At 38.4% G+C, this 69,835-nt stretch overlaps 1 protein-coding gene, 1 long non-coding RNA gene and 3 pseudogenes across 2 annotated transcripts; 3 read left to right on the top strand and 2 right to left on the bottom strand.

The window, feature by feature from the left end:
- Positions 1 to 207: 207 nt before the first annotated feature.
- LOC126584662 (uncharacterized) lies at positions 208 to 1,693 on the top strand. The gene is made up of 2 exons (XR_007610060.1): positions 208 to 706; positions 1,294 to 1,693. It is a non-coding gene; the product is annotated as an uncharacterized LOC126584662 (long non-coding RNA).
- Positions 1,694 to 25,458: 23,765 nt separating this feature from the next.
- Positions 25,459 to 26,070, top strand: LOC126584254 (uncharacterized). The gene has a single exon (XM_050248694.1). The coding sequence runs from the start codon at positions 25,459 to 25,461 to the stop codon at positions 26,068 to 26,070; it is 612 nt and encodes a 203-aa protein (XP_050104651.1).
- A 14,879-nt stretch (positions 26,071 to 40,949) lies between these two features.
- Positions 40,950 to 42,984, bottom strand: LOC126584667 (probable carboxylesterase 12; annotated as a pseudogene).
- A 1,292-nt stretch (positions 42,985 to 44,276) lies between these two features.
- LOC126584666 (aspartate aminotransferase, cytoplasmic isozyme 1-like) lies at positions 44,277 to 48,499 on the top strand (annotated as a pseudogene).
- A 1,791-nt stretch (positions 48,500 to 50,290) lies between these two features.
- Positions 50,291 to 51,492, bottom strand: LOC126584665 (probable carboxylesterase 12; annotated as a pseudogene).
- Positions 51,493 to 69,835: the final 18,343 nt, after the last annotated feature.

Consider the following 69,835-nt stretch of genomic DNA (forward strand, 5'->3'; position numbering starts at 1 on the left):
AAGATCTTCTAGATCCCAAAGGATTCCTACTTTATCTCTACTTAGGATTTACACAATCACATATTGATAAGAACATATGTCACAACAAATTGATTAATGTAGGGCTGGGCAAACAGTTCCTGGATCCGCGGATCGGGGCAGGTCCGAGCGATTCCGGGCGGGTACAAAATTTATGTAGACAGAATAGGACGGGGCGGGGCGAAGGAAATGGTGGGGCGAGGCGGATCGCAGAAATTGTGGCAGCGAGGCCCCGATCCAGATCATAGCTAACGTTAGATTAGATTGGAGTTAACTTCACCGTTGGATTTCAGACTCGCTCTTCTCTGTCATCTCTCTCTCATTCATTCAAGCCTCTGCACATCACCACCAATTCACCGACTCGAGTCCTCGACTCAACTCCATCTTCGTCTCCCTCTTTCTGGCGTGTTGCGACCACCATCACCACCATCGTCTCCTTCCTCTTTTGCTTTGTCTTGGCTGGATTTTGCGTCTCCTTATAGGCAGAGATCGAGTCAGCGCAGATCTAATCCCTAAAACCAAGCCTCGATATTGTCTCATCCCACAGCACAGCGGCTGGAGCCGACCCATCCCGAAGCGGATATTGCGTGGAATGAGAGCATGTGTGTTCGGCAGAGAAAAGTGCCACAACCATGTCAGCAATCTCTTTGGCACAGGATGCGTCCGCGTGGACAAGCTGGATCCCAAGGTGAGCATGGGTTTGTATTAGGAGGGGCAATCATGACCTCCATGGACTTGATCTGGCATCCATTTGCACCAATTGATTGGGTTCTTAGAGTTTGCTTATGGTAATTTTTTTCCTCCCATTGAAAAGCTCTGATATTGGATTGTATCGATGCTAAGAACTTGAGGTTGGTGAGCCCCCTGCTGCAATTTTGCTTCTAATTTTCAAAAAACCCAAATTGGTTTTGATTTGGGTTTCTGATGGTTTTATATGGGAATTAAATTTGGGTTTTTGAGGGGTTTGGGAAAATTTTGTGATATGGGTTTTGATTTGGGGTGATTTTTGAGGTGGGTTTTGTAGACTTTGACTTGAAGCTAACAATGCCAGATCAGCCATAAGAGAGGATTTCTGTGATTGTACAGAACACAACACTCAAGCTTGTTGCTTGCACCACGATATTTGTTTTGCAATAGCGTCTTGCCTTTTTTCATAGCAGTCCACCCTTTGTTTGTTGCAGCCCACGTTTTGCATGTATATTTCTTTCCTAAATAGTTCGTCAACCATGCATTAGAAATCAAGTAATTTACTGGTTTTTGTTGAATTTGTTTCAGAAATTTTTCATGATGGGTTTCTTAGAAGACCTATATGCTGCACAGAGAGACGATTGAAGTTGAAGACATCAACGGTGGCAATCGCCCAGGTGATGCTGCTGTCTGGAAATGGTGATGATGTGAAAAGGAGAAAGAACAAAAGACACCGACAGTGCAGTATGCCCAAAATAAATAAACAAATGTAATTGGACCCGTGGATTCATTCCGAACCGGCACGTTTGAAACGAGTCAGGTTAGGTTCCGTTTTCAAACTCAAAATTCCTCTACTCGGCCCGGCCTGCTCCGTTACATTTTAAAACGGATAGGGTCCGGTTCCTTTAAATTTGGGCTTGGCCAGGCCCATGCCCAGCCCTAGATTAATATGATTAGTTAATTAATGAAGGGGTGATTATGAACCTAACATCATTGCTTTCTTAAGGTCCTCATTTTGAAGACCTGTGAAAGACTAACTTATCCTAACAGTCAGATCAATCTAACAGTTAAAATTATTTTATGATTTAATCAAATGCATTACACATGATTAAGAAAAAAAACCGAAAAACCCAGCAATCCAATGAAACTCTCGTCGCATCACAGTTACTTTCGTCTCACTTCCATAGCCAGAACATTTGGTGGGGGTGGAGCGTTGGAAACCCTAATTGGCTTGATTAATTAAATGGGTGTTGAGCCATTTCTTTGTTGCAGCGCACAAATCGGGGACTGGAAAGTGAAAATCTTTATTTAATTTGATTAATATTTTTCCAAAATCAGATTGGATTCTTGGAGTGATTGAATCCTTGAACATCTTGGAGTGATCTATTGAAAGTTTCAGTTCAATATCTGGGTTTTATACTTTTATTAGGGCTTCAAATCATCTAGAAAACTAAGTTTTGAAAAATGGAAAACTAACAAAAACCTCCCAAGAACTTTCATTTTAACCATAAGGACAAAACATTTCAATAATACCTAAAATGGGCATGCAAAAGAAGACAAGGGAGAGAGCATTTTAAGGGAGAAAACATTTCAGGGATATCACATGCAAAAAATTGTTCACCAGGAGACAAATTATGCAGCAAATTCACATGCAAAAAAAAATGTGGCAAACACTGCAACAACCAAAACAATATGAATTCACATGTAAAAGAAAATGTGGCAAACATTGCAGGAACCAAGACAACATAAATTCACATGACATTCAAGCAAAGACAAGACAACCAGCTTTCAGAAACAGTGCTGACAACTTTCAGAAACAATGTGTTATCACTATCCAAAAAGTTGTAAATATTGGAACATTATTCTATTTTAGGATTTGTATATATGAGAGCTTTTCCTCCCATACAGAGCACCACTACCTCAACCATTCAACATCTAAAAACCCTACTCTCATACTCACACGATCTTCATACTCTCAAGCATCTGTAGTCTTCATAGCATCCTTGTAAATACTTCCTTGTAAACACTTTCTTGTAAACAACTATCTTTGTAAACATTCCATATATCAGTAAAAGTTCAAGTGTACATATTCAAGCAATCTCCAAGTCTTAAATAAGCTTTCTTTACTTTCTTTAGTGTGTTTGTTAAATTAGACTTCTATTCCAAAACAGGGAAACACTATTGTAGTTATATTATTAACCTGTTAAACTAACGATCATACTTTGTTTGAGCACTCTGTTATAGTTGAATGCTTGCCATACAAATAATTTGACATTAACTAGGGTACCTCTGAGTTCTTTGTACCTTTGAGTTCAATCTTTAAAGCCTTATACTTGTACTGTGAGTGGCCATTATGCTGAAACATGTCGAGTTCCATGTGCAAGGTTTTATGTCTAGTTGTTATAATGGTCATCCGACTATTTAACCGGGCTTGCGTTACGAATTTGGTATCAAAGCCAAATTTAACATTTTAATAGTATAATTATAATAGTAAAGTACCTTGAGGATGAAAGTCATTAATACAACTGATATCACACTTATTTATTTTGTATGAACAACATATATTATTGTCCTTGTAGACCTTGTCAGCCACAACCACCAAGTATTTATTGTCCCAGACATCCAACTATAAATAGCATAAAGAGAAGATTAGCAAATATATCCAAAAGAATTACCAGTACTTTGAAGAAACAGAAGTTTTATCTTGGTTATCTTGAAGATCCTTCACTTATTCATAAATATAATAATACAAAAGTTCAGCATAAAGTTTTAGAAGCAAAAAGAGCAACATATCAAGTTTTAGAGACCGTGAGAGAAGAAAGAGAGTTTCTAAGAAACCAATTAGCTGTAACTTTAGAGAAAGGTAGATTGTAGTTTATGATAGACTATCTTAATTTAGAAATTAGTGAATCTCAAAAAAGAAAAATAACCTTAGATCAAAATAGTTTAGTTTGTTATTTTCCATTCAGAAAGCATAATCATATTTTGCATAATGAAGAAAATCCACAAGCCAATAGTATTGTAGATCTTATTATTAGTCAAGCAGAAAACATAAAATAATAAGCATAATTATTTGTTAAACCAGTTGTTAGGGCATTTTCAGAAAAATTCCATAAAAATAATTAGACAAAATTTAGATTATATTACATCTCAGTTAGAAGATAATAATAAAAATATTCAAAGGTTTCCTAGCAAAAGAGAGATAAAAAAAGCTTGTTGATCTCATAGATAGTAAGCCGAAGCAAGTAGAACCTAGATCATTAGAAATAGTTGAGCAGCTAAAATTAGAAGCTTAAAAAATTCAATTAGTACAAAAAGAGTTAAGTGAACAAGTAGATAAGTTACATAATAAAATAGATAAATTATTAGTTTAATGACTGATTCTAGAACTAGCAAAAAATATATCCAAGCTTTGAAATTAGTAAGTTAGATAAAGAACCAGTAGGTTTAATAGATTTTTCAACACAAGTATCCAGTGGTAATATTCCCATTAGGCAAAATAATTTGATTATTCAATTAGTTTTAAGTTTGGTTGAAAAATTAGATTAAGTTGAAGAACAAATAGCAGAAATAAATTAAGTTTTACATAACGCATCTTCATCACTTCCACTGTCACAACCCGTCACGAAAATTCAGTTATCGTAGATGTGATTTGACGGAATTGCCTTTAAAGGTTACTAAGGTATGTGTGACTTGTTTATTTGAATAATTCATACATTCCTAAGTTTTTGGAAAAATTGAGTTGGATTAAAAAAAAATTGGTTTGCATTTTGTGTGGTTAGGGGAAGGACACACACTCAAAACAAACCTCACACTCTCTCCCCTCACCCCGTGCCCTCTCTCTCTTCCCTCTCAGTTCACTCTTCCTCTCTCCCTCTCGAACTCGTACAGACAAGAACCAAAAACCCTCAAATCTTCACGGATCGACGTCAAAAAGGTGAGTTCCTTCATCCTTGCAAGCTTGTGAGTTGATTGGTACCATTTTTAGAACTTAGAACATTCGAAAACTCCTGAAATCCGAACCCCCAGTTTTGAGTACTGTTCATGCACACGTGAAATGTTGATTTTTAGGGAATTCTAAGCTTACAGGGAGCTTAGTGAGGTCCCAAGGAAGCTCGGAGTACTTAATTTGAAGGTTTTGGACGTCGGGATCATAGGGTTTGAAGTTGGCCGGTTTTCTTGGATTTTCTCTGGTGAGATTTCGTGTGTTTTTTAGCCTTAAATTAGTATAACGTGATTCTACATGCTTAGGGCTTCATTTTGATGTAAAATGCGTAAAAAATGGTTGAGAATTGACGGAGAAAATTGAGTTTGAAAAATCTCCAGTTTTCTGACACTGGCGAAACCAGTCCGACGACTAAAGGTAGGGACGACGCGCGTGGGGGCGCGTAGGTCCGTACCATTCCTGGCGCATGGCAAGTCAAAAAAATTTTCTAAAAATTTGGTGATGATCCTGAGGTTGTGTAGATCACTGTGGTATATTCATATACCCAAATTGAGCATCGTATGAGAAGTTATTACGTATTGTTGGTTATATGCTTTAAATAACATTTTTATAGTTGTTTTGCATATAGGTGAGACCTATCCCGAGGACAAGCGCATTCAAGGGCGTCACGAGGGTTACGACCCTTCGACATACAAGTGAGTGGGCAGTTATTTTTTGTTTATACCTATATACTACTGATTTTCCCAGAAATTGAATATAAATGAAATTATGTTTTAAAATGCCGTGCATGCATATTATATGAAATATATGAGTTAGTATTTGATGCATATATGTGAAATGGTGTTGTGGACGCACATGTGAGTATTAGGTGAGTTTTATGTTCATATGGTTTATTGATGATGTGAATTGTGTTGAGAGCTCATAACCTACACCCTTGGTGTTAGTGCTTATATTATTCACCCCGCACCACACGCTCACCTTGGATCCAAGTAGGTACATGTCGTACAGATCACTAGAGGTGATTCCGACATGTCGTACAGACCATTAGAGGTGGTTCCGACTTGTAGGTGACTTTAGATTATTATACAGCTGTTGATGAGAGAAGCACTAGAGCGTATTCTTACACCATTCTTGTCGTACAGGCTACTTCAGGTAGTTCCGATTTATGTGCAGAGTAGTGCCGTATAGGTGACTGTGGTGACTCCGGTTGGTTGGATATTGAGCTATAGAATTAACCATACATGACAGCTGCAGGGTCTCCAATTGATTCATTATTTCACCTGTTTTATTGATGCATCCTTATCATGTTTTAATTCATGGCATGGCATATTCTTGAAAAGTGTTAAAGACTTGTGATTTGAGTTTTGTTGTGATATATGATTATGTATATACTATTTTTCTGGGAAAGTATACAGGTTTTACAGTGAGGGGTTAGAAGTGTTGTTAAATGAAATATTTTTGAAAAGCTTTGTTTTACTGACCCACTCAATCTTGTTTTGCGCCCCTCTAGGTTCTAGTTAGCAGTGTTGGAGGCTCACGAGGATTCCCACGACATTCTGACAGACTACTTAAATGTAGGACTCACCTTCGGGTGTTGTAATTTAGTTATGGTCCTACTTGACTGCACTTAGTATTTATGCTCTGAATATATGGGTTTCACACTTAAAACTTACTCTAGCATGTTAGTTGGATATTATTGCTAGTAGTTGGTTTTTATTCCTTCGTATTTCTTTTATCCTTTGCTTTCGCATCGCACTTTTGGTTACGTCACGCCCACGTGACGGTCAGCATACCTTGATTCTAGGATCGGGGTGTGTCATCCACCATCTTTGCTAGATAAATTAGAAAATTTAACTTTAAGTGCAAATAATAATATTAGAAGACCTAAGCTAAATCCTTTTGATAATAGAAAGTGGAATTCTTTAGGAAAAAAGGAATAGAAGCAGTTAGAGCTAAGATATTTATCCAAATAAAGAAGAAGCACAAGAATTTACTCGAAGAGGTTTTGAGAGAACACAGAAAAATAAATATAACTTGTATCAATTAGGTTTATTTGAAAACAGAAGTAAAATTGTAAGTAGCATCAGTCAACATGAAGTTAGCCGTAATGATAAAGAAGTCACACTTAATCTAATTAGTAAATAAGCAGTTACTCATTTGAAAAAATCACATTTTAGTCAGATTCATATAGAAAAAATATTAATTGGAATAACAGGATTAACTAGAGCACAAGTAGGCACAAAAGCATTAGTATACATATATGATGATAGATGGGATAATCACCAACAAGCAACAATAACAACAACTGAAGTAGACTTAAGTTCAAACTTAGCAGTTATAGGTTGTGTTCCAAATTTTGTTATGACGATTAATGAATTTAGTAAATATATTAAAGTGAGCATAAGAACAAAAAATTATAATATGAAAGGAGTATAAAAATTTGTGTATTAGCTTAATATATATAGGTAAAGTGTCTGATAGATATAATCATAAGTTTAATTTAGAGTTTCAAAATTTAGTTCAAACATTTGATAGTACACATGTAAATATGATAGAAGCAAAACCCGTAAATAATAATTTTTTAGAAGGAACTCAGTGGACATTGCTTAATTTACAAGTAACAACAAATATACAACCAGATAAAGTACAAATATATAAAACTAATACATGTCAAGCAACAATTAGGTTTAGTAATTATAAGCAACTAGAAAAAAATAGAAGAGGATGAGAGTGAGATTGAAAATGAGAGTATACATATGCCTTTTGATAATTTAGATATTAATTTAGTTGAGCAAAATTTTGATCATATTGTAGATAATCTTATAGAAGATATTGATCATTTAGATGAAGAACAATATTTGGAAAAATATAATCTAGGACAACATCGAATTTCAGATGAAGAGAAGAAAAAATTAATCTTAGAAATAGGAGTAAAACATATTTTAGGATCAAAAGAATATAATAATTTATTAGAATTGAAAGCAGAATGTAATCCAGCAGAAGAAAGTAGTACATCAGGAGTAGAAAATCCAGGACACGCAAGTAGAACTGATCAACAATTTTTAAGACTAACTAATGAACAATATAATGAAAAAGCAAAAGTAGATTATATAGAAGAAAGTATGATAAAACCTAGAAAAAATAGGATTCCATATTTGAGAGGGTTAGGACAAAGTAATATAGCTGGTAATATATTAAATTTAGATAGTGTGGATCCACAAGATTGAGAAAGAACGATTGAGAGATGGGAAAAAGGCTGCGTACATGCAGCATTAATGTTAGATTTTAGTAATTCACAAAATATGTTATTACTTTGAGCATTGGATGGTTTAGTTTTTTATTATTTCTAGTCATGAAAAATCCAAAATCCAGAACAACATCAGGAAGCTAAAACACATTTGTGATTTACAGAGGCGAACAAGAGTTTTTAGATCATAATAGGTTAGATGGCAGAGGCGAACAAGAACAAATAAGAGCAATTAGAAATTTAGAACAATTACAAATTTGTGATTTACAGTATATAGCTGAGTATACCACATATTTCTTTAAATATTTAGGAAGAACATGTAGAATTAGTGATATTAATTTATTAGATACTTACATGACAAAAATAAAAGGACCAATAGGAGTAAAGATTTGGAATCAATGGCTGCAAAAGCACCCAAAGAAAATTGATATTGCAATAGGACCTAGAATTCAACATTTGTATGATATACTTAGATAAGAGTGTAGTCAAATAAAAGCTAAGAGACAAATTAGGAAGCAATTTTACATGAGTTGTAAAAATATAGATTTACCACAACAGTATGGTTGTCATAAGAAAAATAAGCATAAGAAAATATACAAAAAGAAATATAAGTCATATAAACACTACAAACAACATAAGAATCAGTATAAGACTTTCAAGAACATATAGGAAAAGAAAATATATTCCAAAACAATTTAGAAAAAAAAATGGCAGACCTTGGATTAGAAAATATAAAACGCCAAAAGATAATAGTTGTAAATGTTATTCAAGTGGAGAAGCTGGACATATTAGACCCAAATGTCCAAAATTAGGTAAACAGTCAAAAGAAAAAGTACATTTGATGGAGTTGTTTAAGTTAGAAGAAGATTAGAATATTCAGTCAATATACAGTTTAGATGATTTAAGTGATAATGAGAGTATTTATAGTATAGAGAATATTAACATGATAGATTCGGACTCGGATTCAAGTAGCACAAATAGTGATCTAGAAGAGTATATGTGCGCATTCATAGAAGAACATCATGAAGAAGAATATAAATACATTAATTTAGGTTGGCCAGAAAAATGTCATAAGTGTAGTAAATTAGTTGCAAATAAATACTATAATACATATTCAATATTATGTGAAAAGTGTTATAATAATAGGTTATTAGAAGCTAATTCAGCAGAATCACAAGAAAGTAATGAAATATTAGGAAATATTGTTCATAGTATAGAAAAACCAAAAAATAGTTCTTTAATTACCATATATTGTGAAATAGAATTAGCAAAAGAACATAAGATACAAACAACAGCTATGATAGATACATGGAGTACAAAGAGTGTCATAAGAGAAGAGTTAGTACCAGAAAAATATAGATAAAAATTAGCAAAACTAGTGAGAATAACACAATTTGATGAGAGACCAGTTTACTTAACACATTATATAAATAATGATTTATTAAAGTAGAAAAACAACAATTTAATTTACCATTAACATTTGTTTCACAAGTAGGATCATATCCATTCATTTTATGTTTCAACTTTTTGAAAAGTTTACAAGGGTTTTTATTTATGAACTCTAACATAACATTTTTCAAAAGAGACATTACAATAACTGACCAAAGTAATATTGTAGAAGCATACAAAAGCATAAGTATAGAATAGTCTAGTGACCAAGATAGTTATCATTTAGAAAACTCAAAAGAAAATGATGAGCATAATAACGTAGAAGAATTTGATGACGACATATTTGAACATGAATATCCGATTTTAGAATAAGGAAATCGTATAGAAATACTACAGTTGAGTAAACCAAGGAGTTTAGAAGAATTATTACAATTAGCAGAACAAACTAGAATTATAGGAGAAGACCTACAGTTACATTGGAGTAAAAATAAAATACTAGCAAAATTAGATATAATTAACCCAAATTTAACCATTAAGACGGCTGATATACCCTATAGTTTAATAGATAAACAAGAGCTTGAGCAGCAAATAAAAGAGTTGTTAAATTTAAAAGTAATTAGACCATCTAAGTCTAGACATAGATCAGTAACATTTATTGTGAGAAAACATTCAGAATTAAAGAGAGGTAAGGCTAGAATAGTTTATAATTACAAGAGATTAAATGATAATACATATAAAGATAGTTATAAGTTACCAAATAAAGATGAGTTTATAAATAAAATTCAAGAGAGTAAATATTTTAACAAATTTGATTGTAAATCGGGATTTTGGCAAATACGATTAGTGGAAGAATCAATTGAGTGGACAACTTTTACTTGTCTAGAAGGACAATTTGAGTGGCTAGTTATGCCATTTGGACTTAAAAATGCTCCTTCAATCTTTGAAAGAAAGACGGATCAAATTTTCAAAAAATATGATAATTTTTGTAGTGTTTATATAGATGATATTTTAGTACATAGTAAAAATAAAAATGAACATAGGAAACATTTAGAGATAGTATTACAAGAATTTATCAATAATGGAATTGTGATTAGCAAAAATAAAATAGCATTAGAAAAGTAAGATATAGAATTTTTAGGAATGTATATCAAGTCAAGTACAATACAATTACAAGATCATATAGCTAAAAAGGTGTTAGAATTTCCAGACAAATTAGAAGATAAGAAATAGTTACAAGCATTTTTAGGATTGTTAAATTATGCAAGAAATTTTATCCCTAATTTAGGAAGAAAAATAGCAGTATTAAATAGTAAAACTAGCAAAACAAGACAAAAATATTTTAATAGTGAAGATATAAAATTAGTTCAAAATATAAAGGAAGAAATTACTCAATTTAAACCATGAACATTACCATTAGATGATAGTTACAAGATAGTTGAAACAGATGCTTCATCATTAGGATGGACATGTATACTATACCAGAAAAAACATAAGGAGTCACCAAAGTCTGACGAACAAGTTTGTAAATAATCGTCAGGAAAATTTAGTGATGTACTATCAAGATTACCATCAATAGATTTAGAAATTTTAGGGATAATTAATTCACTTGAAGTATTTTCTTTATTTTTACATAATGAAGTATTTACGATTAGAACATATTGTCAAAATATAGTTTCTCATTATAACAAGATACATGCTAATAAACAGGCAGCCCGAAGATGGGTTAATTTTGTTGATTCAATTACAGGAAATTGTTTTAAACTAATTTTTGAACATATAAAAGGTAATGACAATACATTGCCGATATCTTATCAAGATTAATTTATTGAACATGTATGAAATATCGTGGACTATCATCCTCAAATAGCTTAAGACCACAAGGCAGAAGAGCATCTTTCAGTAGCATAATGATGCACCATCAACCTCCACCATTTAGTGGATTCCAAAATAGCATAAGCAGACCAACATCACCACCAGTACCTACTTTCAACTTTAATGGCAAGAGCACCAGGGCTTTCTGATATGCAACATGTTCTCTTAAATAATTTTTGGAATATCCAAATCAAGCAGCCAAGCATGAGGTTAGGTCATGAAAAATTAATTAGAGCCTTGGAACAAGAGTTTGATAGTTTTAATTTTAATTTACATCAAAGCCAGCATCATATTCATTCTCTTGAGCACAACCTTCAAGTCCTCTTTAGGGACCATGAGTCATTACTTGGTAAGTTTACCAAAATGAACCAAGAACTCCAATCTCTTAGAATGCAGCAAAAGGCAAGTGACACCTTGAAAAGAGAATTGAAGATAGGTTTAGAAATTGATCAACATAAGTATAAAGGAAAAGAGGTTATTAAACCCATAGAACAAGAGACTAATGAACCCGTAGAAGAAATTAAGATTGAGGTCTTAGAAAAAGACATTGAAATGGAGCGACATCAAAATAATGAGCAGCATTAGATTCTGAGTGACAAAGAAGAACAAGAAAAATATGAAAGTTTTCGTAGGAATATATCTTAAGACTTAATATTAGATGATATTTTATTAAAAGAAATTTCAAAAGCAAAATTGAGAATAATCCACCAGATATGCAAAATGAGATCCTGAGTAGAGCATCATAGTCCATGAAGGAGTTACAATTACAATTAGAATGTGCTTTGTATCAGTCCATCTTTGATCCAAAACCATAGATAGATATTATTACAAAGATGTATCCACCACGTCTTTGTGATAGTACAAAGAATTGTATTTGTAAGCCAGAGGTTAACATAACTGTGGCCATGATTAACATGAGAGATTTTAGACCATGACATTTTAGTTATGAGCATCAGAAAAAATATAATGTGGTAGAAGTTACCCCCTGCCTTACTATTAAAGTTAGGCTATCTTGATAAAATATTTTATTAACCATATTTCCCAATTAGAATCATTTCCTGAAAAGCTTATAAAAGTAGCAGAAGATTATCTAGAAAAGTGGAAAGAAATTTGCATAAGTTTTATTAGTAGCCCTCCAGATTGGTATGTACATATGCATAAGGAGAAAGCTAGGCATAGCCATGATTAATGAAGAGTCCTTTAGACTATCCCCTATGTCTCCACACAAGTGGACTCTTTCATACAAAAGTATTCTAAAATTTCGAGGGATCCAAATGTTTGTCTTAGATGAGTTTGAAGACTTTAGGTATGATATGGTATTAGTAGCAAAAGAAGAAGAAAGGTATATTTACAGCAAGACAAGGATCAGTTATCAGCTCTATTGGAAGCCTTAAAATTTCAAAGAAGAAACAGCAGAAATGTACTATAGGGTGAAAGAAAATAGAGAAAAAGATGCTGAGCTGGTAGAAGAAGATGAACAGTACTGGAACAATTTGACAGAAGAAGAGCTGCATAACATCGACAACATGATGGAAGCATGAGAAGATGGTAGCAAAATAGCATAAGTTGAATAGCATCATGTAAAATAATGTATTTCTAGACGGAAATGTCAACATCATTGTGGACCCCACTATAATAATAAAAATGGCATAAGAGTAAGTAAAGAAAACAGTTTGATCCATTATGGACTTTTCATACACAAAATGTCCTTTTGATTAAGAATGAATAGTGCCAAACCCTTTTCGTTAAAACTCCATTTGAAAAATCCCTCCATGTAAAACAAGTTTTCCTGATCCACTAGAAAACTATCATCTTGTTTTCCTCCATTGAAGATGACCTATCTAGTGTTTTAGTAGGGTGTGTGAAAAGGTGGGGTAGGAGAAAGAATAGAGCTTTGCCGTCAAACAATGCACAAAGTTCTTTTGTTTTTAATCGAGTGTAATGTGTTAAAATAAGTTACTAAGAATCTCAACCGATTGATTAATCTAACAGCTACGATAAATTAGTCCCTCACGAGACATCAAAAAGTGGTCCTTAGGAGAGCATCCTTGATTAACCTAAACCACGATAATTGAGCTTTGTAGTTGGCCGTCAATCAAAATTGTTTGAACCATAGAAATGTGTAGTTTTGGTTTTGGGTGTAATTTTATTAGATCAAGTATGTTGTGAAAGGGCATAAGCTTTTCTTTACTTTATATACTCTTTTAATGTTTTATTTGATATGCATGCAAATTAGAGTAGTTGGGTTCCACACCAAATAGGGAGACACAGTTTTATTTGATTAAAAAAGTAATTAAAATCAATCAATCTCTCTAGACTGAGATCTAACACTAGGCTTATGCTTGATCAAATCAAATGTTCATAATCATCTAAGGCCCTAAGGCAACTATATAAGTGGCCCTAAGGCAACTATATAAGTCCATCATAGAATGCAAAGCTTTTATTAGTAGTACTATATACTCTCGCTTCAAAATCCATTTTACATAAATAAGGGGAGTATCATGATAGGGATTTTACCATTTGGAAAAGTAGGGATAAAAACACTTTAAAATACTTGCGAGAGTACAAGGTTATCGTAGTATAGCAGCTCAAGCAAGGTCGATCTCCACATGGATTGAATGAATAATTTATGCTAAAACCAAATCTTAATTAACTATTTGAAAACAAAGTTTGGAAGAGGGTGGTTTTATGACCTAAAATATTAAAAACGAATGTAATTAAAAACAATTAAATAAATTAGCAACATAATAAAAAATCAAAAGAAAATAGTTTTGAAAATAAATTTGAGCACTAGGGTTCCGCCGTCACCTTAACAATCCTACGTAGTTTTTCCAATTACTTATGAATTACACATGCATATTTGAAGGTTAGGTTTTCCTAAAGTATGCCCTACTTGGAACCTACAACATAGAACGTATATCTAACATGCAACCCGTCCGTGGCGTCTAGATCGAATGTGAACATGCCAAACTCATTCAGTTTTGTGAAATCCTTTTGAAAAACCATACAACCCTTAAGACGTGTCGTCCATCCTAAGAAGTTACACATATTAATCACAAGAAGCCAGCGCCAATTTCAGCGATAGCCCTCCGCCAAAATTGTATGAAATTACTTTTCTAAATACCCTAATGGTGGCCAATCATCAAGACAATTAGATAGTTTAAAGTACAGTAATTAATAATTCAAAACTTTCATGCATAATATCATAAGTAAATTGAAAAGAAACTACATATTCTTGCCAAGGCTTGTGGCCTCGCCCTAGCAAACAAAACTAGTTACGAACAATCATAAAACAAAATATTATTAAAGATATGGACAGAAAACACCTTGAAAATAAACTTGAATCCTCCAAAGTAGTGTGTGCGTTCTCCTCCTTTTTCCCTCTTTAACCTAATGGCTAAATATCTTACTTATACTAATACAAAATAAAACCCTAAAAGGTCTTAGAATAAAACTAGGAAACATAATAAAATAATAAAACAGAAAATAAATGGTTTCCTATTTAAACTGAAATTCGGACTTCTCAGAAAATAAATCTTTTGACCGACCACATCAACTCCAATTTGGTCCCAAAAGATCTCTTTTAAAAGATGAAGAAGTCCCGTACAAATCCTCAAAAGGAATCTTAATCAAAATATGCTCTCTTGACCTTTCAAATACCCAAAACGTCTAGTAACGTCAATTTGGGAAAGCTGTGCGCTAAGCCTTAATTTCATCACCACGGTCAAACGGCTAAGTAGAAAAATTTGAAACTTTGACACAATCATCTTAAAAGTCTCACAAACATCCTCCAATTAGAATCACTCCAAAATTCATCCGTTTGGTTACTTTTTGCTCCAGAGGAAGTCGAATGTCCTATGTTAAAAATATAAAGCAAAATATCAAAATCATACCAAAATAACCAATAAATTATTACTAATATTAGGGTAAAATATATAATAAAATATTGACTCATCATATCATATGCTACTAAATCAATCACATCGCCCAATAGTTGTGATAGGACCAAATTGTTTTAATGCGATTAAAATGCAAGCTTATATGTGGTGAGACCAAAAACCCTCAACCAAACTAAAAGTAAGTTGACAAACGTGAGAGTGCTTTGAACACTCTTTGGTTGCCTTCCACCATCGGTAGCCCTCTTACGAAGGTTAGATGGTGCATAGTGCTTCACCCAATGATGGGGAACACATGGTATCACACTTACTGAAAGAGTCTACTATTATACATTTGATGTTGTGAAGGTAGGCAACAATTATGGCCAATATGATATTATTCTTAGGTCATTCTCGAACCCCTATAAAAACTAGCATGGTGAAAATGACTTAACTAAGTGAAACAATGCCAATATGATATTATTTTGAGGCATATATTCTCTAGATGCCAAATAAGATGGATACTTAGAAGAGATGTAATGAGCAAGAGTTACTCTCTCATTATTATTAATGATAGCCAATAAGATATTATTCTGAGACGGGCTTAGTAATGGTGAGCCTATCATACCCTACTAAGAGTTTCCTCCAAAACTCTCAAATTCCAAGTGAGGGATATGGAATTTGCCAAAATAGTGAGCAGTGCTATTTTATTTAACCCCTATACCCTGCTAAGAGTTTCCTCCAAAACTCTCAAATTCCAATTAAGGGATATGAAATTTTCCAAAATAGTGGGCAATGCTATTTTATTTAAACCTAGATCAAATGGCTTAAATCAATCAATTTATATTCATTATATAATTGTTTACCGATATATTTGCAAACGCTATCCAAAACTTGACAAAGAAAAGCCGAAGACTAATGTTTCCTAACTTGGTATAACCATCCCATAAATTGTCTTGAAAGGATTGTAAATGTACTCAAGTAGTCTCATTCTCACCATCTTTATAGTGATAATGTATATATGGAAGAACATGTTAGATATATCTAATATAAGGTGTTAAATAATTAAGTGTTGAAGTGTTAAATAATTAACTTCATAAAAACCATCACAATGATATTTGTTAGATATATCTAACATAAGATGTTAAATAATTAAGTGTTGAAATGTTAAATAATTAACATCATAACACCATCACAATGATATTCATATAATAACAAACTCCTTCACTCCAATATATATGTGACGAAATGCAATATTTATCCATAATAGAAACATCCTATGCCAACACCAAGTTAAATAATTAACTTCATAAACACCATCACAATGATATCCATCAAGGATATCAATTCATAATTCAATAATATAGTATAAGCAAATTACTCAATCAATAATAGAAACATAAGTACACGAATTTATCAATGTAAGTAAATAATTAACTTATATCGTTCTACTTAATTATTAATCTCTAAATCCCCTACCTTGACTCCAGACAAGCTAAAATATCTTCCTTAGCTTTCCCAAGCTCTAAGGCACCGACGTGTCTAAAGCTGAACGTTAGAGTAAAAGGACATGACAAACAAACCAAACATTTATGTTGAGAGATGAAATGTGAGAGACAAGGTGTCCTACATTGGTGAAGGACAAAATTTGCTATGGGCTTATATGGTCTTTGGTTACTCCCCATATTGCCAATTGGTTTAATGGTGGAATCGCAATTTCATCATGCTATCAGAGCAGGTTGTTTCTCGTGTGAAAGCTCAAGGCCCACACGTGCTCATGCATCATCCAGTTCTTGTTCACGTGTAGGTTTAAAAATCGGCCACACGTGCGAGGGCATGTTGAGAGTTGAAATGTGAGAGACAAGTTGTCCCACGTCGGTGAGGGATAAAGTTTGCTATAGGCTTATATGGTCTTGGGCTACTTCTTATATTGTCAATTGGCTTAATGGTGGAACCCAATTTCATTAATTTAGTAGTAAGATAAAATCACTTTTCAACTTCCCTAACAAAAAGAAACTGCAGAAAACAAAAGTTTGTTCTAGTTTGTGGACACAAAACGAGCAGCTTTTTTCCTAATCAAATCTCGGTGAAAATTTATGAATTTATACTCGTTTTAAAGCTTCAAGAAGAATCTTTCCAACGCTGTAAAGTTTGTTAAAAGCCGAGCTCCGAAGTTGAGAGATAAGTTCGGAATTCGACCTTTCCTTATACGCGAGTCATGGACAGAAGTCATGAGTTAAAACAGAAGTATGTGCAGAAAAAGAAAAATTGCACCAGTTCACGGGTTCAAAGACACCTTTTTTAACATGGTTTTGACTCGTCACATCTCAATGAAAATCTACGGGTAAATACTGGATTTAAAGCTTATGATTCTGTTTAGGTCCAAAACATTATTTTGGGCCAAAGGTAACAAATGGGTCGAGACTTTTGACCCAGCGGTTGTAACAGGGATCATGGGCCGACTGGGTATTGGGAGTTATCAAGACCTTTGTCGATCAAGTCCCTTTGTGAGAATGATTGATTTAGATGAATCCTTGAACCTCCAAGAGTGTTAAATCTAAGGGCAATAAGGAACACAGAAAGAATCTGGTTCATTGTGGAGATGTGTTCAAAGTCATAATTAAAGTAGGATTGGCCAAGTCTTAGTTAGATCAGGATGAGGAGTCCTAGTCCGGGTAAAGTTCTAACTCAGCCGGAAGTAGGTTCGCTACTATAAATACAGAGGATGAACACATATTCAGGCCTCTCCAATTCAACACACAAACTGCCCTGCGCAAACCCTCGTTCTACGCGAAACTTCTCAACAACCTTGAGATGTTTAGTTTCTTTTTCGCCAACACATCTTCAGTTTGGATAAACAGCACTGAGAAGGCAATCGGTGAACATTTTCAGTTTAGATATCAGCATTGTGAAGGCAACTGGTGAACATATTCAGTTTGGATAAACAGCACTGCCATTATAGAATCAGCTAACCGCGAAGCACCTTCAGTTTGGAGAAACAACATTGCGTCAAGGCCGACTGATTATCTATCCAAGTCTCGGTCGAGAAGGGTTTTCGAATCCTTTTTGGCAGAGGTCATCTCACGAGCCTTCTCGATGAACTGAGGTGTTACGAATCACTACACTTGGCGCATTGAACGTTAAGTGGTTTTATGATTAGATACTCACAAGTTGGGTTTAGAGTTCGGCATTCTGACGGCTGAACCACATTTATGATTAAGACGTACATTTGTTTTGAATATTTGTGTCCATATAGTTTGGTGTCGATTCGGCGTGCTTATACTCTTATAAATATAATCACCGTGACCGAATCTGACACCGACGATTTGTGAACTTCGCAGAACTAGCAGCATTGTCTTCAGGCTCTGGACCCCGAAGGCCGAGGCGTGTTCCTTCCTTGGCCGCAATCACAAGATCGAGAAGTTAGCAGCGCATGCGACGCAACATCAACATATTTTAATCCTTAGTCGAACTCGGCCAACGAGTTAGCATGCCCGTATACAACCGAATGACGTAGTTAGCTCATTAGTTAATTGGCCTGCGCGCCACGTAGGCTTGGTAATTTTTAGGGTAAAAATTTTGGCACGCCCAGTGGGACCGAGTGCTAAAACTACGAAGTTCATGACCGTCGAAACACGATCGGCTAAAAAGAAAACAATCATGGGAAAGTCAACGGCTGATCTGCTAGTTCAGAGTCCTGGACAAGAAGTGTTACTTGCACAAAATCCTCTTATTGCTGTGACACTGGAGGCTGCAAATGTGACACACCGAGAAAAGGAAGTTTGTCTCGGTACCCAGCCTCGAAATATAGAAGTCCCCAACAGAACCGCAGGTGTTTTCATTGAAGAGATAGTGGAGGATTGTGACGAAGATGGTGGTGAAGGCTCTGACCCTCCAACTAGATCGTTTATTCGAAGACTACTTGATGAGCAATCTCGGCATGTTGAACAAATAGTTATCCAAAAAATGAACAGTTTACTCGCGGTGATATGAAGTAATGGTGATACACACACCAAATTACTCGAATTATTAGTTAGCAGAGTCTTCGAAAGGGGGTTGCTGGTCAGTCCTGCCAGCTTCCACTCAAAAGTAATTCGCTACAGGCCGAAACAGGATCTACTCGGCTCAAAACGATTAACTTAGAAAAAAGAGGAGGATCAAGTAGTAGATCAGATGGATCCAACCAGATAGTGGAGGCAAGATGGGTCGATATGATTGAAGTCCAAAGAAAGATCGATTCGACCTTTAAAAAGGGGCTAAAGTTCCCGAAATTCATCCATCCATACCCAACTTATGTAGAAAAGTTCGAATATCATAAAGGCTTTAAGATCCCAGATTTCAGCCTTTTTGCTGGAGAATCGTCCCTATCCTCATTTAAACATGTGGCCCGGTTCACCGCGCAGTGTGGAGATGTCAATAGTGACTTCCATAAACTGCGACTATTCAAATTTTCATTGACGGGCTCGACATTCGCATGGTACATCAACCTTCCACCTAGTTCTATCCAAAGTTGGGAGGAATTGGTCGAGAAATTCAACGAGCAATTCTATTGCCCGGGGATGGAAAATGTCAGTTTCTTCATTGGTTAGGATGGTTCAAACGTCTGATGAGTCACCAATGAAGTACCTTACAAGGTTTAAATCGGCCAAGAATTGGTGCCGAGTCCCTTTACCCGAAGTCGAATTTGTTAAGCTTGCTTTGAATGGGCTAGACGTGGAGTACAAAAAGAAATTCCTAGGGGCAAAATTCCGAGATATGTACGAACTGGCCCAACACGTTGAGCAATATGATTATTTGCTCCGAGAGGAAAAGATCTCGAAGTCCCCATATTGGGGAACGATTTATAAAAATCCTATGGTGAACTACGCATCAGCCGAAGGTGATGATCCCCAATATGTTAGTGTGGACGTGGTCGAGATATTGTCAGGTATATCGTACATTTGCAAGGCATTGCTCACATTAACTCCAAGGATGCTAAAACCCGCTCGGTTGCTGAAGAGACGGTTAAAACATCAAAAGTTTACACTTTTGATATCACCAAGGCCGATGCAATCTTCGACCAATTGCTGATGGCAAAGATCATCAAACTTTGGCTAGAACATAACATTCTTAAGGCCGAAGAGTTGAAAGGAAAGGCGTATTGGAAATACCATAATTCGAATAAGCATACCATAAACAACTGCGTTGTGTTTTGTAATGCTATTCAAAGTTGGATTGATACAGGCAAGTTAAAATTTCCTGAGAAAAAGATGACTGTCGACGTTGATCCTTTTCCTTCGACAACAATTGGCATGGTAGATGCTCATTTGACCAAAAATAAAGGGAAAGGGAAGGCCGAGTTTGTTCCAATACAACACGTCTTAAAGCAGAACTCTTGGCCGTGACTCAAGATTGATCTATTTTCAAACGAGCCACCTATAGAGTTTTTAGGACTGGCCATAGTCGAATCCATGTCAGACAGCAGTGCAAAGGAAGCTAAGGGACCGATGGTTTTATGTAGCCGTTGTAAAGCATGCGTCATCCTAACTGAGCTAAAGGTGAAACTACCTCAGGCTTTGACACCATGACTACCATCCAAAGTCGTGGCAACATCTTCAAAGAAACTCGGCGGAGGCCAACGCTAGAAGGTGTTCGATAGGCTTAGCCCTCAAACACGAACAGACGCCCCCTTCAGCTAGACGGCGTCTTGATTTTGACGTGCCATTTTATAATGAGGATTATTACTCACGTAACTCCACAGCTCGAGTTCATCGACGAATCAGAAAACCCTCAAGCCACCTAAACCACGCGACCAAGGTTGGTATAGTTACAATTCTCTTACTTGCGTGTATATTGCATTATCTAAATCTCAGAAACATCGACGCCAGTGGATAGACTGCATAGCTTGACGACAGGCAGCACAAGCCACTTCGGCTACCAAATCCCAGCCGAAAGAAGCAGCAGGAAGCGGAAATTATCAACAAACCCCAACAATCATGGCCGAATTACTTCAAGGGAAAAAGGTAATTGATTGTGAATTTTAAACCACCATTGAAGAATCCGAGAAGCGAATCAAACTCCTCATTCGGCCTAGGGAAATGAAAGCTCGTTTTGAGCATTTCAGACAAGAAGCCGAAAATAAGCTTCCCCCACTACCCCAGCAAGAGCCGTTGATAAGAGTCTGACGAAATTTACATTATCCATTCCTCGGAGAATCCTTGGAGTACATGCGAGAGTTTCACAAGACACATTCTGCCAATGACTTGTATGGCTTACCCAAGGCATCGCAAGAAGCTCTCGACCTGGAACTCACTTGCCCTGATGTTGAACAGATTATTCAGAAAACTACTGACCGAGCAATGAAGGCCAGGTTCCAGAACATACGAGAAGCTCGGTTCTTCTGCTTCGAGGTTGACCCGTATACGGACATAGACACTGCCGAGCTCCCTTTATTTTTCAAAGACCTTCAGTACTTACGACATCATTTCGAAGTCTTCTCAGCTGTATCTCTTTTCGGCCTTACGGCCGATGAAAATGATCGTGTGGCATGTTTGGATGCCTACCTAGACACAAGGAACGCTCGAATCGCCTATGAAGAACGAGCCTGTAAAGCACTGTAAGGACAAAATCAAGCCCCAGCAATGATCGAGCTCGAAGATGATAGCCAGAATGAAACAGGTTCAGTTGACATACCACAAGAGCAGGTACCCGATGAGGCGAGAGATGACCAGGTCGAGGAAGCCCAAAAGCATGATACCGTACTCGATAACCCAGCGGACGACGACCAAGACTCGATGGGCCATTCAGTCATCGACAATATGGAAATCAGCATGGTCCATGTCCTATCGGCTGAATTTCAACCAACTACACCCCAACCAAATTCCTTGGATGGGGATGTGGTTGCCGAGGAAGCAACACAAGTTGATTTCATCGCTACCGAAGACCATAAGCAAGCGAGTGAAGCTGACAAACTTAAAGCAACTTTGGCCACACTGTTTCCCCGCTCTTTTTCGGTTAATCTTTAACATTTGAAGCCGTTGCACGTCACGGCTCATATTGAAGGTTATCCAATCTCTAAAATCTTCATTGATTGTGGGGCTACGGTTAATATCATGCCAGTATCCATTATGAATGCACTACGACGGTCCAACAACGAACTCATCCCATCAGGAATAACTATTAGTAGCTTCGTCGATGACAAGTCTCAGACCAAAGAAGTGCTTCCTTTGGAGGTGAGCGTGGCAGGTCGCAATCACATGACCGTATTCTTTTTCGTCGACTCTAAGATTGAGTACAATGCATTGCTCGGTCGGGATTGGATCCATCAAACAAACTGCATTCCCTCTTCACTATATCAGGTTCTCATTTTTTGGGACAGTAAATCTGTTGTGGTGCATCTGGCCAACAATCAACCTTTTGAAGCCAATATGATTCAAGCACGGTATTATGATGATCACGTTGGCTACATTACCCTACAAGGTTTGAACGAGGAAGGATGACCGACTCGAATTTCAGTATAGAAAGCAATCGAGATAGGCGTGGAGACTGATTGGCCGATTGATCACAGATATTGATGTCTGACGACCGTGAGGACAGATGACAGGCCGTGGTTTCTTCTACCATGGAACGACTGCTGGCCCATTGGTATATTATCTCCAAACAACCAAATTCGGGTGTCAACTTAGTCGAAATTTTGGTCGAACGAGACAATGGCCCAGTACTTTCACTCGATAAAGTTCAGGTTGCACCAGTCGAGCATGAGGATTGTCAACCTCAAGTCAAGGATCATTTAAAGGAAATCAATGTTGGAATGGCCGAAGACCCACGGCCTTTGTTCATTAGTGCATTATTACCCCAACATGTAAAAATCAAGCTTTGTAACTAGCTTAGAGAATTTCAGGATTTTTTTGCTTGGAGTTACCATGAGATGCCTGGTTTAGATCGCACACTAGTCGAACATGAATTGCACATCAAACTTGGGTGTAAACCATTCTGCCAACCACCTCGACGATTCTCAACTGAAATACAACTCGACATAAAAGATGAACTCGTTCGACTTTTAAAAGCTGGGTTTATTCAAACAGCTCGATATGTAGAATGGCTGGCAAACATTGTCCCCGTTTTAAAGAAAAGTGGTGCCCTGCCCATCTGTATTGATTTTTGAAATTTAAACTTGGCAACTCCTAAAGATGAGTATCCTTTATGGATGGACAAGCTGGTTATAACCAGATTTTCATCGCCAAGGCTGATGTTCATAAAACCGCTTTTCGTTGCCCGGGAGCACTCGGCATATACGAATGGGTCGTCATGCCATTTGGCCTCAAGAATGTCGACGCCACATATCAACGAGCCATGAATACTATTTTCCATGATTTGATTGGTACCATTGTCGAAGTCTACATCAACGATGTTGTAATCAAATCAAAACATCAACGGACACATCTGGATGACCTTCGTCAGGCTTTCCTGCGTATGTGCCAGCACAACCTTAAAATGAATCCCGCCAAATGTGCTTTCGGCGTATTAGCCGGTAATTTTTTAGGATTCCTTGTACATCATCGTGGTATTGAGGTATACGAAAGCAAGGCTTGAGCAACCATCAACGCTCCACCCCTGATGACTAAGAAACAACTATAGTCATTGTTTGGCAAGATTAACTTTCTCCGTCGATTCATTGCTAATTCGGCAGGGAAAATGAAAGCATTCTCCACGCTCTTGAACCTTAATTATTTTGACACCTTCGAATGGCATGCAGAACATCAGGAGGCATTTACGCAAATCAAGGTCTCCCTCACAACTCCACGCGTCCTGGTTCCGCCACGATGTGGCAGACCTTTTAAGTTGTACATTTTGGCAGCTGAAGAATCCATCTGATGCCTTCTTGCACAAGACAATGATGCTAGGCAAGAACAAGCCATTTTTTATCTTAGCCGAAATCTCAACCCACCAAAAATTAATTATTCCGCTGTCGAGAAGCTTTGCCTCACTTTATTTTTCGCTGCATCAAAATTCAGACATTACATGCTCCCATCAGTCACTCAGGTCATCGCCCAGACCGATGTCATTCATTACATGCTCACTCGGCTAATAGTAAAAAGCCGAATCGACAAGTGGAAAATGGCACTGTTCGAATTTAGTTTGCAATATGTGCCCTAAAAAGCTTTCAAAGGCCAACCGTTGGCTGATTTCTTGCCCCAACATCCTTCGTGGTATGAGTTTGGGGCAATGACGTTGAAATCGGCATGGTGGACGCACGTCATAAGTACTGGATGATGTAATTTGATGGATGTAGTACTTCAATCTCGGCTGGCATTGGGATCATTATTCAATCCCCAAATCACAGCCCCTGGTATTTTTCTCTCAAGCTCGATTTTGATTGGATGAATAATTAGGCTGAATACGAAGCCCTTATCATCGATCTCGGTGTCTTACACGATTTGCGGGCCACTCAAGTCCTTATTCTAGATGATTCTGAACTTGTGATTAATCATCTTAATGGGACCTTTTGTTGCATGAGTTGTACTTTGGCACCCTATCACATGGTTGCTAGCTATTTGGCCGAATCTTTTGACGGTGTTACTTTCAAACACATTTCACGAGTTTTCAACACCGACACCGATGAATTAGCTCAAATAGCCTCCGGAGTACAACTCATGGAGGGCAAACTAGGCTGAGAAATACCTGTGTCACGACGAGCACATTCGGCCTTGGTTAATCAGCAAGTTATCCAACGTGATTACGTGATCCGTACACGAGTCATGTCTTTACCATCGTTGGTAGAACGGAATGACCCTATAGAGGTTTGTGTTGTCGAGGCATTACCAGATGATTGGAGAAGGGTGATTATTGGATATCTCGATAACCCAGGTGAAAAACACAACCGACGTACAAGGGTCCATTCCACAAACTATGTATTATACCAAAATGAGTTATATCGAAAAGGTGAGGATGGGCTATTGTTGTTATGCCTCGGCCCACAAGAAGCTGCTCAAGCAATGGTAGAAGTATACGAAGGAATTTGTGGGGCTCATCAAGCTGGACGAAAGATGTGTTGGCTACTTCGATGACACGGTTATTTCTGGCCGAGCATTCTGAAGGATTGTATCGAGTACACAAAGGGATATGTGCAGTGTCAAATTCATAGGCCTATACAGAGGGTTTCGGCCGAATCACTTCATTTGGTCACAAAACCATGGCCCTTCAGAGGATGGGCCATGGATGTAATCGGTAAAATTGCACCATCTTCTGGGATAAAAAAACATGCGTAGATACTTGTTGCGACGAATTACTTCACCAAATGGGTCGAAGCCAAGTCATATGCCGAGTTAACATCTAAATAAGTTTGTAATTTTGTAGAAGAAAACATCGTCACTAGATTCGGCGTACTAGAAACAATCATAATAGATAATGGTACAATCTTTACATCTGGCAAGTTTTAGGAGTACATGGAAAATCTAAAAATTCAGCTCGAGCAGTCTACACCGTATCACCCGCAGGCGAATAGACAGGTCAAAGCAAGTAATAAGGTTTTAATCGGTATTCTTGAGAAAATGGTAAAAGAAAGGCCTAGTATGTGGCATTTAAAGTTAAATGAAGCATTGTGGGCTTATCGAATTTCACTCCGATTGGCAACCGGAACGACTCCGTACGCGTTAACCTATGACCACGACGTTATGTTACCAATTAAACAAAGTAGCTTGTTTAGTGCCGAGTACAGTCATGCTATGCGGCAAGAGTTAAAAGATTTGGAAAAAAAATGGTTTGATGCTTACAATTTATTGATGGCACAGAAAAAGATTACCGAGCTAACTTATAATCAGCGAGTCAGACAAAAAACATTCGAAGAGGGTGAGTTAGTTTGGCAAACTATGTTGCCCGTGGGAATTAAAGACCGCAAGTTCGGCAAATGGTTGCCGAATTGGGAAGGACCGTTAATTGTTCACAAAGTTCTCGGCAAGGGGGCATACCACCTCAAGGATCGAACTGGTTTAATTCCCAAGTTACCAATCAACGGGAAATTTTTAAAGAAATATTATCTAGTCACTTGGGAGATGTGAGAATAAAAGATCATTTCATTGATTTTGTAAAGAGACGTACAAGTGAAGTTACAAAAGATTCTTAGACCAAAATCCTAAGGGGTCGAAGGACAGAAGGCTTCAAGAGCGGCCTTCAGTTCCAACCACCTTACATCACCCATGGTGACTTCGGCTTTCCTCACCCTTCGGGATTGGACAATGCAGTGCCCTTATGCATTCAATATCCCATGACAGCTCAAGGCAAGACTGAGGAATTCGAGTTGAAGTCCAGTTTGTTGCATCATATTCCCAAGTACCATGGGCTGTCCATGGAGGATCCAAACAAGCATTTAAAGGAATTTGAAGTGGTTTGTTCAAGCATGACCCCAGTTAACGTCGATGGAAGCATATTGAAGATGAAAGCTTTTCCATTCTCTCTATTGGAAAAAGCTAAGGATTGGTTGTACGAATTAGCACCTGGAATTGTCACTTCTTGGGAGAGCATGAAAAGAGCATTCTTAGAGAAGTTCTTTCCAACATCAAGAATCATTCTTTTAAGGAAGTGGATTAGTGGCATTTAACAAAATCAAGGAGAATCCTTTCCGGCGTACTATGAACGTTTCAAGACTCTTGTTGCATCATGTCCCCAACATCAAATGAAAGAAGAATTTCTCATTCAATATTTCTACGAAGGACTTCTTCCCATTGAATGACAAATGCTAGATGCCTCAGCAGGTGGTGTGTTGGTTGACAAAACATTGTTGCCAAGACTTTAATTGCCAACCGCGCCTTGAATGCACAACAATATGAAGGAGTTGGACAAAGGGAGCCCCCACGGCAACAACATGTGATGAGGTAAGTGCAATTTCTGAAATTCAATCTCAATTGGCTAATCTCACTCTTCTTGTGTCATAGGTTGTTGACAAACCCAAAGTGCAAGAAAATACAATCTGTGGCGTGTGTTCCATGCAAGGACACCAATATGAAAAGTGCCCTCAATTGATCGAGAATGGAGGATGGGAAAGGGCAAACGTTATTGGATTCCAAAGCCAAAATCAGCCCAAATATGATCCATACGTAAACACGTACAATCCGGGCTGGAGAGATCATCCAAATATGAAGTGGAGGGAGCCTCATCAACCTCAACAAGGAGGATTTTGGCCACCACCCCTTGGGATGTTTCCAAGGTCATACGCAACAACACAACCCCAACCACAATTTGCCCAACAAAAATCAGGTTCGTCCATGGATAATGATCAAATTGTTCAATTATTAACCACTATGGCGTAAGGAATGCAAAATCAAGCCAAAAAGATGGATGAGTTGGATAAGTAAATAGGGCAAATGGAGGAATTCATGGGTCAATTCAGAGAGCAAGGTAGATTGCCTATTTCAACCGTTGTCAACCCGAAGGAAGGATTTGAAACCACCAAGGCAATCACGTTGAGAAGTGGAAGAGAAGTTGGAATTAACCCAAAACCATCCAAATCAAGCCAAAGGAGGATGAGAAACTGCAATTCGAGGAAGAAGAACAAGATAAAGCCACGACATAGATTAAACAACCCTTGTCGCAGCCCCCTAAACCTTCCAATTCGGCCAATTTAGGTAAGGTTGGTTCAAATTCGGTTAATTCTAACCCTATTCCACCCAATGTACTTTTCCCTCGCAGATTAATGCAAACACATAAGGAAGAGAGTGACAAAGACATTCTTGAGACATTTAGGAAGGTATAAGTCAATATCCCGCTCATGGATGCAATCAAACAAATTCTGAAGTATGCTAAGTTTTTTAAGAAGCTTTGTACAACAAGGAAACGGATTCGAGATAAAGAGGTGGTACATGTAAGTGAGAATGTCTCTGCAATGTTGCAAAGAAAGCTGCCACCTAAATGCAAAGATCCAGGTAGTTTCACTATCCCTTGTGTAATTGGTAATACAAGGTTTGAACATGCTATGCTAGATTTAGGTGCATCAATTAATGTCATACCATATTCTGTTTATGCATCTACGAATCTAGGAGAGCTTAAAAATGATGGTGTTATTATTCAATTAGCTGATCGATATAATGCATACCTGAAAGAAGTTTTGGAAGATGTTTTGGTGTAGGTAGACCACTTGATTTTTCCTGCAGATTTCTATGTGTTGGACATGGAGGATTCATCCCACTCTCCACCATCGCCAATCTTACTTGGACGACCTTTCATGAAAATAGCCCAAACTAAGATTGATGTGGCCAAGGGAACGTTAACGATGGAGTTTGGTGGCGATATGATTAACTTTAAAGTTTCTAAATCTATTGAGAATCCTAATGATGTTCATTCTTGTTTTGCCATTAATGTAATTAAAGAAGTAGGGCAGGAACATTCAGCATTAATTAAGAAGGATGTATTTCGAACCACCAATGAAGAGGGAATTGGAATAAAGCACAAGGGATACTTCATGCCATCAAGAAACCAAATCTGGCCGAGGGTACCCCTTGTGCATCTGTTGACAGTGCTGCCACTTCATTGCAGCACATTGGTGAGCCACCTCCTCCAATTCCAATTCATATTTCAACTAATAGGTTGCTGCCTTGTATGGTGCAGGTGCCCAATCGAATCCAAGATGGTGGGAACATTTACATTGATTTTAGGAAGCTAAATGCCACAATCAGGAAGGATCACTATCCCCTTCCATTCATAGAGCCAAATCAGGGGAATTTCGAGGAGCATGTGCTGGAGGAAACACCCCTCCATGCCGTGGGTTCCAATGAAGCTTAAAGAGAGATATCGTCCGGCTGGAAGATGTTAAAGCAAGCACTTCTTAAGAGGCAACCCATACATTCAAATAAGGAAAACCTAGGAATCGCTCCACAATTAGATTTACGTTCCTAAACCCTTCTCTTTACTGCATTTATTCTGCCATGTTTGTCTTGATTGGTTCGTTGCTTGTTTGTTTGCTTTTGTGTGCGTCTATGTTTGAAACATTGAGGATAATGTTTGGTTTAAGTGTTGGGGGGGGTAAACAAAGTGTTTTTCATTGATTTTTGTGGGTTTTATCACCTATCCCCTCTAGAGTTGTTTCTCACTGTTTTTAAGTGATTTTAGTGTGTTTTGAAGTGTTTTAGTATGTTTTGAAAGAAAAATACGAAAATTTGAAAAAAAATTAGAAAAAGTTTTGAAAAACAAACCAAAAAGAGTCGTTTTTGTGTGTTTGTGTCTTAGGGTACCTTTCAACACAATGATGAGGATTTGGTTTTTAATTACATGACTGTTAAAGAAAGTTACAAACATGGGTGTAAGTTTGATATGCTCTTTGGTTAATACTTGGTTGTAGTTGATGTTTATGAATTCACATGTAATCACAAAGAAAAAAATCAGTTTTTGTAATATGCTTGAAGGAAGGAACTCAAACTAACGCTACAACCCTGGGAGACTTGAGCCTAAACGTTGTTTGGAGAGTTATTAATCTGAGATTTCTTGTTTTCTAAAGTCGTTGCATGATTTCATTGTTTTTTTTGCTTGGTTGCTACTTGGAATGCGTTTTCATCATTATAGTTCCAAATACTAGAACTCATGTCTGTTTCATTCAAAGCTTAAAATTGAGTGCATAACATATAACAAGATGAAGTTGTTTAGTAGTTACCACCAGAGCCAAAAAGCCTTCATTCCATGCATTTGTTTTTGTAGGTTTAACCCATTTGAGCCTTATTTAGCCTATTTTCTTTGTTAGCCATATTATCCCTACCTAGCCTAGAATAGGACTATCCATACCCTTGTTCTTGAAATATAGTGGAGCATGACTTAGAGGGAATTCCTTTTGAGCAACATTATTGCAAAAAAATATGTGTGGGGGAAGGTTATTTCCAAAGAAAGAAAAAAAGAAAAGAAAAAAAATCGTGAAAAAGAAAAAGAAAAAGAAAGAAAAAGAGTTCTAAATAAGTGAGAATGAGCTCACAAGTTTTCGTGGTTGAAAAAAGGGTTCAAAAGTTTGAATCTGGCCCTAAGTGTTTTGTGAATCTTCCCTTTGTGCTTAAAGTGGATTTTTGCATTCAAATGTGAATTCTAAGTGTCAATTTCATTACTTTGCTTACTATTGCTTTAAGAACCTTTGTTTATCCTTTCCCTTTCTTTGTTAGCCAATACCCTTAGCCCCATTACAATCCTTTGACTTGTATCTTGATGTTGTGTGTTCAATAATGTGGAGGTTGAGATTGGTATGAGTCTATGGAATCCCTGGTTCTTGCTTCTAAGTAGTAGCATTCCGTTCATGAGATCATATATATATATATATACACATGTATTAATAATTCCAGAAATTGCCTTCTTTGTTTAAAACATATGTGAGTACTAGTCTTCATGTTTACATCAATCTTCTCACATATACCTAGTATAGGGAGTGCAGAAAATCTGTGTGAAAATAGAGAGTATATCCGGTGAGAAATTGAGGGAATTCTCTAAGGCATGTTACTACATTCAAAATGTTGTTTTAATTGATTAAATGCGAGCTAGTAAGTGGTGACTGCAATTAAGTATGCGCTCGAGGGTAATGATGGCTAAAATCTATGTGAGTGGTGATCTTTGGCATGTCATGTTTCATTGGAAATCCCTGAGGCAAATGTTGGAAGGTCTAGGTTATGTTTGGTTTGTTTCGTTTTGCTCGAGGACTAGCAAAAGCTAAGTGTGGGGGAATTTGATAGGAGCATATTTATGCGACTTAGTTAGCTTATTTTCTTGCATTTATGTTGTTAGATCATAATTATTTTAGTATTTTAAGCTATTTTCGTGTGCTTGTAGGTCCAAAGAGCTAAAGTGGCAAGAAAGTGTATTTTGGTGCCTTTTGGAGCATTTTTGGGTCAATAATGGATGGCACATGCATGGAGCAAGGTGGATGGATGAAATTGAAGACTAAAGAGGCTAAGAATGTGTTAAAGAGAAAGAAGAATTAATTTAAAGAAGATAAGGAGCTCAGCAAGAAAAGAGGAAACATTAGTCAAGTTACCTTATTTTGTTCCAGCACTTTCCTAATCCTAATCCAACTAAGTTTCAGTTGAAAGGAGGGTTCCCAAATATATTAGGACACTTAATATTAGGTTCTAGAAGACCTAATCCCAGCCACAAAAGGATGCCGCACCAATGCCCTATAGAAACCCTTTCACTTACACAGCAAGGGATTCCCTTTTCCCTTTTTCCTTGCCGCATCCTACATTCCCTATTCTTCTTGGATTCTGACATTTATTTACCCTTTTTCCTTGAGGATTTGGTGTACAAATCTGTCTCCAAAATTAATTAGGGCTAAGATTCTTTTACCCTATTATTTATACTTTGTGCCGCACAAAAGGGATCCCATCCACTCTCTCCACCATTCAACCACATTCCATACACATTCTGCCGCAACCATCCCATCCTTCATCACCCATTCACCAAACACAATATACACCATTCAAACCTTCACCCAAACCTTGTGCCGTAGCAAAGAAGGAGGAAGACCCTTAGACGTGCTTGCCAGTCAAGTTGGATTACTGGAACATTCTTAGGTGTAATTGATAGGAGCATATTTATCCGACTTAGTTAGCTTGTTTTCTTGCATTTATGTTGTTAGTTCTTACTTATTATAGTGTTTTAAGCTATTTTCATGTGTTTGTAGGTTTAATTATCAAAGTTGGCAAGAAAGTGCATTTTGAAGCATTTTGGAGCACTTTTGGGCATTAAATGGATAGCATACGTGGGGAGCACTTTGGATGGACGTTTTTGAAGCTCAAAAGGCTAGGAATCTGATAAGGAGATGAAGAAATTAAATTCAAGACAAAAAAGATAAGGAATCAGCTCAAAAGAATGAACATTATCCAAAACCTTATCCAACCTTATCTTATCCAAACTAACCTTATCTTATCTTATCCTATTCTAATCTCATCATACCTTAAATCAAGCTGCAAGGGGACCTAAATATCTATTTCTAGAGCTATTTCTAGAAGCATTCCCTTCAAGAAGTCTTAATTTCTGCCACAAAGCACATTGTTTCTAGAAACCCTACAAAAATGGCGCATATTCCCTTCTAGAAAGCTGTTGTCTTGCCTTGCACTCAACTCCTTTTCCCTCCAATCTGTGCCACACCCTTCCTTACCCAATTCCCTTTGGATTCTGATTTAATTAGCCTTTTCCTTGTGGATTTGGGTTATGCAAATCCTTTTCAGAAATTAATTGGGCCAAACCTTTTTCTTGGTGGATTTAAACCTTTGTGCCACAAACCCTAGGGCCTAATCCTTTATTTCTGCAAAGTTGAAACCCTAATCTACTTCCCCTAGGGTTTTGCCGAACTTATATATACATATTTTCAGCCAAAATTCGTCCACCACCCCCCATATAACTCAGAAACCCTCTCAGCCGCAAAACAGACCATTCTACACCTTTGCCGCACCCTTGGGAGAAGAAAAGAAGCTTGATGTGCCTTCCATTGGAGCAAGGACCTTGTGCATAAGCCACCTGCAACCATTGGAGTTCTAAGAGTTATTTCTTCCCTCGTTTTAGTTTCAATGTTTATTTCAGTTTGCTTTTCAATTGCTATGAACATGTGTAACTAAGTTTTTCTTAGTTAGAGGTGAATTCAAAGCCATGGACATATGTTTCGTAAAACATGGATGTGATTTACTTATCTATTTGATTGATAACTTATTCTTGCATGTTGATTAAGGATGCATACTTAGTTTGCATGCATTAATCTAATGCTAAATTATAAGGGAATTTCACCTAATCGTTATGAACTTATAAGTAAAAGTAGTGGAGATTGCTAGTCACAATCGTGTTAAGTAGATTCTTGGCTGGAGTATCATGCAGTTCATAGTTACAATACCTTTGTCAATGCTTATGATTTCCATGGAACTTAATGATCTTTGAATGTATCATGTTGTTCATATAAGGAACTTGAGAAGAATAATTTGGTTGCGATGCGTTGTCCATTCAATTCAATGAATTTAGGGAAATCTGAGAGTTAATTTGTGCATTCACGATTAATTTGGGGCATTGTCATTCATGGTTTAAAGAAACAGTACTGGAAATCGATTTATGTTGCATATGTTCATGAGTGGGGAAGGACCCTCTAATTTGCTTATTTCACCATTCAATTCACCTGATTTCATACCTAGTTTGATTTAGTTTTGCAATCTGTTCAATTTAATTAATTTCGTTCAAATCAATTCCCCATTTTATTAAGTGTGTTAGATTAGTTAGGAAAGTGTTTAAATCTGTCCAATTTAGTGTTTTGAGTCTTCATAGTCTTAAATTCGTCTAAATCACTCCCTAGAGTCTGTTTTGAGTCCTTTTAACTTAGATTTGTTGTTTTGAGTCAATTTGGTCAGTTTTGAGTCATAAGAGTTTAGTTTGCTGTTTTTGAGTCTAGTTAAGTGTTTTAAAGTTTAAATTGAGTAGATTAGCATCCCTTCTAATCCCCAGCCTAAAACGATCCCTACTTCCATGTACTACAATCATAGGGTTTTAATTTGAGTGTTGGATTATTTCACATTAAATTTTGGCGCCGCTGCCAGGGATTAGCAAAATTGCTAATCTTCCCCTAGTAGTGCCTTATGTTTGTTTGTTTTTGTTTTTGTTTTTGTTTTGTTTTCTGATTTCGTTTTGTTTTGGTTGCTTTGTTTTAGGTACTAGTTTATGACTCGAAGTTCACAACATATGAGTGCAAATATCTTGGAGTTTGACAACGATTTTGAAAGAACTTTGAGACGAAATATGAGGCATCTAGAACCAAGTCCACCTAGTTCTGAATCTGAATTTGAAGAAGAGGAGGAGGAAGAACAAGCCATGGCTGCGGATAATCGAACAATCAAGCTCGGGATTAGACAATGCTGCACCCCTATGCATTCAATATCCTAGGGCAACTGAAGGCAAGACCAATGAGTTTGAATTGAAGTCAAGTTTGCTATATCAGTAATCCATCTTTTGTTTTCAATGTTTAAGTTTAATTATCTTTGTTTTGCGAACATGAGGAGCTAAACTCATTTTAGCTAGAGGAAAATTCAAAGCCATGAACATATTTGCAATATGAATTGATTACTTCCAGTTATGATTTCATGAATCATGAATGCAATTTACTTAACTGTTTGATTCAGAACTTATTCTTGTTTGTTGATTAAGGGTGCACACTTAGTTTGCATGCATGGATTTAATGCTAGAATATAAGGGAGTTTCACCTAATCGTTATGAACTTATATTCATAAGTAGTGGAGGTTGCTAGTCACAATCGTGTTAAGTGAATTCCTGGCAGGAGTATCATGTTATTCATAGTTATGAATGTCTTGTCAATGCTTATGATTTTCACAAAGCTTAATGATCTTTGATTGTATCTCTATTATGCTGTTCATGTAGGGAACTATTGAAGAATAATTTGGTTGCCAATGCGTTGTCTATCCAATTCAATGACTTAAGGAAAATCTGAAGGTTAATTAGTGCTGTTCACAATTAATCTGGGGAGTTGAGGTTCATAGTTTATTGGAAAAGCAACTGGTAATCGATTTGTGTGCAAGTGTGTCATGTGTGGAAAAGAACCATCTAGCTAGCCAATCACCCATATTTTCCCCCAAATTCGTGCTAAACTTGTTTAAGTCTTTAAGTTACTTGTCTTTACTTTAAATTCGTAAAAAACCCAATCCCCTGTACTTTGTTGAGTCAAATTAGTTGGAATCTGTCCAAACTTGTGTTTTTAAGTGTTTTGAGTCGAGTTAAAATCAATTTTCGTCCAAATCACCCTCTAATGTCTAGTTTGAGTCTATTTGATTGTTTTGTGCTGTTTTGAGTCTTTTTAGTTTGTTTTGAGTTCTTTGAGTCTAGTTAAGTGTTTTCAAGCCTAGTTTTGTATTTTTGAGTCAGTTTTAAGTAGATTAGCAATCCCTCCTAATCCCTAGTCTAGAATGATCCCTACTTACATCTTTACTACAATTTTCAATAAGAGGGTTTAATTTGAATGCTAGTTTATATCACATCAGCTTCAGGCTCGACAAGGGGTCTTTTTCCACGGTCAGTTGCAGGAGGATCAACCTGGTCAATTGCCTCAACCATGGGTGGATGATTTCTAGTAGGAAGTTTAATTGGTCGAGGGTGACTCATCAACAGGGTTTCTTCACTGCCGTCGTCCTGAAATAAAAGTTGTTAGTATTCAAAATCTAACCGAAAAGAAAAAGATGTCAGCAACCTAATCATACCCCCTCTAGAACGACCACTAGTTTGGGTTTTGGATCAGGAGGGAGATTTTTCTCAGCCAAGGTGGCCACTTCCTCCAAGATAGGAGCAACGACCGGCTTTGTTGTTGCAGGTTCCTTGACCACCAGGTTATTAATTGGTTTAACCACGACTTGTTGAACGGGTTGAACCTCAGGTGCTCGACCGATGAGAGGGTTTGGTTGCGTGTCCGTTGAGGCTTGAGCAACATGAGCACAAGGAAACTCAGCAGTTGATCTTATGGTTTGGCTGGAGATGGCATGAATATGCTTTTTTGGGATGGGGAGCATCACCAACCGTTACGGCCTCTGGGCAAGACCGTTTGCTCGGTAAGGTCAGTGAGGCGATCGCGGTTTTCTTTAGCGAAGGAGCAGATTTTTTCTTGACCATAACCGCGGCTGCCACGTCTGTATGAATACCTAGAAAAGTTAAAGTTAAATCAGAAGGAAGTTTGAACAAACAACCAAAGGAGAACGAGAAACGAAGACAAATACCTTGAGCCGACTCCTTAGATTTTGGGGTAAAGGCTTTCTTTGGGTTGTCGCCGAAAACTTTTTTGATGGCATTCTCGATCGATGTGTGAAAGAAGTCCTGAATGTATATTTCCCACCAATCAACGAAGGTGGCGGTGCTAAAGGTTTCAGGCACGTTAGGCCGGATACGGAATTTTTGGTACTTTTCTTGGAATTCACAAACTGTCTCCCTGCATTCTTTCTCCGAAGAACCAAAGAAGTGTCCCCGACTTAAGAGGGAGTGGGAAGTAAGTAAAGGCACCGGAAAACCTTGGAGGTAGCCGAGTTGCCGAGCAATGAAATGAGGATGGTATACTTCCCAACTCACTCGACGAGTATCGCAGCCGAAGGGAAGGTCTTGTGTAACATGAACGACCCCCAATTTTGACGAAGATTAGCATCTTCAGCTTCACTCCATGCTGATGATGGAAACTTGATGGAAGGGGGATATTCTTGACGACGACATATCAGAAACTCGTTGTCAGAGAGGTCTTCTAAGCCGAAGAAGTATTTGAAGACTTCTTCAGCCTAGTGAGGAAGCCCCGGTCGAGACGCTAACTGAGGGCTGAGCACTTCAGTGGGTTGAAAGCTGGGGATCTCTGGTTAAAGAGTTGCAAAATAAACCTGCAGCTAAAGTTAGAAAACCTAGAGGGGACCATTATGGTGCGGATCAATTTTGTTGATAGTTGTCTCGGCCAAGCAGCATAGGAGGTTGGCAAGAATGGCCGAACTGAGGGCCAATGTGTGACCACTTGCCAGGGTTTCAGCAATCGGCATATTCTTGACCAAACACTTATTCGATTTGGTACAACAAATTTGTTGTACCAGTATAATAGAAGGCTTCATGCTCACCCTTTCGAATGTTTTCTTCTCCTTGGCCAGTGAAATGGAGGATGAGAGTGTTTTAGTTGAACAAATTCTTGTGTAATTTTTGAATTTTTTCTGTTGAGGGTTCTTGACCCTCTTTACTCAGCACTTCGACAGCCTGCTCGTTGAATAGAGCTTTGAGGTCAAGAATAGACAGATGCCTAAGAAGGGCGGCATCAACAGAGAGGCCAGAAGGAGAGGTCCCAAGGATAGCTGAGACATCGAGGATGATGGGGCCGATAGGACCGAAGGGAAGGACCATGATGTTGGTGGCTGAGCACCAAAAGCACAAAGCTACCATAAGAAGTTCTTTGTCCATGACGATTTCCATGGTCAAGAGTTTAATGATATCATAGATGCCACAAGTCTTCCATTCTTGATTGAAGATTTTTTCCATTCTTTCGAACCAAGTTACTCAAGTTATGGTGGTTGAGGGCCAGTCTCCTTGGGGCTTGGTTAGGTCCTATTTTGACCAATCGAACCTTTGCAACAAGGGTGTCAGGCAATGATCCTTGAAGAGAGTGGTGATGGACGATGGTACAACATTCCTGAAAAGTGGCCCCAAGATCTGGTAAGAGGCGGTCAAATCACATTCGAAGCGCAAAGTTTTGATGGCGCTTCTATCGATGAAGCCTTGGCATTTGTTGCATTCGTCAGAAAGCTTGGAAATGAAGAAAGCCATTGATGACGAATCGAAGAATTTCTAGGTTGAGAGTTGTCTGGGTTTTCTAGGAACTCAAGAGCCAGAAGCAAAAGATGTTCGGGAGTTAATGAACTGTAGAGTGTGAACGAAGAAGAGATAGAGTATTTATAGGGTTTTGGGCTGAAAACCCAACGGTTTAAAGTTTCGAATAAAGGATAAGACTAGTCGGATAGTTTAACAATCATTATGGAGATTCGGGAAACCCATATGAAGAGGCCAAGAAATCCGCAGATCGAGGCTACATGATGACATGTGACGACAGATTCAATGATGAAGAGACGCTTGATTCTGTGCACGATTCAAATAGACCAAGAAATTCGCAGATCGAGGTTGCACGATAGCCTGTTGTGGCAAGTTTAATGATGAAGAGACGTTTGGGTATCTGCACGTAGATTACAATTTCGCAAATCAAGGTTGTAATGATGGTGTGTGGAAGGATAGGTGTTTTAGTGTCAAGTAAGGACAAGTATGCTAGGAAGTTGCCACATGGCAGGGTGTTTGACAAAATTAAGATCGTGCAATCATGCTTCGTAATTGCGCCGGATAGATGGGATATTCGAATTGTTTTAGAAAATATACCCTGGTTTGGTTTCACTTCTTCAAGGTCGAAATTCGGCTAAAGGAATTTTGAGCCAAAGACCTTAAAAATGAGGGGCAATGTTTATGTCCAAAACATTATTTTGGGCTGAAGGTAACAAATGGGCCGAGACTCTTGATCCAGTGGTCGTAAGAGGGATCATGGGCCGACTGGGTACTGGGAGTTATCAAGACGTTTGTTGATCGAGTCTCTTTGTGAGAAGGATTGATTTAGATGAATCCTTGAACCCCCAGGAGTGTTAAAGCTAACGGTAATAAGGAACACAGAAAGAATCTGGATCATTTTGGAGATGTGTTCAAAGTCCTAATTAAAGTATGATTGGCCGAGTCTTAGTTAGATCAGGATGAGGAGTCCTAGTCCGGGTAAGGTTCTAACTCGGCCGGAAGTAGGTTCGCTATTATAAATACAGAGGATGAACACACATTCAGGCCTTTCCAACTCAACACACAAATTGCCCTGCGTAAACTCTTGCTCTACACGAAACTTCTCAACAACCTTGAGATTTTTAGTTTCTTTTTCGCCAACACATCTTCAGTTTGGATAAACAGCACTGCCGTCGTAGAATCAGCCGACCGCGAAGCACCTTCATTTTGGATAAATAACACTGCTTCAAGGCTGACTGGTTATCTATCCAAGTCTCGGTCGAGAATGGTTTTCGAATCCTTTTTGGCAGAGGTCATCTCACGAGCCTTCTCAGCAAAGTGAGGCGTTACGAATCACTAGACTCGACGCATTAAACCGAAAGTGGTTTTATGATTGGATACTCACAAGTTGGGTTTAGAGTTCGGCATTTTGACGGTCGAACCACATTTACGATTAAGACGTACATTTGTTTTGAATATTTGTGTCCATATAGTCTAGTGTCAATTCGGCGTGCTTATACTCTTACGAATATAATCATTGTGACCAAATCTGACACCGACGATTTGTGAACTTCGTACAACTAGCAGCCTTGTCTTCAGGCTCTAGAACCCGAAAGCCAAGACGTGTTCCTTCCTCGGTTGCAATCGTAAGATCGAGAAGTCAGCAGCGCATCCAACGCAACATTAACATATTTTACTCCTCGGCCGAGCTCGGCCGATGAGTTGGCACGCCCGCATACAACCGAAGGATATAGTTAGTTCATTAGTTACTTGGCATGCGCGCCATGTAGGCTTGGTAGTTTTTAGGGTCAACAGATTCCCTCTATAATTCTATTGGACAATAATTTGAAAAGAAGCTTTGTAGTGAAAGAAAATAGGGACGAAAGAAAGGACCACGAAACTAAAAGTTCTGAAATCTGTACCAAGAAAATTATGTACACTTTGAAACTTAAATTCTTTTGATTTTGGCCAGATCTTCTAACAAGATGATGATAAAAACATGAAATAGGTACTGAAAGGGTTTGTTTTCATATCAGAATAGAGAATATAAACATGGTAAATCAAATTGGAAAGAATTACTCAAGACACCCAAAAGTTAGAAAGATCTTACCCTTAAGCCTTCCTCTGCAAACTTAAACCTGTTTCTTTCTTCTTCAGGGTTCTCACTCAAATTCTCTCTATAAAGTGAACGAATACTTACTATGAAATTTCCTATTCGAAGTGCAACTATTTATAGCGAAAATGATCATGATAGGAACCTAAGCCTAGACCTTCCACCACCTGCTTCATAGCTTAGATTACTCAGCTATATAGACTGCTTAAAGAGCAACCTCAAACCACCATGGATAGCCACCTGCATCCATATACTCTCCACCAAACCCATAGCTCCTCCACCTCCTGCTTAAGGTTTCCACCGTTTTCTAAAAACCCTCCACCTCCTAGTTACATAGCCTACATTAGTCAGCAAAATAAAGTATTGGAAAAAAGATTATTAGGAAAGGATAAGAACAAATTACAAGAAGGGAAGAAAGAATCTCTCATTGCAGAATCGAAGATTAGAGAGACAGTCTTTGTCTTTTGTTTGCTGAGGTATAACAATATGCCCTATGTAAAAGGTTGGGCAAAGTGTAAAACAAAATGGGCTGAAACTATTTCCTTTTTGAAATTAAAAATAATAACTTTAAATTCTAGGTCTTAACAACCAAACTGAAGGTGGTGCTGGTTGTTGACATGATATTTCACAAAACTGAATATTTGGCAAGGGAAGGAGTTAATGTTTTCTTAGGGTGAGAGGGTTTCGCGTAGAGTGTTGATTTGTGTGTTGAGTTGAAGGTTCTTTTTTCGTTGTGAAGCCTCTTCCATTTTATAGGCCATGTGGTTTGCTGAGGCATAATTTTGATAGGACTTAGCCTCCTCGGCATTTCCCCTGAGTACCAACCTTTTCTTCCTTAGTTGAAACTTAACACACATCTAGTCTCAGATTTTCCATTCAAGCAAGGACTCTGAACCTAGTCTTTTCTTAACTTAATTTCTTCTTATTTGATAACCATGAATTTTGATCACAGCCCCAAACTTATCAGAATCGATTCCCAATCCTTAACAGTTTAATTCCATGTAGGACTCACCCAAACCCTGCTCAAATTTAATCCCTCAACTGTCCTTCAATCATAAGGACTTGGCTAGGCTATCGTTGTCTTGGACTAGAACACCTTGAACCAACCAAACCGATGCTGGGATAAATACCAGGCCTTCCATTGCGCTTTACTTGCTCTTGACCCAAACTTGTATTTTAGGCCGAAACACTAGTAGGTGAATTTTCTTTTGAAAACAAACCTACCCTCCCTAAGAATACTAATAACACACCTAAGCATCCAAAAATTAGGCATACAATGGATTTGCATTGTTGATTTTGCAGAAAAGAAAAATTGTTCATATTTTAAGATCACAATTTATAATCTATGATGCATGGACACGGGAGAAGACCAACGTATCCCGTATTTGATACGCGGGAATACGGATACGCATGGCGATACGTGCAGATACGCAATCGATACGTATCTGAGTCAACAGATACGTTGTTGACTAATGAGATACGCGTATCTTACTGTTGAGATACGAGTATCCTACCTTTTGGATAAGTTTTAAATTTTAATCAGAGGATAATCACAAAAAAAAATTCAAGATAATTACTCTTAATCCGCACAGAATTGTGATAGTTGACAGTTGATTGAGATTAGCTGAACCGAAACGATTCTGTGACCAAAAATCGAAACGATTTTGTGTATAAAATTCAGATCTACCTGTTTTTCCTCACTCGAACATCAGAACCGTCTTCGGCAACTGCTTCTGTCTTCTCCGTTTGCTACTGCTGCATCATATCTTATGCATCTGCTGGCGAGAGCTGGTAACTGGGTTTCGGATTCCATGCTTTCTTGAAGCTTTCTTTTTCTTTTTGTTAGATTTACTGATTACAGTCCCTTTTGCTTTTCTAAAACCAAACGAAAAGCTTCTTTTGTTTTTCTGTTTTTGCATATTATAATAATATTATTGTTAGTGGTTTAGAATGATTTAGATTATAATATATTTATATATGTTTTATATTGCTTTGTTGATCTCTTAACATAAATTTGACTTGTAACCTCTTATACGACTACTTTGGATTGATTCTTAACATTTACATGTTGATAATTTAGGAAAAAAGCTAGTACGAGAATGAGGGACTCTTTCTTTTTTATATTTTTAGTCATTTGGATGTTCTTTTTAGTTTTTCAAGTTTGAAGACTAATTTAGTTGTTTAGTGGATTATCTTTTTAAATGTTTGAAGTTTATTGAAATAAATTTGAACTTGAATAGTATAATTGAATGCTTATTTTATAATATTTACATATATTTATTTATTTATATTATTTTTAATTGCCGTATCCTTGCCATATCGTGTCTTCATTTTTAGAAATTTAGCGTATCCCAGTATCATGTCATATTCCCGTATCCGTGTCCGTGTCCATGCATCACAGTTTATAATCCACGAAACATAAATAAACCTAGTAAAATATAGGAAAAAAGTAAAAATTCTTGCACCAATGGAAAGTAAACCATACCAACCTGCCATAAAGGCAATGGTCAGATTACCTAGTACACTTTTCTAATTCAAGAAATATGCAATCTTTTTCTCCTTGGCCACAGCATTCTCAGAACTTGGCTTAAACAAATGCAAAACATGCTCCTCCCCCTTTGCTTCCACCACTTCCACAACCCCACTCCACCCACTCTTTCTCAGTATCTCACCATAATACCACCCCCCATCTCTCAACCCACCTTTCTCTGCAACAAAAACCAGCAATTATTCTCTTATACGTGCAGGCGTGGACAGCTCCTCCGCCCCAACTGGCTCTGTCCCCCAGAAATATGGATGGATCAAAACAACCCCAATCAGCTTAGCACCACCAACCAAGCCCTCAGAGCCTACTCTCAATCCCATCTGGTATGCTATATTAGCCCCAGCACTGTCGCCGGCCGAGAAAACACGATGAAAATCCGCAAGGAGGTTTAACCAATCTTCTGAACCGTTTCCATAGACATGGGAATCTGTAGAAATATATATTCAGAGAAAGAGCACAGCAAACATGAAGCAGTAATATTGGTGGAAGTCTTACTTTGCCATTACTCATAATCAGGTATAAATATACAAGTTTACAGAGAGTCCTAAAGGGATTGTGCATCTCCCAATACAAATCCTAACGGGATTACAAATCTCTAAGATAAAGTGATAATATACAGAAGATAATAATGGGGATTATGACAAGGGTATAGACTTGGAGGACTCTTTACTAACAGAAGCAACCCATTTGACAGCAGCCCACCAATCATCGTAGGCAGCCGGCAGAGGGTACTCGGGGTGAAGCCGGTAATTAACAGAGACTGCGACAACATTGGATGCGGAGGCCAAGGAGTTGAGGTAGTTGTGATACATGGGGGAGGAGGAACTTTCGATGCAGAAGCCTCCGCCGTGGAAGTAAACGAGAATAGGGAGTTTGGTGGTGGCGGTGGCTTTGGTTGGAAGGTAGAGCCTGGCGGATACGGGTGGTTCTTGTGAGATAACGACGATGTGTTGATGGAATAACTGTGGATGTGCCTCAGGATCTCTCGACTCGACCATCTTTGTATAATTTGATCATCGGAGAAAAATCGTGGGCTAATTCTTCGTCGCTCATGTTTTTTATTCAAGGAACAGGTGCAGGGTGAAAGAGGACGGAGAGTATGTAAGAGTTAAACAAAGGCTTTATAGTACAAGACTCCAACACACACAGAGTCCTGTCTCAACTAGGAACTACACCCAAATATCAAGAGATCTAACTAACTGATAATAAAAACTCTCTCCTCTAGTGAGAGCCTTTCTCACCGGCAGTGTGAGTGTCTCCGTTTTTTATTTTCTGTGTCGCCGCCAGCTCTTGCCATGGCAAGGCCGATGACAATCCCTTGATTTTCCTTTGTCTTGTTCTTTTTCTTTCTCCAACGGTTGTTTGTAATAACCTCAGCCCCGTTTCCTTCCACATCTTCCCACAATCTCATCTTCCTGGTACTTTGTTTGCCTCTATTTTCATCATCCTGAGCATCTGTTTTCATCATCCTGAGCCTCAAATCTACTTCACCTATTTCATCCATATCATTCAGTCATTTCCCCTATACCTTCATCATCACTTGGCTCCATTTTCTTTGCACCAATCCTAATTTCGATTCTGCTAGTTTCATCGCGATTTATCGCTGTTCCATGGGAGGGTGTGTAGAGCTTTGGCTCGAGTGTTCGCACCACCACCTTTGTTGGCCCTTGTAGGTTCTTCCCATTGTTTTCGCTTGTTGGCGCTGTCGTTCGTGGGATCTCTCCCGCGCGCTTCCTTGTTCTATGGCGGCGATCGTTTTGGTGGTTTGTGGAGGATGGAGCGACTTTCTTCTTCCTCAACTCTAGGGCTCGAGATGGTGTGATGGTAGGTCCTTGTGGCAAAGATGGCTTCGATTTGTTGGGAAGTTTCAGCAGCAGGAGGAGCTGCTACATTAATTGTCCTGATTTAGGGTTTCTTTTGTTGTGTGGTGTGTTTGTGTTGGGTCCCAAGGCTCACTTTGGGCTTTGTAATGTGTGTTTTAAGAGTTCATTTTTTTCTTTTGTTCTTAGTGTGTATTTGGACCATTCTTGTGTTTTGTTTCTTTGTGGGTAATATACCTCCCTTTCTTAAAAAAAAAAAAAAAAAAAAAACACTAACTGATAATTACATGAGAAAATATCGTATCATAACTAACAATTTTTCTAATATGCACTAGAGTTTTAGATCGTGGATTCTAGATAGTTTTGTGGACACAAAACGAGCAACTTTTTGCCTAATCAAATCTTGATGAAAATTTATGAATTTATACTTGTTTGGAAGCTTGAAGAACCATCTTTCCAACGATGTAAAGTTTGTTAAAAACCAAGTTCCGAAGTGAGAGAAATCATGAGTTAAAACAGTAAGGCCCCGTTTGGGATTGAGGTGATTTTAAAAAAAGCCACTGTGAAAAAAAGCTGAGGGTCATTTTTATGTTTGGTAAACTGAAAAAAAAAGGGCTTATTTTGGAAGCTGCTGTGAGAATAAGCTGAAAATCAAAGGAAAAGCTGAAGCTGCTATTTGCTGCTTTGAAAAAAAGCCAGTTTTTTCAAAGCACACGGAGCTACAGTGCTCCTTTAATGAAAAGACACACTATCATCCTGCTTTTTTTTCCAAAAGCACTTTCACAAAAAAGTTTACCAAACACTCTACTGGTTTTATTTCACAGCCGCTTATTCTCACAGCACAGCCGCTTATTCTCACAGCAACTTTTTTTCAAAGCACAGCAATACCAAACCAGCCCTAAGTATGTGCAGAAAAAAGGCACCAGAGTTTTTCACGGGTTTAAAGAAGCCTTTTTGAACATGGTTTTGACCCGTCAAATCTCAATCAAAATCTATGGGTAAATACTCGATTTAAAGCTTATGATTCCCTCTTTAATTCTACTGGAAAATACTTTGAAAAGAAGCTCTGTAGTGAAAGAAAACAGGGACGAAAAAAGGGACTACGAAACTGAAAGTTCTGAAATCTGCACCTACAAAATTATGAACACTTTGAAACTTATATCTTTTGGTTTTCCAGAGCTTATAACAGGATGATAAAAATATGAAATAGGTACTGAAAGGGTTTGTTTTCAGATCAAAATAGAGAATATAAACATGGTAAATCAAATTGAAAAGAATTACTCAAGACACGCAAAAGTTAGAATGATCTCACCCTTAAGCCTTCCTCTATAAACTTAAACCTCTTTCTTTCTTCTTCAGGGTTCTCACTCAAATTGTCTCTATAAATTGAACGAATACTTGCCATGAAGATTCTTTTCTTGCTGTGAAGCTTCTGCTATTTTATAGGCAATGTCTTAAGGATGAGTAGGTTTGCCGAGGCAGAGTGCTGATAGGACTTAGGTGCAGTTTGGGATTGAGGTGCTTAAAAAAAAAGCTAGGATGAAAACAAGTTGGTAGGGGTTTTGGTGTTTGGTAAACTTTCAAAAACAGCTTTCTTTCAAAGTTGGGGGTGAAAAAAAGCCCAAAACCTGAAGGAGTCCTGAAGCTGCAAATAGCAGCTTCCAAAAACAGCTTATTTTAGAAAACACGGGTGAACAGTGGACGTTTAATGAATTTTTCAATAACCCAAAATTACCCTCCTTTCCCTCTCGCCTTCAGCTCTCGCATACCTGAACCCAGACCACTCACTCGTTCTCTTGTTCTCTCGTTCCAAAAACCAGTGATCTCTCTCGTTCTCTCGTTCTCCAGGTTTCTCCAGGTTCCCTTTGTAAGCTGCTCTCGTAAAAATTTGTTATTTATTTGTTTGGATTTTTCAATTTGGGGATGGGTGTTAGGAAAAACAACTGGGGATGGAGGGTATGTGCGCACGCCTCACTCAAAAAAAGCGAAATTAGAAAAAGAAAAAAAAATAAAAAACAAAGAGAGAGAGAGAGATAACTATTAAGAAATAAGAATCTCACGCAAATGCTGAGAGGAGAGGGAGAGGGAGCAAAAGGGGAGGTTTGGCGAAAAGGGTAGCAGAGAAAGTGACTGGAATGGTTGCAAATCTGTGATTTTTTTTAATTGTTGGTTGTTTTTTGTTGGTGAGATCTTAGGGTTTTGATTTGGTAGAGTGGGAGTGGGTGATTTTTGTGATTTGGGGAAGTGGGTAATGGTGGGTTTGTTGTTAGGGTGAGATTTGTGAGCTGGGATTTGGTAATCTGAGTGAGTTGGGGTGGGTTTGGGGGGTTTCTGGGATGGTTTGTTTGGGGGTGAGATACCATTTGGATCTAAGACTTGTAAAAAGCAAGTGAGAGAAATGGAGGGAAAGGTTGGGAATTCAGTTTGTCTCTGGTTGATCTTGGTAGCTCATCCACTATGGATGACAATGGTGCTTGTTAATTGTTGAATTGGCTGCTGATTATATGTTTGTATTGACATTGAATTTACATGTTGCTACTTCAGTTGACTGGTTTGATCAATTCCCCGCTGATACTTTTTTGTTGTTGTTGTATTGCCTCACCTGCCTTTGCAATTAAAAAGGTAAAACCATACTTTTACTTGTATATATGCATATTGATTTTCTCCTGAAAGTTGGAAAATTAATCATGTTTTCTTTATGATGGTATATATTTGTACGTAGTCGTATATAGTGTACCTGGGATCACTTATATATATTTGTACGTAGTCGTATTTGTAGTTGGGATCACATACAAATACAACTGGCAAAAGTGTAATCCTCACTATAAAAAATGGAGAGTTTCTGAATTGTCCTGCAAACTTGGTTTGGTAGTTGTCTAACAGATCACCATTATAGTGAGGATTACACTTTTGCCAAATGTGTCTATTATGGTCTGTGTGTGTTGTTGGTTTACTGCGAACAAATTTGTCTATCTTAAATGGTGATGGCCAAGCTTAGATTGCATCTTTTTCCTCAACCCGAGCACCCAGTAAGTATATGTCATTGTTGTAGCTACTACAGTATATCTTAAATGGTGATTTGAATGTCTATCTGTATTTTGATTGTTCGTGCGTAAAATCCTTTTCGGTTTTCGAACCGAGGTGAGTCTGTTTTGGACCAAATTTAACATGATTACAAAGCTTTAGTATGTATTGTTAGCGAAATGTATGTTCTCTAATGTATGGGACTCGAGTGTGCCGACTCAAGCTGATGTTTGTTTCATTGTCAAAATTATGCACGTCTTCGTAACTGAAGGATTTTTATTTCAAAGGTAGTGGCACTAGTTTTGTTATCATCGTTTGCGAATTTGTTAATTTCTTAACCGCCTTTGTGTTTATGGAATGACAGGAGGGAAAACCACTTGTTCTGAATGTGGTGAGAAAAGCCGAACAGCTGCTCGCTAATGACATGTAAGCTATATCGTTGTCAGTAAATTGATTTTGCTATTAATTTAAGAAGCTAACATTATTGACGTTAAATGGCAGCAGGCCTTATAACGTGTCTATTCCTCATTATGCTTTAATACTCTTTTCATTTCGTTAACATGCCTCTTAGAAGACCTCAGTTCTGCCCCCGCCGGAGCAATTGTACTTCTCCATGTATGTGCTCATAACCCCACCGGTGTTGATCCAACTCTTGAGCAGTGGGAGCAGATCAGACAGCTCGTGAGATCAAGAGAAATTACCTTTCTTCGACGGTGCTTATCAGGTAGACCACGTGTAGAGTTCCAATTTCTCTACACTCCAGTTTCTTCTTTTTGTTTAACATCATGTTATTCCAACTTCTCATGATGAACTGTTTTCTTGTATTTGTAGGGTTTTGCTAGTGGAAGTTTGGATGGAGATACACAGTCTGTTCGTAGGTTTGCTGCTGATGGTGGAGAGTGCCTTATTGCTCAAAGTTATGCAAAACACATGGGTCTGTATGGCGAACGTGTTGGAGCCCTAAGCATTGTAAGACTCATTCCATAAATTTCAGTTGCGAGTTACCTTATTTGGTTGCATCCCACTAAAATTTAATACGAAAAAACTCCATACTTGCCATACATCTTAAATTGTTCTTGATTATATTGGTTGTTGAAAATTCTACTTGAACATAGGTCTGCAAGAATGCTGATGTTGCAAGCAAGGTTGAAAGCCAACTGAAGCTTGTGATCAGGCCCCACCCATTCATGGTGCATCTATTGTAGCGACCATCCTCAAGGATAGGTACTCTTTGAATCTTGTTCATATATGTGCAAAATGACAATAATTGACTTGATGTATCATCAGCTAGTTATTGAACTCCGACCCAGAAATAGTTTTTCCTTCCCTATTTGATTTCTAATCATCTTATCACTTAATTCTTCTGTGGTCAGGGATTTGTTCAATGAGTGGACAATTGAGTTGAAGGAAATGGCTGATCGTATCATCAGCATATGTCTTCAACTTTTTGAATCCTTGCATGCCAAGGATTAGCATGGCGGGTCTGAGCTCAAAGACCGTCCCTCATCTTACGGAGGCAATACATGCAGCTGTTACTCGCGCTGCCTAGTCATATGTTTAGAAGGCAACATTTTCTTCTTGTGAGCCGACTCCAATGTTGGACTCTTCCCTTTCTACAGTTTTGTTGTAATAATTGTTTTACCTTATTAGATGAGGTTAAAGATTTCTCCGACTAAAGATAAAATGAAGAAAATCTAGAGGATTTTTGAGTTTTGTTTTCGACCTTCCCCATGTTACAATTATATGATGCACTCATGTCAAACTTTTCGTTCATTAGAAATATTCATGCCAAATTAAAAGTTTTTGGATCTTCAAATACATCTCTTTCGTATGCCATTGTTTCATAATTTTTGGAACTTTTTGGGTTTCAATAGTCCGGGAAGACGTAGAGCGGTTTTGAAAAATGAATGGTGAAGATTGGTTCTAATATTGTTTCTAAGAAATTAAACGGTGAAAATTGTTTGTAAAGCTGGACTGTTTTTGAAAATTGTTTGAATAGCAACAAGTTTGATAAATGCATCTAATTAGACTACTTTCAAGTACATTAACAATATTGTACTAATGAATCCTAGCTATTCAGTCTAAAATATTTCAATTGAAGTAGTTTGTCATACTAATTAATATTTAAGATAAAGTTTATAAATATTTTTCTTCTAAAAATAAAGTATATTTAGTAATTCACTTTTATTTGTTAAGAAAACTAAATTATTAGTATTATACCCTTTTTTGTCATTTCACACAGTCACAGCTGTTTTACATAAAAGTTTACCAAACACTATCGTACAACTTTTTTTTCTAAAAGCACTTTTACAAAAAAGTTTACCAAACACTATGCTGCTTTATTTCACAGCCGCTTATTCTCACAGCAGCTTTTTTCAAAGCACAGCAATACCAAACCAGCCCTTAGCCTCCTCGACATTTTCCCTGAAAACCAACCTATTTTTCCTTAGCTGAAACTTAACCCTCATCTAGTCTCGGCTTTTCCATTCAAACCAGGACTCTGAACCTAGTCTTTTCTAAACTTAATTCTGAGTAATGCTATTCATACCATATTTTTGTACCACATTTTCATACCATCTTAGATGACATTTGATGTAGACAACCACGTCATTTGAATTAATCAGATTTAAATTTAGTTCATTATTTAATAAACTAATAATTAAGAAAAACTAGTTAATTAAATGATGATTGTGGTATACGAGGAATCTTTCCCTTTCCTTTCCTTGAGTTTTGCAAATTTTTCAAATGATATGGTTGTCATCAAATGATGTGGTTGTCCACATCAAATGCCACCTAAGGTGATATAGAAATACGGTATAAAAACATGGTATGAATAGCATTACTCCTTAATTCCTTCTTATCTGGTTAAGCATAAATTTTGACCACAGCCCCAAACTTATCAGAATCAATTGCCAATCCTTAGTAGTTTTATTCCATGTAGAACTCAGCCAAACCCTGCTCAAATGTAATGTCTCCACGGTCCTTTAGGTACCGTTTGGTACGTGGAACGGGACGGGACGGAACGGGATGAGCCGTTCCGTCCCACGTTTGGTGCGCCTAAAAACTGTGGAACGGGTTGTCCTATGGGACGAAATTTGGCTGATTTTTCGTTCCACCTCTTCCCCCTGGAACGACCCGTTCCACATCCGTGGAACACAAATTTATAACATTTTATGACAAAATTTCTCCTTATCTTTTTCAATATTTACATCATCTATTCCGTCCCGTCCCGTCCCATCCTGTTCCGTCCAGTCCCGTCCCATTCCGTCCTGTCTACGTACCAAACAGTACCTGTGATAAGGAATCAGCTAGGCCATCGTTGTCTTGGACTAGAACCCCTTGAACTTGCCGAACCAATGCTGGGCTAAATACCGTGCCTTCCACAGTACTATACTTGCTCTTGGCCCAAACTTTTATTTTAGGCCCAAACAGTAGTAGATGAATGTGTTTTTTTGAAAACAGACCTACCCTCCCTAAGAATATAATAACACGCCTAAGCTTCCAAAAATTAGGCATATGATGAATTTGCATTGTCGATTTTGTTGAAAAGAAAACTTGTTCATATTTTAACATCACAATTGATAATCCACGAAACATAAATAAACCTAGTAAAAGATAGGAATAAAGTAAAAATTCTTACACCAATGGAAAGTAAACCACACCAACCTGCCATAGAGGCAATGGTCAGATTACCTAGTACACTATTCTAATTCAAGAAAGACGCAATCTTTTTCTCCATGGCCACAGCATTCTCAGAACTTGGCTTAAACAAATGGAAAACATGCTCCTCCCCCTTTTCTTCCGCCACCTCCACAACCCCACTCCACCCACTCTTTCTCAGTATCTCACCATAATACCACCCCCTATCTCTCAACCCATCTTTCTCTCACACCCCATTTCCCCAAACTTCGGATCTTTACCAGGGTTGAAAAGTCAGATCCACTGCTCAACGGGTAAGCAAATTGCCACAAGGCAGCAAAGTACTCTCATTTAAGTGCAGGCGTGGACAGCTCCTCCGCCCCAACTGGCTGTCCCCCAGAAATATGGATAGATCAAAACAACCCCAATCAGCTTAGCACCACCAACCATGCCCTCAGAACCTACTCTCAATCCCATCTGGTGAGCTATATTAGCCCCAGCACTGTCGCCGGCGAAGAAAACACGATGAAAATCCGCATGGAGGTTTAACCAATCTTCTGAGCCGTTTCCATCGAAATGGGAAGCAACCCATTTGACAGAAGCCCACGAATCATCGTAAGCAGCCGGCAGAGGGTGCTCGGGGGCAAGCCGGTAATTAACAGAGACTGCAACAACATTGGCACCGGAGACTAAGGAGTTGAGGTAGTTGTGATACGTGGGGGAGGAGGAGCCTTCAATGCAGAAGCCGCCACCGTGGAAGTAAACAAGAAGAGGGAGTTTGGTTGTGGCGGTGGCTTTGGTTGGAAGGCAGAGCCTGGCGGATACTGGTGGTTCTTGTGAGATCACGACGTCTTTGGATTGGACACCGGTTTGGGGATGTGTTGATGGAGGAACTGTGGATGTGCCTAAAGATCTCTCGACTCGACCATCTTTGTATACTTTGATAATCGGAGAAAAATAGTGGGCTAATTCTTCGTCGCTCATGTTTTGGATTCAAGGAAGAGGTGCGGGGTGAGAGAACGGAGAGTATGTAGGAGTTAAACTAAGGCTTTACAGTTAAAAAAGACTCCCCAACAAAAACAAACCAGAGTCCTATCTCAACTAGGAACAGATACTTACATGAGAATATATATCATATAATAACTAACAGTTTTTCTAATATGAGTTTTAGATCGTTGGATTCCTTAGACTTTTTGACCAAGCTATAAAGAGAAAGATATTGCTTATTCAGTGTATAGTATTGTAGATAGCCATTTAAACTTTTAATGTTACAGTTGAATAGTATTTTTTTCTTGTGATATATATACATCAGATTAAGGTTGAATTTATATGGATATGAGTTTTCACTTATGCATTAAAGCAGGGTTGAATAACTACTTAGTAATACGTTTTAGTGATATTGTTTTTCACTTGTAAGTGAGGTTTTAGGTTGGATTCTTGCCAATAATGAATATACATCATATTATTGCTAACCCATTATAAGGCTAAGCCTACCATAATATCGATTGTTTGAAAGAAAAAAAACAACAGGGTTGAACGGTGTTTTAAGGGGAATCTAAATTTTTTAAGGCTTAAAAAAATCCCTTTTTACATTATAATCTTAATAGTTATTAAAACCTAATTTAGATCCTTTTTAATACTCAGTGCCAGTGCTACATCACACTATGGCTTAGTTCTATTCCATTAATAAACCATTCAAAATTCAAAAAAATTAAACTTTGTTTAAGCCGTAAGACGAATCCCAATAAGGTAAATTACATTTACTAATATGTCGTGACCTATATTTAGGGATTATTGTGTGTATTCCTCCCTACGTAGTGGTTTTATTTATAGTAAATAAGAGGAGAGGATTAACTTGTCCTACAAGTAAATACAATCCTATAGGTAAAATATGACTAGACTAATAGACAATCTAGAAATCAAATTTATCTAGGATTTACACAATCACAATTAAAGAGCAGTGGTGTTATTCCTACCCAAATGTCTTATCTCCCCACCCACTTTTTAATGAAATTTTTAATTATAAGTTTGCTCATTTGTAAAATGACTGATAAAAACCTTAAAAGATAGCTCTCTGTTCACAAACTATTTATCTATCCTTAAACCCTTACCCAAAAAAATTCCAGTGCTACTCAACTTGAAATCGTTCTGATTCCACACTATTTTCCAAGGTTTTAAAAAACGCTAAGCGCTAGTCGGGCGGCGGGCTGGCGCCTAGTGCCTAGGCGGCTAGGTGGGGTCTAGGCTGGCGCCTAGTGCCTAGGTGGCTAGGTGGGGTCTAGGCAGGCGCCTAGGCGGCCTAGACGGATTTAGGTAAATTTCTTGTATATCTTGTAAATAAGTGCATATTGACACTTACAAAAAATTAAACTTGTATGAAATTCATTGATAAGATAATAAAAGAATAATAAAATGCAAAAAGAGTATCCAACAAGTCCAAAATTTAAAAACACATTAAGCATATATGCCATAGAACCATAGTGAGGAGTATTGTAGGATGACGTATGTACAATAAGTTCATAATTTAAAAAGAAAAGTATATATGTATGAAAATATGTAAGAATTTAGGCTCTTTTTGTTAGTTTTGCATCATTTTGTAAGTCTATAAATAAAATGCAAGTTGGGCCATGTATTCCTTGTACATTTGAGTAGAAATGTCGTCCATTTATAGATGGGCTTAATGGACCCTAACAAAATACCCAAAGTCATCCAATACATTTATTATCCTATTAGAATAAAAAAACCAAAGACACTAGTTTTTAGGCATCCCGATTCCAATCATTGAGTCACTTTCAAAAGAAAAAACCCTAAGATGCTCATCAAAAACCATTGCCGCCGTCTACTTATCACCATATCTGCAATTGCAGATTCTTTCTTTCTCTCTCTCTCTCTCTCTCTCTCTCTCTCTGTCTCTCAGACCATCGTCACACTGAGAGGAGACATCGAGACGCACATCGCCCAGATTTCCCAGTGTCCGCCTACTTCTAGGTAGGCTATCATATTTTCCCAGGCCGCCCAGATCTTCCAGCTTCCGTATATCCTGCCTAGCGACCGTTTAGCCCACCTAGGCGTTCGACTTATGCCACCTAATAACTTTGCCAATTTAGTAAACGATTTCGAGATAATCGTGGCGGAGCACCGCCATCTAGCACCTAGGCGCCGCCTAGGCCGTGTTTTAGAACACTGCTATTTTCTACATTTTCTGAAAATTACTTATCATGAAAATCTTGAAGATGAAGACGAACCCAAAAACCAAGTAACCAGAGTTTGCTTCTTCTCTTCTTTCTTCAGCTACTCTCCAGTTCAAATTTAATGTTTTTTTTTTTTTGGTTGGATGTTTCAACAATGGATATCAGCATGAATTGATATGTAATTTGAACTTGTTGCTTATGTATAGATGCTAATATTTACACAAATGTGGAAGAAGAACTGAGGAAGGGTATTCTATAAAGGGAGTTTGACCATAGAAAAAAAAAATGGTACAAAGTCTGTCACTGAGCTCTCTTAAATTATTTCTTACCGGTGCAATAATTATAGAGACAAGCTCGGAGCAAAGCGAGAGTGCTAATGAGGATATTTTATGAATAAAAGTGGGTGAGGAAAGAGCATTTTAATTTTTTTAACTTTTTATTGTGGGTGAGATTATAATGTAGGTGGAGAAATACGACAATGGGTGGGTCTAGTAGTTCTCTTAAAGAATATCCATAACACTCTTTCGTGAGTGTGTAAATACTTAAGTAGATTTGTCATCAGGTGAAGTTGAGAAAATTGACTCGTCGGCATTGATCTGGTAAAACCCAATATATAGCAGAAACTGATAGTTAAAGGAAAAAGTGAGTTTATGCAAAGCCAATTTAAACGACTACGGGACGTACACAAGGGTATGACCAACCCAGGATGGGTGCCTTATTAAAACTTCATCAGGTAGCAAAAACTCAAAGGGAAAAATACTCCTAGCCGCTCAAAAATTTTACGTATACTAATTCCTTGAACAAGCTTCTGGAAAGTAGTCTTTGACAAAGATTTGGTAGAGAGGTCGGCCAAGTTGTATTAGGAACAGATTTGTTTGACTTCAATCTTCTGATGTTCTTGTTTCTGATGAGAGAAAAATGACTTTGGTGCAGTGTGTTTGGTGTTGTCTCCTTTGATGTATCATTTCTTTAGTTGTTTGATACATGCTATGCTATCTTCATAGATCGTTGTAGAGACATCAACGACGAATTAAAATTTGCAGGTGCTTCAAATATGTTCCATTATTGCTCTCAACCAAAATTACTCCTAATTGGCTTGATGTAAGGCGATAATTTCAGCATGGTTCGAAGAAGTTGCAACTAAGGTATGTTTGGTTGCCTTTCAACATCTAGCGGTGCCTCCAACGATAAAAATGTAAGCAATTTAAGAATGTGTCTTGTGCTTGTCAAATAAGTAACATGTGTCAGCATAACCAATAAGGTTTGAATCAAGCCGAGAATTGAGGTGGGTTGCGACGTGCTTGTCTTTAACACCTATCCAGTGTCTGCATGTGGGCGCACAGTTGTATCTTGCCAAAATATTGACAACAAAGGAGATGTCCATTTTAGTGACTAAGCTAAGTACAATAAAGCAGCAATCGCACTTAGGTATGGAAATTCAGGCTCCAAAACCTCATCCTTATCCTCTTTAAAAGGGAAGTGATCTTGTTTTGCATCTAGCTATCGGATGACCGTATGAGTACTGGAAGGCTTGGTTTACCCTTATTAAAACAATGCAATACCTTTTGGGAGTAGTTCAGTTAATAAACAAGAATTCCATCGAAACAGATGCTCAATCTCCAGGCTGAGATAGTATCGAGTTTTCTCAAGATCTTTCATCTCAAATTCGTCTTCAGGTGCACAACAGTTTTCTCAAACTCTTCAAGAGTGCCAATGAGATTCATTTCATCGACATAAATAGTAACAATTGCAAATATGGAATGTGACTTCTTAATAAACACGCATGTGCATAGTAAGTCCTTCTAGAACTTTCATAAGCTACATAACCAGTTTTTCTGAAACTACCAAATTGATAAGGTAGCAAAACGTAATGAAGTTCATTACGGGAGAGTAAGTTTCCTCATAATCAATCCTAGGCGTTGAGGGAAGTCTTGCGCTACAAGGCATGCCTTATATCCCACTATTTCATTATTCTCATTATGCTTCCTTACGAAATCCCACTTGTAGCCAACAAACTTCACATGTGGCGGTGTAGGAGCCATAGGCCCCAACACCTTTTGTTTTGCAAGCGAATCAAGTTTGACCTGGATTGCTTAATTCTAGTTTGACCAATTTGTTCAACGTCAACATTCTTCAACCGAACATGGTTCAATGTCGTCAGTCAACTTAATCACAATAGCTACTGCATATGCTACATCATTGATTATCATCTTATTCCTATTCCAGACATCATCCAAGCTATCATAGTGGACCGAAATCTCTCAATTCTTAGGAGACCAACTAATCTCTTCCAGAGAGCTTTCGTAATCTAGAATATCCTCATGCGTTGGATATTAAGAGTAGGCGATGGTATGGTCGGGTTCAAGCTAGTTTCACTAGCTTGTGTCGTGGTTCTCCTCTTCTGGGATTATGAATCATTTGAACCAATGAGTTTACCACGCTTCTGGGTAGGAGTAGATGATTGGCTAGCCACCAATGTTCTATGATCAGCCACATTATTAACGTCTAATCCTTCTTGGATCAAGTTTCGACATACGTTACGTAGATCTATCTTTGTAGGCACATTTGCAACTGTTATATTTAATCTTGTCACTCTCGTTAGAGCGATAAAAGCATCCGACATACTTTGAGAACCGTTTTAGAGATCTAGGATCTATTACATTACAGTTTCAGGTTGTGCGGTATGGGGAATTAAATGAGACATAGTGGGAGTTGTCCACAATAATTCACATCATTCTTCAGGAACATTGACGTTCTTATCTCCCCTTAATGTTGGGAAGACTATCTCATAGAAGTGACAATCTGCGAAACGAGGAGTAAAGATATCACCTATCAAAGGTTCTATGTAACAAATGATTGAAGGAGAATCATAACCAACATAGATTCTCATCCTTCTCTGAGGACTCATTTTGGTACTTAAAGGCTGCACAATTGACACATAGACCGTAAAACCAAAGATATGTTGATGCGAGATGTCGATCTCGAACCAACATGGCTACATGAAATATTACATGGCCTTAGACAGTGATTAGGATTTTGGTATGTATGACCACTGATCAAGCGATCATTTAAAGGCGCTTAATAAAGAATCTTGCTAAGCTGTTTTGGGTATAAACTTGGAGCATCAGATGTTCAACTTTAATCCCAACAGACATGCAATAGCCATCAAAAGTTTTTTATGTGAATTCTCCAGCATTATCCAATCAGATCGACTTAATCAGATAATCAGGGGGTGATCCCTTAGCTTAATAAACTAAGTTAACAATTTGGAGAATGCAATGTTTTAGGTGTACGAAATACACGTGTGTGGCCAACACATAGAAGTATCAACCAATTCATAAAGTATTTAAATGGTCTATAAGGTGCTTGAATCGGTCCACCCTCTGGAGCAAGTTTGGCATGCAAGGTCCTGCTAGATTTCTTCTAATCTTTGGACTAAAGGATGCCTGTGAGTAGAGGTGAAGATATAGCGCATCACAACTCGGTCAAGGTGTTCTAAATTGTCATACCAAAGAAAAATTTCATGTGCAATTTTGAGGGGGGCCAGACATATAGTAGCATTCTATAGAATAAATGGTAGTAATACCTATTCCATTCAGGAGTAGCTCTATCTGTAGACATGTAAATTTTGTTGCATGCAAATGATACATCATAAAGCTCCACGTGGCATATGACTCATCATAAATGGACAAGTGGTCAATGACACGTGGCACAAATCAAGCAAAAGAAGTGTAAAACATCCCCAAAATTCGGCAAAAAGGGAAGAAATCCTTTAAAATCGGCAAGGGGTCCAAATTGCTCCTAAAACTGGAAAGAAAGCTAAAGCATCTTCACAAAACAAGCAAGAGTTGAAGAGTGCTCACAAAATAGGCATCAAGGCCTACAAATTTCGGCCAATATGAGGAAGGTGGCTGAAATTAAGACACAAAACATGCCTAAATTCTCCTATGGACGAATCAAGACACAAATCAAAGCCAAATCCATCTAAAGGCAAGCTTTGAGAAGTCTATAAATACCCCCAAGATAAGCATAAGGTCGACAATTTTTATATTCAAAGTTAGAAATTCTACATTCAGAAGAACTTCTGCACAAATCTTTGAAGACTAATACGCTGTCAAAGCCCTCTTTGAAGAACTCACAACCAAAGTCGAAGCTTTCCCATGAAGAATCAACAAGCACTTGTGCCGATTCCTTCAAGACTTTGTTGCGAGCTCAAAACTTGTAACGACGTTCGATTCAAGATCAAGACATCAAGACCCTTGAATTAAAAATCCTACATCAATTATACCTTTGCCTCAGCTTTGAGGTGAAGACTTGATGAGTAGATTTTATATTATATATTTTACCCTAATCTTAGTATATTTTGGTTAATATATTGGAAGAATTTTGATACTTTGAATTGTATTTTCAATATAGGACTTTCGACTTCCTCTGGAGCAAAACAGGATCAAATGGACGAATTTTGGAGTAATTCCAGTTGAAGGACGTTCGTGAGTCACTTAGCTTGATCGTATCAAAATTTGGGATTTTTCCACCAAGCGGTTATTTTCTGACGATGAAATAAAGAAGCAGTGCGCAGTACTGGAAAGTGACGTTTTTGGGCTTAAATTGCGTTTTTGGAGCCCAAAATGACCTTGGATGGGTTCGTGGCCTTCTGAAAAAGTGTTCAGAATATTCCAAACATTAAATCCAGCTATATTGGGCCAGTTTTGGAGCAGCTTATGGGCCAAAACGTGGCTGTTCAGATTTTAGACGAATTTTATCATTTAATTTAGGGTTATGTTTCCTAGGGTTTTTGGGGTGGCTTGAAAAATATATTGCTTAGCCGTCTACAGTTTTAGACTACGCTTTCTTTTATGCAATTTTGGAGACAGAGAGAATTGTTAGGGTTTTGAAGACTTTTTACTTGAAGGTGCTTTCAATCCTTTTCTTGAATATATTTTCTATGATTTCAATTATGAATATGCGGAACTAATTTCTTTTGCTAGGGTGAAGCCTTGAGCCTTAGTATGAATATGTGATTTTTATTTAATTGCTTATGATCGATTGCATGCGTACTTTGAATTGTTAATCACCGGGATAAAAACTATCTAATTGTCGTAATGCCTGATCACCATTAGGATCTTTAGAAAAGTAATTTGATGCAATTTTGGTCGGAAGGTTCCCTGAAATTGACGCTGGCTTCTTGTGATTAATAATTGTAATTTCTCTTAGGATGAATATCACGTCTTAAGGATTGCATGGTTTTTCAAAAGATTTTCATAAAGCATAATGAGTCTTTCATGTTTAGATTTGATTCGAACGTCCGGACCGGTTGCATGTTAGATATACGTTCTATGTTGGAGGTTCCAAGTAGAATATGAATTAGGAAAATCTAACCTTCAAAGTGGCATGTGTAGATTATAAGTAATTGGTAAAAATTCATAGGATTGCTAGGTGATGGTGGAACCCTAGTGCTTTCTTAATTTTATTCTCCCAAAGCTGTTTTCTTTTCTCTCTAGCTCTAATATTGCAGATTGTTTATTTTAATTCATTAATTTCGTTTTTATTTTAATTAGGTTATAAAATCAATCACTTCAATTTCTACTTTACAATAATTAAATGGAATCTGATTAGTTCGAATTATTTAATAATCCCTATGGAGACGACCTTGCGAGATCCGTTTATACTACAATAACCTTGTGATTCTTGCAAGTAAAATAGGAGATTTAAGCCCTTTCACATGAGTAGTAAAAATCCTATCAAGACCATCTAAGCGTTGTTTCAAGCTCAAAATTTGAAGCAATCGTTCAATCCTTCGTCCAAGATCAAGTCATCACGACCCTTAGATCAACAATCTACGCATCTACATCAAATTTGAAGACTGAATCAAAGGAAAATTGTAAATAGAGATTGTAGCCTACAAATTGAAATCAATACAAATCTGCTTTGTACACGTGCTCTTGTTCCATTTGATATAGAATTTTCGTGTTTACAAATTTGGCACGCCCTGTGGGACATCTCTGCCTCTCATCTCTGTCTTCAAATCCGCAAGAAGCACAAATGGCATCAAGAATGGATCAAATTGTTCCTGCTACCAATGCAAAGAACAGGAACATCATTGCCATAAGTGGTGGCACTTTGGGCGTCACAACCCAAAGCAAGGCAATAGCTCTCTACCTCTACATCAACTATGTCAAATAAACAAGAGCACCCGAGGCATGAGCCCGTGATCACTTTGGCCTAGCTAAGAGCACCGAGGGAAGAAAGCTTGAGGAGGTACTTCGAGTCGTTGACTTTCGATACCGACTCAAGCTACAGCTCGTATCCCAAAGCCATGCAAGTCATGACTACTGGTGCAACTTTAATCGAAGAACAATTGGCACAAATGAACGAAGCAATTGCAAGGCTGACAAGGACTATAGAAGAGAATGACTTGCAAATTGCCACACTCGTCAACCGTCTGGAGGCACATCATGATAGGAAAGCTGACCCAAAATTTGATCAGCCAAAGGAGGAAACTGACGAGAAAGAAGAGCCTCTGGTGGAGAAAACTGAGGATAGGCTAGAGGTGGACCGAGCTGCGACACTCATGGGGTCTCTTTCTATCCAACAACTGCAAGAAATGATCACAAGCACAATCAAGGCACAATATGAAAAAAGCTCGCATGACTCCATGTTGTATTCAAATATCTACTCTAAGAAGATTGACACCTTGAGGATGCCCAAAGGTTATTGTCACATCCCGACTCGAGCTCCCACCACATCATGGACTCGACTCCGCTATAGCACGATATTGTCCGCTTTAGGCCCCGACCACACCCTCACGGTTTTATTTATAGGAACTCACACGAGAACTTCCTAGTGGGTCACCCATCATGGGATTACTCTTGCGCGAACTTGCTTAACTTCAGAGTTCCGGTGGAACTCAAAGCCAGTGAGCTCCCAAAATGCCTTATGCTAGGTAGAGATGGGAATATACATATAAAACTTACAGGATCCACTCCCCTTGACGATGTGGGATGTCACAATCCACCCCCCTTAAGGGCTCGACATCCTCGTCAGCACACATCCGGCCAGAGATTAGCTCTAATGCCAAATTATCACATCCTAGCCCAAGCTCCCACCACATCCCAATGTCGACTCTGCCATAGCATGATATTGTCCGCTTTAGGCCCCGACCACGCTTTCATGGTTTTGTTTCTGGGAACTCACACGAGAACTTCCCAATAGGTCACCTATCATTAGATTGCTCTCGCGCGAACTTGCTTAACTTTAGAGTTCTGATAGAACCCTAAGCCAGTGATCTCCCAAAAGGCCTCGTGCTAGATAGAGATAAGAATATACATATAAGGATTAGAGGATCCACTCACTTGGCCGATGTGGGATGTCACAATTATCAATTGCCCAAATTCATGCAATTCGATGGAAAGGGCAATCCTAAACAACATATTGCCCGTTTCATTGAAACCTGAAACCATGTTGGGATTTAGGGAGACTACCTCATCAAGCAGTTCATGCACTCACTAAATGGTAATGCCTTCGATTGGTACACCAACCTCGAGCCCGAGTCTATCAACAGCTAGGACCAGCTTAAAAAGGAATTCCTCAATCGCTTCTACAGCACTCGCCGCACCGTAAGCATGTTGGACTTGACAAATACGAAGTAGTGAAATGATGAACCTGTCGTCGACTACATCAACAGATGGCGTTCATTAAGTCTGGATTGCAAAGATCGACTTTTTGAAACCTCCGCCATTGAGATGTGTGTATAAGGCATGCACTGGGGGTTACATTACATCCTCAAAAGCATAAATCCGAGAACATTTGAGGAGTTGGCTACTCAATCCCATGACATGGAGCTGAGTATTGCCAATCATAGGAAAAATAAGCTAATCACCAACTTCAAGAAGGACAATGTGTTTGCTTCGAAGATGGATAAGACTGGGAATAAGCCCGCCAATGAAGCTTTTACTATCAACACTACCCCTATCAAGACCTCATCTGCACCCTTCAAGATATCCTCCAAGAACAAAATGAAGGAGATGAAGAGAGGTGAGCCTTCTTGCACCCAAGACAGGTACAAAAACACTTTAAGGAAGCTGGAGCTGAAGACGTACCCTTTCCTGACTCTGACGTGGCTGCAATGTTACATCATCCACTTGGTTGCTAAAGGTGACCCAGTCAAGTACATTATGTCTAAGCTGGTTCTCACAGGAAGACTAGCTAAATAGGCATTACTTCTCAACCAACATGAGATCATCTACGTTTCACCTAAAGCCGTCAAGGGACAAGCCCTAGCAGACTTCCGTGCAGATCATCTAATCATAGTCAATTGGAAAATCTTGAACGACTTACCTGATGATAAGGTGTTCTACATTGACATCTTCCAAACGTGGACAATGTTCTTCGACGGATCCGCACGAGCAGATGGAGCGGGGGTATGAGTAGTATCCATGTCACCACAAAGGACAAATACTACCCTATTCCTTCCGATTAAGTGAGTTGTGCTCCAACAACGTCGCTGAGTACCAAGCGTTGATCATTGGATTCCAAATGGCGATCGACATGGAAATCACAGTGCTAGAAGTGTATGGCGACTTCAAGCTCATAATCAATCGACTCTTGATTGAATATGAATTGAGGAAATATGATCTCATCCCATACCTTCGGCTAGCAACTTAACTACTACAAACGTTTGAGGCTGTGAAGCTAGAACATGTGCTAAGAAAAGAAAATCAAATGGTGGACGCTCTTGCTAACTTAGCCTTAAGTATGGCGCTAGGAGAAGACGAAGTTGTAGACATGCCTGTTTGCCAAAGATGAGTAATCCCACTCGCCACTGAAATGCTACTAAATGGCACAAACGTCATCTCAGTACTTCCAATTAACATTGAAGAGTGGAGACAGCTGCTAATTGACTACTTGGAGCATGGAAAGCTTCCAAACGATCCTAGGCACCGCTCTGAAATACGTCGACGAACATCTCGCTTCCTCTGCTACAAAGGAACACTCTACCGATGCTCTTTCGAAGCAGTACTTTTAAGATGCCTAGGTAAGGAAGAAGCTAATCAAGCATGGAAGAAGCACACTCAAGCGTATGCGGAGCGCATTAGTCTGGATCAAAGTTGCAGTTCCAGCTTAAAAGAATGGGCTGCTACTGGCCAAGCATAGTGAATGATTTCCTGGAATAGGCCAAAAGGTGCCAAGCTTGCCAATTCCATGTCTACTTCATACATCAACCGCCTGAGCCATTACACCCTACGATTGCTTCATGGCCATTTGATGCATAAGGATTGGACATCGTGGGACCAATAACACCAAAATCATCTACCAGATAAGCCTACATCCTAGCCGCAATAGACTAATTCTCCAAGTGGGCTGAAGCCGTACCACTAAGGAAACACAAGAAAGAGACTGTCGTTTGTTCATCAAAGAGCATATCATGCATCGATATGGTGTGCCTCGCTACATCATCACCGATAACGGAAAACATTTCTCCAACCGACTCATGGACGAGCTCTGCAAGATTTACAAATTCAAGTAGCACAAGTCTTCCATGTATCATGCTCCGGCCAACAGTCTTGCGGAAGCATCCAACAAAACGATGTGAAACCTCTTGAAAAAGGTGATCGGCTGAACAAAGAGAGACTGGCATGAAAGAATAAGCAAAACACTTTGGGCATATAGGATGACACATAGAACTCCTACCCAAGCTACGCCTTATTCTCTCGTTTATGGCGTGGAAGTTGTTTTACCACTCAAAAGTCAAATCCCCTCACTAAGGATGGCAATACAAGAAGGTTGGCTAAAAAGAAAAATGCAAAGCTACGACTTCAAAAGTTGGAAGCACTCAACGAAAGGAGGTTCAAAGCTCAACAACACTTGGAATGCTACCAAGCGCGGCAATCCAATGCATTCAACAAGAAAGTCCACCCAAGGTCTTTCCAAACTGGAAATCTTGTCTTGGCATTACGAAGGCCTATCATCATAACTCACAAGACAAAAAGCAAGTTCATATCAATGTGGGATAGACTTTACGTATACAAAAGGTCTACACCAACGACGCCTACTTAATCATGGTAGAAGATGGCTTAAAGATCGGTCCCATCAATGGTAAATTTTTTAAGCGTTACAACCCTTAAGCCAAACACCCAATGCTTTTCGCTTGCATGAGCCTAAACTACACAGGCATAATGCTCCTTGTTCGCATGAGCTTAAAAGGCAACACTCAATGCTCCTTGTTTGCATGAGCTTAAAAGGCGACACTCAATACTCCTCGCCTGCATGAGCTTAAACCGCACACGGCACAACGCTCCTTGTTCGCACGAGTTTAAAAGGCGACACTCAACGTTCCTTGTTAGCACGAGCTTAAAAGACGACACTCAATGCTCCTCTTCTGTATGAGCCTAAACTGTATACAACAACAATGCTCCTTGTTCGCATTACCTTAAAAGGTAACACCTAACACTTCTTGTTTGCACAAGTTTAAAATGTGACACCCAACACTCCTGACTCGCAAGAACATAAACTGTGTACGGCAAAATCAAACACTAAAATCACCATCAAAACCATAAATAAAAAAAATAAATAATAATAATAATAATAATAAACAATCCATCACTCATTTGAACTAAGTCTTGACTTCATCCCTATTCAACCGAGGGTATGTAGGCAACTTCAAACTTCAAAACTTCAAGTACAGTCATATCATCAGCAAAAAACACAAACACTTTGAAGAATAAAGAGCAAATTCAAGAATGTGAATACTTTATTTTTTTAAAGGAAGAATTTGGCTACAAAGCCTTATTACAAAATGTGCAAAAACAAAGAAGGTTTCAAGCACAAAAAATAAAAGACACTACTTGAGAGCTATGTCCCTAAAACTACGATGATGATCTTCAAGCAAGCCTTCCATAGTCTTCAAAGTCTCTACATCGGTAGGAGACAAGGTGGGCATTTCCATGGCTGCGCCTTTCTCTTGCTCTTGGCGTGAAACCTCCTCTTGAGGCTGAGAAAATGTAGCTTCCTGCTCTGAGAGAACACCATGAAGTTGTGATGCTTCGGTTTCCAACTGCTCTCACTCACGCGCTAACGCTTCTAGAAGTGCTTGGACGAAAGCCAAAGAAGTCCATGTAGCTTGATAACCTTCTGAAGCAGCTTGCTGAGAAAACCGAACTTGCGCAATTGATAAGTATATTGCTACAAGTTGTTAAGCTCTAACCTCTGGACTCAACTTTTTCAATGAAATAGCATTCAAGGAAGAATACTTAGTCGAGGTGGCCACAAGTTCGGCAATCTTGACTCTCAAGAGCGAGGAATCAACGTTAAGGTTATCAGTCATAGAAACAAGCCTTGACAAGTCCTCCTTGAGAAACGCATGGTCTTCCAATGGGCACTTCACAATCATCTTCTCAATATGGCTCGTGATGTCCATAACTATGCTAAGGCTGATGCAATGGATGAGCTGCTCAGTTCCACTGAGGTTTGACCTTCTAAGAGAGATCTTAGAGCTAGCTGACAAATGTGTTGGACGCATGACAGACTCTTGCATACCTTCACCTACACATCGCAAACTTGGGCAACTTGGCGGATTTGGAATAAGCTCTACATCGGGCAGATCCCCAATCTCCTTGTCTGTAGGTAGATTGCCTCCAAATATCATCTCCGTAAAGGAATGAACGCCCATGTTCGCCAAGTCAAAAGAACAAGAAGGCCCAGCCTAAAGAAGACAAAGAAATGTGTTAGAAATAAAAAGCTAAACCAATAATAATAATAATAAAAGAAATCATAAGAAAAAAGGAAATACATACATCTTTCTCAAGTGATACACGACCATCAACCTGAGGAGGCCTAAACACTTTCTTCTTTTTATGACAGAAATTAACGTCGTTGTCATCCAAAGCACCTTCAAGCAGTCGTTTGTTCAAAACTTGTTGACATTATCGCAAAACAAGTTCATCCTTATGCGAGTCAATTTTGTCACCCACCTCTTTAGAAGCATCCAAATGATGAGAAGACAAACACGGGTATTAAGGAGCTAAAGCCACAGGTCCATCTTACGAATGAGCTGCTTTCGCATAATCAAAAGGTGCCAGCTGCGTAGGAACCACAGAATAACCCTCTCTCAGTGCATCATTGCGTGAACGAGAAGAATTGGCACCACTTGCTATCCCTAAGTCTTCACGATATACCTTTGACCACCAACCTACATAGGCAAGGGTCATTGGATTACTTTTGAACTTGTCTTTGGTTGGCAGGGTGATAGAAGTATTTGTGCATGAACGGGTACAAGACTCCCAATGCATATACATGGCTTGTAGGAATTCTGGTTGTGTGTTTTCCTTTAACTTGCCTACCACATGTTGGACAAAACCAAATTGCCTACTAAAATAGTGAGGGCTATACGGCTGAACAATACATTAGTCTCCTTGCCGCAAAGAAACATACCCCGAGAGAAGACTTGTAAGATAAATCAAGTCTGAGAAACGGAGGTGCGGATCATCGATGAGGCCTCGCCTCGCCGCGCTGAGCCAACCTTAGCTAGATGGTCCATTTTCAAACCTTCACAACTTCTAAACAATACCTAAGCCTGTAAATCATTAAGGCTCTTTGCAGAAAGCACGCCAGAGTACTTTGTCATCAAAGGCCCCAGCTTGGCCGAAGTTGATGAAGAAGGCTTCGACTTGTCCAAAGTCGAAGAAGAAAAATGAGTGCCAAAGTACTCACCTAACCAACTGTACACATAGTGGTAGTGAAGTATTGCAGCACGATCTTCAGTGCTCGCTGAGTTCAAAACAATACTCAAGCCATTGTAAATATTGGCTAAAACCGGAATAGCAAGGTTGAAAGATTCACTCGCAGCCATCTTGCTAGCCACTTTGAAGACGTCGGGACAGATAAGGTTGATGTCATCTTTGGGGAAAACAAACTTACAAAGCCAACAAGTTAAGAAAGCCGTTAGGTAAGATTCTTCCACGTGCATTTTCAATTCGGCAGGGGAATGGTGCTTAGCTGAACCAATGACACTTGACGGGTCTGAGTCACCCTTTGGCTTAGTAGTCTTATTGTGGCCAAAAGGTTTCTTGTACTTCATGGCATCCCAATACCAAAATCGGATCCATAAAGAAATCTTCACGCCTAACCTACCCTGAGCTTCTTAGGAAAGCTTGTGATACGCCCAAAACAAAGAACAGCAACTTGCAGGCAATCCTCGACTATTGTGATGAGAAAATTCCTCCATGCTAGGAATAACCTCATTGTAAAACATACCCTGTATCGGCAAGCCTCTTATCTTGTGGAGATCCCAAAGTGAAATCGACATCTCTTCTTGTGATGTGTTAAGTGTGTTGGTCGCTGAACACTAATGCTCAAAGAATGCACGAATGACGAAATGATGGCGATCATAACTAAACAAAGATGCGTACATAGCGTGATAAAGACCCACGTTGGTAAGCACATCTTTGGATAGGCTTAAGACATCTTCAAGCCACTCCCAGTAAAGCTCAGTAAAGATAGCTTTTCCATAGTTGGCAAAGTGCTACTCCAAGTCACAGCTTCGCTACAGATGAGATCACCAAGAAGCTCAAACAAAGCCGGTGAATTGTCACGAACATGGTGTGAGGGATACAAGACAAGAATCCTCGATGTACACGCCTTCTTCTTCGTATTTGGTAGACCAAAATCTATCACCTCCCAAGATAGTTTAGAAGACCATGACTTGATATGCATCGAGTTATCTTTCGCAGAAAGAACAAGCGCCTTAAGGCCAGTTAACGGCGCACAAAGTTTCAACGTCGTTCCTTTATCTTGCGAATCACCTTCCTCCAGTGAGTACCTTTTGAGCATCAGGAGTGTTGTACTACGCAAAAAACTGATCAGCCTTATAGATCCAAGCAAGTGGGTTGTCGCCTTCAGTGAAGTGAGGAAAATTAACCCGAAGGGCCCATGGTGGTCGATGTGTTTGGCCACCACCAGTCTTATTTGGGTTACAAGGGAACTGGATCTGGTCCAAATCACGCGTCGGTGAAACCCAGAGTGGAGGAGCCCTCCCTCTCCCCCTCACTACAAGCAGCAGTTTCATGGTAGAATTGCTCGAAATACACCGGAAGGTGATGTTCAAGAGCCGACGGAAGCTAAGTGGTGAAAGCATCGGAGATAGCAGAGTGAACGGAAGAGTTCACCGCATCTACAAGCCTGGTAGAAAGGTTAGTAATGGTGGTCTCTAGAGCAGAAACACAAGCATCCATGGTAGTGGTGCAAGTAGTAACGTGTGATAGGGCACACACGAGGAAGGGAGCCAGGATCAGTGGGTGATACCAATGTTAGTACCCAGTAATGTAGGTCGACCTTGACCTGTGTTAATGGAGGTGATCACTCATATATTTCATGCATTTATACCATCCATTTCTAAAGTCTTTGTGATGTTTTTGTGTTAAAATTGTGGCATTTTACCTTACCTTGTGTTAATGTGCAGTTAATTTTGTTTTAGGATCAATTTCAAGCAAAATGGAGAAAAGAAATAAAAAAAAAAACTGAACAGAAAATAAATGGGACGGAAAGGAAGACACTGAGCAGAAAACAAAGGGAGTGGAGAGACTAAAGGACACGGACTGAGTGAAAAACAAAAGAAAAGAATAATAAGAGAGGAAGTGGGAGAGACACGGAAACATAAAGAAAGGCCAGTGCGCAAAGAGAGTGGAGGACAGACTGAGTGCACAGAGAGGAGTGCAGGACACGGGGACAGACGCAGACAAAGAAGAGTGGAGAGACCGAAGAAAAGGGAGACTGATGGCGCGAATAAAAAAAAACTGACAGAGGAATAAAAAAGGAAGTGAGAAGAGAGAGAGGAACAAAAAAAAGGGCAGAGAGCAAGAGGCACGGCAGAGAGCAAGGAAGGAAAGAAGAAGAAGCTTCACTCTATTTTTCTTGGTTTTATCTTCTCAAACCCATGTTTTACTTTTGGTTTAATTTGAGAATTATGTGTAACTAAATTTTAAGTAGTTAGGGGCTGTTTTGAAGCCCCGAATATGATTGCAAGTTTGTTATGACATTTCATTGAATTGCTTTTATGAATTGATGAAAATTGGTTTACTACTTATGTCAGTGATGAATTCTTTATATGTTTTCTATGGATGCATACTTAGTAAGCATATTTAGGATTCAAATGCTATGAATATATGTATGCCTGCCCTTGATGAACAAGGACCTACATATGTTCTAGAGTAGTACTTGTTAATTGCGATTAACATGTGAACCAATTTCTAGGATAAGTAAGACAATGCTAGTACTTACCATGCCTTGTGATGACTCAAACTCTTTTCGTTCTTAATGATTTCTACTTGTTAAATCTATGAACACGCCATTCTAGATTGCATGCTAGGGACTACGTTAAGTTGAAAACGCCATTCTCTTAACATACTACGTAAGAAAGAGTAATAGGTTGTGTTCTAACATTGAGCCAACTTGAGCATCTTCATCCGGAAATAAAAGGAATTTGAATGAAACATAACATGTTTGCATGATTATTTGGTGGTGGATAACAATTCCCCTAACTCGTTTTTCTCAAACTTGTGATCTACTCAAAATCTGTTTCTGTACTGTTTTTGTACGATTTAATTTAAATAGAAAATCAACTCCAAAAATCCCAAAAATTTGTGAGACTGTCGTACTGTGTGTCTAGTATTTGCATATAAAATTTCATAGACTTTAGACCAGTGTAAGTCAGTCTAATAATTATTTTTTGGTGGCTGGTCAGTAGGGACATCAACCAGTTTTTGTGACATTTTAAGTAGTTAGATAAAACAATCTTCTGCGGGAAAGATCCTTATTTTCATATGCTACAATTGAAAAATCCTAGTGTTAATAAGAAAAATTAATAGGATATTTGTGTGCTACTTTGTGGTGTGCTTTTAATCCTATCAGGAGGAATGGCAAGTATAGAGACGGAGGAAAAAGAAGACTAATAAAAAAGTAATTTTTGATTCAATTCATATGTGACTGTTGCCACCACAAACGTGGGGAATTTAACAACCTTTTTGGTAGCTCACCGAGTGTGTGAGCTCCAACTCAACACTAAAGGACAAAACCTATTTAAATGACTCCCTATACTCATCACTATTATAATAAAATGGCTCCCTATATTTAAATGAGCTCCAACCCTTCCATTACAATTTCATCCTAATCCTTTGTGATTAAGGGAATCACAATTATAAGGAACATAACAATCTTTTTGTTTATCTATGGCATCTG

Source organism: Malus sylvestris, chromosome 10 (assembly GCF_916048215.2).
Source record: "Malus sylvestris chromosome 10, drMalSylv7.2, whole genome shotgun sequence".
NCBI classification, from domain to species: domain Eukaryota; kingdom Viridiplantae; phylum Streptophyta; class Magnoliopsida; order Rosales; family Rosaceae; genus Malus; species Malus sylvestris.

Bases quoted from the DNA above. Each gene is read 5' to 3' on its own strand.
- LOC126584254 (XM_050248694.1), top strand. From the start codon at position 25,459: ATGGAAAATCTAAAAATTCAGCTCGAGCAGTCTACACCGTATCACCCG.